The 72,089-nt window shown below is 32.7% G+C and overlaps 3 protein-coding genes and 2 long non-coding RNA genes across 15 annotated transcripts; 3 read left to right on the top strand and 2 right to left on the bottom strand.

Annotated features, from left to right (window-relative positions):
- The first annotated feature begins 11,675 nt into the window (after window positions 1-11,675).
- On the top strand, window positions 11,676-13,885 carry LOC149988600 (uncharacterized). 7 transcript variants are annotated; one of them, XR_016504313.1, is made up of 3 exons: window positions 11,676-12,196; window positions 12,568-12,649; window positions 12,964-13,885. It is a non-coding gene; the product is annotated as an uncharacterized LOC149988600 (long non-coding RNA). The 7 variants fall into 7 exon arrangements; XR_016504311.1 differs by having other exon boundaries at window positions 11,682-12,196; window positions 12,568-12,800; XR_016504315.1 differs by lacking the exon at window positions 11,676-12,196 and adding an exon at window positions 12,203-12,353 and having other exon boundaries at window positions 12,568-12,722.
- A 7,470-nt stretch (window positions 13,886-21,355) lies between these two features.
- Window positions 21,356-23,484, bottom strand: LOC112285094 (uncharacterized). The gene is made up of 3 exons (XM_090252211.1): window positions 23,362-23,484; window positions 22,215-23,109; window positions 21,356-22,047 (listed from the first exon to the last, which is right to left on the bottom strand). The coding sequence occupies exons 2-3, from the start codon at window positions 23,093-23,095 to the stop codon at window positions 21,714-21,716; spliced, it is 1,215 nt and encodes a 404-aa protein (XP_090108337.1). The 5' UTR covers window positions 23,096-23,109; window positions 23,362-23,484; the 3' UTR covers window positions 21,356-21,713.
- Window positions 23,485-35,585: 12,101 nt separating this feature from the next.
- LOC112284264 (uncharacterized) lies at window positions 35,586-38,620 on the bottom strand. Of its 2 annotated transcripts, none has more exons than XM_090252212.1 (2): window positions 37,041-38,620; window positions 35,586-36,737 (listed from the first exon to the last, which is right to left on the bottom strand). In XM_090252212.1, the coding sequence occupies exon 1, from the start codon at window positions 38,029-38,031 to the stop codon at window positions 37,282-37,284; it is 750 nt and encodes a 249-aa protein (XP_090108338.1). In that variant the 5' UTR covers window positions 38,032-38,620; the 3' UTR covers window positions 35,586-36,737; window positions 37,041-37,281. The 2 variants fall into 2 exon arrangements, with proteins under 2 accessions (XP_090108338.1, XP_073391153.1); XM_073535052.2 differs by having other exon boundaries at window positions 35,586-36,081; window positions 36,362-38,620.
- A 2,370-nt stretch (window positions 38,621-40,990) lies between these two features.
- LOC112284842 (abscisic acid receptor PYL8) lies at window positions 40,991-43,408 on the top strand. Of its 4 annotated transcripts, none has more exons than XM_024525150.3 (2): window positions 40,991-42,102; window positions 42,969-43,408. In XM_024525150.3, exons 1-2 carry the CDS (start codon window positions 41,174-41,176, stop codon window positions 42,991-42,993), a joined length of 954 nt encoding a protein of 317 aa, XP_024380918.1. In that variant the 5' UTR covers window positions 40,991-41,173; the 3' UTR covers window positions 42,994-43,408. The 4 variants fall into 4 exon arrangements, with proteins under 4 accessions (XP_024380918.1, XP_024380916.1, XP_024380917.1 ...); XM_024525148.3 differs by having other exon boundaries at window positions 42,227-43,327; XM_024525149.3 differs by lacking the exon at window positions 42,969-43,408 and adding an exon at window positions 42,575-42,825.
- Window positions 43,409-52,593: 9,185 nt separating this feature from the next.
- LOC149988601 (uncharacterized) lies at window positions 52,594-53,347 on the top strand. Its single transcript, XR_016504317.1, has 2 exons — window positions 52,594-52,744; window positions 52,944-53,347. It is a non-coding gene; the product is annotated as an uncharacterized LOC149988601 (long non-coding RNA).
- Window positions 53,348-72,089: the final 18,742 nt, after the last annotated feature.

A 72,089-nucleotide genomic window follows, 5' to 3' on the forward strand; every position in this document is an offset into this window, starting at 1 on the left:
TCCAACCTTGTGACCTTCTTCTCCACAGTACAAACATAACCCTTCCTCCGTACGCCGTTTCTTCTCTGTTGGAGTAAGAGATCGGACACGCGCCGTGTCGATTTGCATGTCTGTTGCCTCCGAATGTGAGTTTAAGCTATTTGCAGACATAGTCACGTCGTAACGAGTCATTTGGTGTCTTGGACGTTGGTCTTGGCGACGCTGGAATAGGCGATTGTCACACTTTACAGCTTGGCTAATAGCTTCGTTGAGCGTTTAAGGATCAGGAAGAGATAACAGCAAGTCCTTCACATCATCCTTCAAGCCCCAATAAAACTGGCTCACCAACGCCTCTTCACCCCAATTAATGTCACTTGCCAATTGTCTGAAATCCGAGGCATAGACTGATGCAGAGCGTGTTCCTTGTCGTAGCGATCGGATCTTTGTTGTAGCCCATCGAACTTTATCATGCTCGCCAAATGCTTCTGCAAACGCCTCCAAGAACGTTTCAAAGTTGCTCATGATTGGCGATCGCTTCTCGAACAAGGGAGTAAACCAAGACAGAGCTTGTGCTGTAAGCAAGGTTCCAACAAGCCCAACACGCGCTTCCTCCGTCGGATAACGTTCGGGCTGTAAAATTGTTATCAACCTGATTTGGTTGACAAAACCTCGAAACTTGGAACGAGTTCCATCAAACTTATCCGGAAGACTAACTCGAGGCTCCTTTCGTTGTAGGACTACTCGATCTTGTTGAAATGGAGGTAGAACTGCTTCTTCTGGCGCAGAAGTTTGAGGCTGATATGCTTTAGATGGCGCTATCCTAGATGCTCCATTGTTATGGAGTCCTACCATGACTCCTTCGATCTCTGTTGTCCTATGTGACAACGAGGCAAGAGCATTTATGATGGCGTCTAGTTTGGATTCCAAACTTTCAGCCATTTTAACGTCTTAACCTTCGGCTAACCTTCAGAAAGAAGAAAAAAGAGTTTTGACAAGAGGACAATATTGGTTCAGAGGAGAGTACTCCGCAACCTCTAAAACGCCTTAAGACTCCAAGATGAGGGGTAATCCACTCTCTCCAAGAAGAATAAGGCTCTAATATTGAGAAAGAAGAGATATCAGTTTAGAGGAGGGTAATCCGCAACCTCTAAAACACTAGCACACCTTCAAGAAGAGGAGTAATCCACTCTCTAACAAGAAGGAACTAGCTCTGATACTAGTAAAAATGCAGTCTCGACAAACTGTCACGGACACAAAATACAGACTTGAAATCTAACAAGAAGTTCAAGAAGAAGTGGCAGAACTAGATTAAACAGATGAGTACAAGAACAACACCAGAAGGGTGAGCTAGAACTCCAAGAGATGTGTTGTCGAGACTGAAGAACCCTTCAGCCTCGACTTCTATATATACTACTGAATAGGAAGCTTCTCGAGCTACTTCCGCTAACTAGGACGCTTCTCCAACAACTTCTACTAATTAGGAAACTTCTCGAGCAACTTCCTAGAATCTATCAGAATATTTTAGAACCTTCTAAGAATATTCTAGAACCTTCTAAGAGAATCTTTTAGAGAATATTCTAAGAATCTTCTAGAACCTTCTAAAGGAATCTTTAGAGAATCTTTAGAGAATATTCTAGAAGAATATTCGAAGAATCTTCCAATGTATGTCCATGACACAACTTCTAGTATGTTGTTATATCAAAACCTAGATATCTCCCAATTGCACAATTGGATTATTACAAAAAATTTCATATACTTAAAAAATCTAATTAACTAAGTATTGTCAAAATTTGAACTATAGATGTGACACCAATTTTATGGACTAGCTGAGAGTGCTAGCCCTAATTTCATTGCATAAATCCCAAGTTGCTAATATAAACCTTGACTTTCAACAATAATTGCTAAGCTCCAACAAATCCTACCAAAACTAGCCTTATGTCTCTAAAAAAAGTTCCAACCTAGCTCTTAAATCCTAATATCCAATTTTTGAATGAAATCCTACTTTATCCTAAGCAATTATTTTAATGGCTAGAGATCTGATTTTGATCCTATCTCATAAACGGTCAGCCCCTAAGTATCAATCTAACTTATCCTAAGGATTTTTTAGCCCAACCATATCCTCAACTTAATCTTAGTATCAGCTATACTAATTATTTACCTCTTCTAATCTGATTTTATTAATTTATGGTCTTTCTAAAGTGGTAAAAGAGTCTCTACATCCTAGAAGGTAAAATTACTAACTAATCTTCAACCTACTAACTATTAAGATAAGAAAATAACCTAAAAAGCTTTTATAAAAGCCATGTTTAGATAATTCAAATTATTATTGAAATAAGATAATTAGATATTAATTAGAAATTTAATTTTGATTATAGTTTCATTATACAGTCGTATAACATCACAACATCATTCTTTATGGAATTTGTTCCTAAAAGAGGGGATAATGTCATGGATATACATAAATATTTTAATAATTAACTATATGATTAGATAGAAGTAAATAAAAGTAGATAAAATTTCATAATATCTTCTAGAGTAGCTTTCTAAAAGCTTCATAGATGTTGCTTTGACTTTACATATATTTGTAGTTGATTGATAGGTTAGAAACTTGGTCAACAAGTTAACCACGTGTTGATAGCTTGCAGAACAAGCTAACTATGTGGCACCTTACCTTGTAAGTTAAGATACATGTCTTACAAAGTCAACATGTTTTAGAGGTCTTTTAGGACATTGCTACATAGCTCCTAATTAAGAATATATATGGAAGCAAGAGTGAAGCCTTCTTCACTCTTCTCAATGTCTTTTTAGTCTTTAGTCTTACTTCAAGTCTTTCTAATCTTCTTTTTTTTGGCAATAGCCATTTTAATTTAATATTATATTATCTTTAAATGACTTTTTAGTTCTCTTCAATGACATAAGAATATATTGAGGATTTGTTTTCTTCAAGATTCATATCCTTGACACCCTCTAGCAAGAAATCACCATGAGTCTCCGAACAACCTATCATTGACAAATAAGTGGTAACTTCAACATGGTACAGAGGACTTGAGATTAATCAATACAACATAGTCATCTCATAGTTGAAGATGAGAAGATCCATTAGAAACAATTAATCAACAAATTTCAATTCATGGATGATTTTCTTTCAATGGTAAATATAGATTCTTATGAGATAACTAAATACAAGATGGCAGTTGGATCTTAAGATGTCTAAATCACCATTATTTCTTTAATTCCTAGCATTCTAGTCTTAAAGAATTATCCAAAAACTACATAATCAAAGGTGATTGTTCTATCTCAAACTACCTACTAATTTAAGTGGAGCTAGTCCTTCAGTCTATAGGAAAGTAAAGAGGGAACTACAAGATGAATGAAAGCTTCTTCAATAACTCAAAGATTAAAATATAGATAATTAAGATATACATAGTGGCTTGGAATCTATTTTTCACTTTCTTCACTAAACTCCAAGAGTTTATCCATTAGTACAAACAATTTTATAAAACACAAGTAGAGAGAAATTGTTGCCAAGATAGAGCCAAAAAATTAGCCTTTGTCAAAGCCTAGATGATTTTGCAACAACTTCCAAATAATCCTTTTCTTGAAGATTACTTCAATACATGCAAAAATTATCTCATCAACTTCAAGAACTACTAACTCAAAATTAGGAGAGTTTGTTCTACCATATGCTTGAAACAAAAAAATGATACATTATTCAAGGAGTTTTTTGCAGCAATCTACAATCACCCATCTAAATCCATAAACAATGAGCTCTATGATCCACATGGCAACTCAATAGCTGACTACTAGATAGTAAAATCAGCTTGTCAAGAATTCTATACAACACTGTATATTATTGAATATAGAAACTATATTATTATGGATAAAAAAGTAAATATTTTAGATATTATTCCATCCTTCATGACATCTATTATGGCAAGTATTCTATATAAACATATTTTTAGTAGTAAACTATATGTGATAACATATTCTATGGTAAAATAAAAAAATCAATCTAAATAGGATTGTGATAAAAAAAAAAAATCTCAAATTCTAGAAAGTCGTGGATGAAGATTATGTAGAAATAGTTATATAAGCCATTGTCTAGAAGGTTTTTTTCAAATGTATGATAAAAAGATTGATAATACTTATATACAAAAGGGGCAATTAAAAGGAGCTAAAGAATTAGAGACCCATCACACTCTTCAATTTTGCCTACAAAATCTATGCCAAAGCCCTCCAAATACACCTCCACGATCTCCTTAGAAGAATTATCAACTTAGACCAAAGTATCTTTCTTTCTAATGAATCTATCTTAGTCAACATCTTCTTCACTCATGAGATCTTGATATAAGGTAAGAAGAGTAAGAAAGACTCTACTTTTTTAAAGTTAGAATTTCCAAAAGCTTACGATCAAATGAATTGGCAATTTTTAATTTACTCCATGGAAAGAATAGAATTCTTACAAGAATATCAAGTATGATCTTGATTATATTATAAGAAGTTGAGACTATGGTTAATGTCAATGGACAATCCATGGCCCCCTTTTCAATTTCTAGAGGAGTTTAACAAGATTGTCTCATCATTCCATACATCTTCTTGATAGTTAGTGAGGCCTTCAATGCATAGGTGAAACAAGCTCAATAATAAGATGTCATACATGGAATTTAGTTACTGAATTCTTTAGACCAATAACTCATCTTTCAATATGCAGATGACACTTCCTTTACAATTAAAGTAGAAAAAGATTCAATAATACAATTAAATAAAGTCCTAAATACCTTTTATTGTCCCTTTGGTCTTGACATAAATTGGTCTAAATTAGGAGCCTACTGAGTTGATGATCATTGCCTTGCCTCTTACATGGACTAATACTTTCAACTAGAATTAGGTAGAAATGGACAACATATCCAAGCTACTTGGCACCCCTTTTGGCATGTCTCTCTCCACAAGATATAGATGAATTTCTCATGATTAGAGTAAAGCTAAAACTGGTGTATTGGTGTACAACCAAACTTACTTTGGCTGGGAGGTGCCTTATTGTGCCTTATTAATCACGTCCTTCTGTCAACATTGTGGTACTTTATTGGAATTTGGGTTGGCTCCAAAGTAGTCATTAAACAAGGTATGTTGAGAAACTATCTATGGGCTGGGCATGAGTACAAAGTCCGTGCCGGAGTTGCATGGCATCTCTACTCTCAAAAGAATCGCTTTGGTGGCCTCAGTCTTAGAGACCCGGAGGACACAATGACAGCTTTGTTGTACAAATCGATCCTTCACGCCATTTGGCTTTGCCTGTCAAACCTCTAGACTTTTTTCAGATATCGCCTTCTATGCTTTCAACCGGAGAGGGAGACAAGGTGGCCGCTAGACTCAAACTGGTGCATGGTTAAAGATCACAAAAACCCTCCGAGGCCTAAGATCTGGAACCAGGTGACTAAAGAATGGCGCTCTGTGGTCCTCAAGTTCAATGAACCAAGGCCTCGACATATGAGATAGCATTGAACATTGGTATTTGGCACAGCCCAGAGATCCAACCCGAACTATCTCTGTTTTTTTCATGGGAGCAAGCTGCGAGGTTAAGCAAATCCGGTTTGATAACAGTAAGGGACTGTTGGTCTCATCCTAACTAAGATTTTCTATCTTGGTAGGAGGCCCAGACAAAGTTTGATCTGCTCCCGGTAGAAGAAAAGGGCTGATTTCAAATCTGTCACACTATCAGGGTTGAATATGGCACCCTCGTCTCCGAGGGTGTCCTCCCTCCGAATAAAGGTGACTAAATTGGATTGTTTGCCACTGAGTTCTCGACCAACCTAGTCATGATTTATCAAGTGACTCGGGGAACCCAACTGCCTGCAACCAGCAAACCCTAATGACACCACACAATATGGTCGAAAATAAATACACAGTCGTGAATTACATACAGACGTTGTCTCTCATCGAGGAATTCCAACAATGGCTCACATCGATAGAGGAGGTCAGGGAGATTTGCGCTTCGACTCCAGGCGAGGATGATGGCTTACTATACACACCGTCAAAGATTAGAGTGGTGGAATCGAATCGGGACAATAAGAAAAATCCCAAATATCTATATTTTAGTTGTGTTTCAAATCTCTGGTTTGACCCAGAGAGCTTCATGTGGGCCAGGGACATCCCTATCCTAAAAAAGACCATTAAGGAAATTCAGGCACAATTTACAGAAAGAGTCTGCTTTCATATGAAGCATGCTACACAAAGCCATTACTATTAACAAATGGGGAGGTAAAGTATGTCAATCAATCGACACCTCTTGCCCGTTTTGCCCCTCCATTCCAGAATCTACCATGCACAGCTTCTGGAAATGCCACAAAGCTAAAGGCACTTGGGATTGGTGTGCTATGGTACTATAGAAGCTGCAAAAGCAACCTTCCACACACCAATCCATGTTTTTACTTGAGTGGTCCCACCACATATTCTCCAAGAATCTCCAATGAAGATTCAACCAATTTAGTATAATATGAGCTCTTCTTAAAGGAGTAACACTGTGGATCCTATGGATTTAAGGGAAAGCCATGGTTTTAAGCAAAATAGAATGGCAATATGAGCATGTTGTTGCACGCATCTGGCAAGGCATACAAGACTACAATCAAATTGCATGGTATGACCTAGTCAAGTCACTATCAGATGACAATCTTACTAATGGTCGTTGGTTCAAAGAATTTGATAGTACTTGGAGAAGGAACAGAGTATTATGTGTCAAGCTAGGGAAGCATAATTACCTCAAGTCACTAGTCCAGTCTTCCTCTATAATGAAGTAATTCATCTGTGAAAAAAAAAAAACAAAACAAAACAAAACAAAAACAACAACAACACTTCATTGATTAGGCTCTGAAGTAACAGCTTCATTGTCCAAAAGGTTGGAGGCATTCACAACATAAAGTCAATCTGCCAAATGCCCATCTTGTAACAATTAAGCTGGATTTTGCTATTAAAACTGCACAAAATTGTGTACATGCAAGCAAGTCTCAATGAAATATTCTTCAAAGTGGTAGTTCTTATTCTCATCCTCATGTTGCAGGCTCCCCAGAGCCTGAGCATGAGAAGGAACTTTAGTCTGCTATGCACAACTTTGAAATCAGTGGTGCAGGGTTTTTATGAACTGCAAACCATTACATGTACATTACTTCATAAAATGAAGCAGATAGATGTAGATAGATGTAGATGTGGCCGAGATTTGTAAACAGATTAGTTATTCAAATTATCCAATTCCTGCAATTCTTGATCCCTTACACATTTGTATTTACAGCTTGTAACATCACTGATGAGCTGTCTTCTCTGGTTCTGATTCTACAAATTGAATACTAATGTGCAGGTTTAAAACTGTCATCTCTGGGTCAGATGTGAGCATGAAGCAGATAGATGTAGATGTGGCCGAGATTGCATAAAGAAATACATCTGCAAAAATAATCAAGTTGATCAATGCTTCAGTTGCTTGAGAACAAGAAAGTATAGAAATACTATTTGTACCTTCTTTTTCTTATTTTATATTTATCAGTACAGCAAGAGATCACAAGAATTGAACTAACAAAGATAAGAAGGAGGCAATACTCAACATTCCTGTTTACTCCATCAGACCAGATCTGATGGGCAATTTAACCAGCTTTCACAATCCAAAAATCTCTGAGACTTTCTCAAAGAGACTTACCTGCACTTATAAGATCAACCCAGACAATAAAAAAATACCATTTAAAAAATAAATTTTTGCCTATTACCATGATCAAGGAGTCTAGATTTGAGCTATACTTCAACAAATTAAGAAGCATATTGTAATCAAAAACATACTAGATAGCTACGACTACTTCTTGCAACATTATATAAGTGCAGGTAAGTATCTACAGTTCAATGAGTTATTAACCAATCACATGCTTGAGGAGTTATGGAACCTTCTTATATGAGCTCAAATATTTGCTAAAATATAGATTTCTTTGACCAAAAAGATGTTTTCAAAAAAATTATTTTTTCATTAGATATCCAAGGAGATGACTTTGGATGGTACCTTAATTCAAGTGCCATAAAACATGTGAGTGGAAGCACAGATTCTTTTGATAGTTTAAAAAAATACAAAAGAAATGATAGAACCACAAGAAGGCAAAATCATGCCATTATTGGCCATGCATCTATAAATTTCACCTTATCCTATAGGACGATAAAGAGCATATTCAATATTTTGTATGTCCCACGCCTTAAAAAAAACCTTCTTTCAATAGATTCAATAATCAAGATAGGATTTATTACATGCTTTGATAAAAAGAAGTATATATTGTATAGCAAAGGATCAAAAAATATTATTGTAAAAGGAAAAAAAAATCCTAAGAATGGATTTTATTAACTAATAATCCAAAAAGTTGACATTCAAGCAAAAAATACTACTTTTTTGGTAAACTTAGTGAAGTTAAGACATAAGTACCTAGGACATATTAACTTGAAAATACTTCATCAAATAAGCTCTAAAAACATGTTTTGGATCTTTGTTACATTCAAATCTTTAACAAGGTATGTAAGATATGATAGATGGACAAACAATTGACGGCCTTATTTCCAATAGCTATTCAAAGTAGGGCCAATAAGATACTAAAAGTGCTACTTATCAACCTTTGCTAACCTTTGCTGACTCATTCTTCAGAAGGTTCATTATATATTTTTTTGATAATAATTAATGATTTTATTTGATTCATTTAGATATATTTTTTATAAACAAAATCCTAGACATTCAAAAGTTTTAGAATCTTTAAATTCATGGTAGAATTATAACTAAGTATAAAGATCCATATTATAAGATTAGATAGATGCAATGAATTCTTGAGTGATGAATTGATTGACTTATTCATAGCTTTTGGCAAAACTCATCAAATCAGCAATGTTGCAACATCCAAACAAAACCCCATCACTAATAAAAAAAAATTACAACACTAACCTCAAAGTATACACAATGATTCAAAAAAATATTTTAATTTTGACATATTTTTAAAAGAATGGTGTATTATAGATGAATTATAGTAAATAATGACACATGGTTTATATAGAAAATAAAGTATTCTTTTACAGCTATCAAATGAGCCTAAGTTCAAAAGAATCTATTAAGTAATTGTGAAATTATGATCAATCTAATGTGGAATAATATTGAAACATTTTTTTGAGTATGGTATCTAATTACATATCAATACTTTGTAGGACCTCCTTGGCCTTGATAACTACTTCTAACCTCTTAGGCATACTTTTTATTAACTTTTGGTATAAAACTACTTCAATATTATTTCATTCCTCTGCTATTCTTTTCTATAATTTCCAAATTCTTTTTGGTTTTATCTTCAAAGTGTTGAGCTGGCATTTGAAGTACCTCCAAAGATGTCCAATGGAATTAAGATTAAGAGATTGAGTAGACCAAGCCATTACATTAATTCCATAATGATCAAACTACTTCCATACTAGTTTTGAATTATGCTTAGGATCATTATCTTGCTAAAAAATCACCTCCTCCTCAGAAATGTGAGATTCTTTAATGCCAAGAAGCAGGTTTTTTTCAAAAATTTCTACAAATTACTTAACATCCATCCTCTCTTCAACCTTTGCCATCCTCCCAACCCTATTCCATTCCATACAAATCTATACCATTATATTTCTATGTCTATACTTAATTGTTTGTTAGATCTTCTTATCAAGTAAAAATTGATCCTTTTGTTTTCACATCCACTTTCCGCCATCTGATCCAAAACTATTGATTTTTGTCTCATCTGATCAAATAACCCTCTTCCAATCCTTTATAGTCCATTCCTTGTACTTTAGTGTAAAATCCAAGAGTTTTTTCCAATGATAGATAGATAATAGTGGCTTTTTTTTCTTCACCATGGCTTTTATATTCCATTACTTGAGAACATTTTAAATGGTTTGAGTTGACACAACATTATTGATAATATTGTTAAGGTTTTTAGCAATCTCAAGAACATTTTCAGCCTTTTCAATGTTGATTTGGCAAATGATTGTTCTTTTATCTATTATAGTCACCTTCTTTGATGTATCTAATTTAAGCTTTTTTTTATTAAAAGTGATCTTTTTTACAAGCCTAGAAATAATAGCTTTATTACAGCCAAATTCAAAATTAATTTGGTCATCAGATTTTTTAGAATGAAGAAGAGCAGAGGTGATGTTGTCTTGGGGAGAGTACAAAATGGGTTTTATAGTTGTTTAAGAAACTGTCAAGAACACAAGAATCTAACAAAGAAATATGTCAAGATTAAACACAAAGAATGAAATTAATAGCAAAAGTGATTCCAAAGAGTCTTATTTATACTATAATGAAGATTACAGAAGCCTATGGTACTTTCTATAGAAGTTTTTAGAAGTCTAAAGAAAATTCTAGAAGTCTAAAGAGACTTCTAAAAGCCTATAGAACTTTTTAAAAGATTGTAGAAGATTTTAGAAATATCTAAAAGATTCTAAAAATTTGTAGAAGCTTCTAACACGTCTTAGAATGTGATAATTTGGAATATATCTGTGCGAAGAATTGTGATTAAGAATAGCATTTTTATAGCTATTAATAAGTATTAATGATGTTATTAGATTAATAATAATATTGTCATAGTAAATATGATCATGATAGAATTTTGTAATGTTGAATAATTGATGGATTCAATAAATTAGACACCACACACAAAAAATTGTTTTAATACTATTCCAAATTAGATTGGTCATAGCTCTACAATTACTTAATGGATTCTTATCAACCTAGGCTCATTTGGTAGCTATAAAGGAGTACTTTATTTGCTATACAAATCACATGTCATTATTCACATGTCATTATTCAATTTATCTGTAATACACTATTCTTTCCAAAATATAACAATATTATAACAATTTTTTGAAGCACTATATATTGATGTTAAAAGACTTCAATTTTTCTAATCCAAGGTAATAAATACTATTGCCTTTATTTTAAATAGAATACCAACATACTTTAATTTGGGTGTCATTCCATATCAAAAACAAATTCAAGAAAAGCCAACTTTTACTACATTTGGATATATGATTGCAAAGTCTAAATTCTCATTGATGGCAACAAAAAAAACCATGGATTTTTATTGCTAAATTTTGAAACAATGCAAATTAAAAATCACCCAAGGAGTATAATTTGATAAAACCAATCTATTATCTAGCAAAAAAATTGGGCCTACTCTTTTACTAATCTATAGCAATTTATCAATATTTGATAATATTGTGTGAATCATTGAATTGATTCATGTGGATATTTAGCATAAAAAGGATACTTATTAAGCTTAAAATCATAGATTTTGTGAGTTAATAGTAGAACATTTAAGAAAAAATAGAAAATAGATTGCTAACAATGGATATGAAGCCTAAAATAGAATTTATTAAGACAAATTTTCATGATGAATAGGTTTTCTATAGCTAACATTAGATGATGGTCCAATAGAAGTATCTCTCATTGTCAAAAGAAAATTTTATTTTATTAATAGTTCTTAAATATATATATATATATATATATATATATATCATTAAAAAATAAATAAATAAAAGATCAATAGAATAGAATAAAGAAGAAAAGAAGGTTAGAAGCAAATATATATATATATATATATATATATGAAATGATCAATAACGTGAGAGGCTGCTCCTGAATGGCAGCAACCTCCTAGTACATAGGGGTCCAGGCCGCCTTGGATCAGTCTCTCCTCTTTTTTTCAGTTTGAACTCCGATCACTCCGGATTTTCTTCCCGAGCGTGTTTCCTCTTCATTGTGTATTGTATGTGTGGTGGTGCTACGGTGTTTTTTTCTTCTTTTTTTTTTTTTTTTTTTTTTTGTCATAATTGACGTTGCCGGTGGCTCGAAAGAGGCGTCGAGTCAGCGCTATTGGCACACTGTTGGCAGCTGTGCTCGTGATCGATTCTTAAGGCGACGACGTCGTCTAAAACTGGTGGTTCGAGTTGCGATACGAAGAAGTTGGTGGTGATAGAGTCTGCATCAATAACGTGTTCTCGTTTTTTTTTTTTTTTTTTTTTCTTGTGAGCTGCGGCTAGAGCAGACAGCTTCAGTGGTTGGTCATTGTTTTTTTCCTTCCTGCGGCCGATGTTGGCTGCATCTTCTTCCCTGCTGCGGTACAGCAAAAAGGTTGAGATCATTGATCTTGTGGTACTGCAGTGGCGATCTCAGCTGGATATGCGGCAGGTAAGGCTGGTGTGCTAGTTCTCATCTTCTGTGGTGTGCGGTAGTGCCGAGTTTTTTGTTCCTAGAGAGCCTGTGGAAGCTCTTGTTGTCAACGTGATCTGGTCTCCGTTTTTCTTCAGTTTATCTATGGTTAAAGGCCGGCAATACGACATTTATGGTAAGTGTTGAAGGATGTAAGTGGTGCTGGTCGCACTGCGGTAGAATCACCAAGTGTGTAACGGTGTTGCATGATTCTGTTTCGTGCGTTGCTTTCTAGTGGCGCTTCTCGTCTTCTTGCTTGTGTTGGTGGTCCGGCGGCATTGAGAATTGTGCACGCTTCCCTATTGCTAATAATTAATTGTAGGCCTTGTCATGTTTGCCTGGTTCTGAAGGTTGAACGACTAGAGCCACCATTGCGTCGACGGGCAATTCCAATTTTTCTAGTGCAATTGCTATTGCAGCTAGTCCAGGCTGGTATTGTTCGACAAGCAGAGGCGAGGTGTTGGATTTTTGTGTTTCTTCTCCTTAGGTGAAGGGAAAAAGTGCGGTGCGTAGAGCTTGGAGGGGCGGAAGCAGTTGGCCGTTTGACGTCATTGCTCTATGTCCTTTTTATGGGAGCACTGCGGTGCAGTAGTCCCCCCTTGTTTTTTTTTTTTATCCTTCTGTACAACTACAAGGTGCTGTTGAGGCGCTGCGGTGTAACAGCTTGTTAGTCAACGTGGAAGCTTGGACTGCAACGGACTTTTTTCTCTATGGTGTTTTTTTTGACATCAGTGTGGCTGTGGCAGTGCTACGGTGGTGATCAAAGTGCAGTTCGGCTTGTTTTGTTCCAATTGGAACCCGTTCACGTTCATTGTGGTTGTGCGGAGCTTGGAAATCTTGCGTGATTTAAGAAAAAATCACAGCAAGAAGAGGTCACCTAGAGTTTCATTGAGTAGCACAATGGTTATGCTAGATTGAAGAGCTACTACAATTAATCGCTATTAATAGAAACTCTGATTTGCTCTAAATGTTTTAGTATTGTTTAAGGGTGTAGATCTGAAATTATGTTTGAATTTGTGCTCTCCTATGAATATCCAATGATGAGGATTATCTAATCATAATAGAATAAATTAGCATTGTGTTTACTCAGCTCTTGGAATTTTCAGGTCGGTAATCTTGTAGAGGGAGTTGGAAAGGGCATCACATATCTTGTTGTTTTTTTATGAACTTACGTAATACATAATAGAAGCAGATCAAAGCGATTGGAGCAGCCTTTCTTATTGATAGTAACTTCAAGCTGCAACAGCACGGTGGTGGAGGCACGGCGGCATGTTTTCCCAACAATGGTGGAATAAAGCTTTAGAAGGCAACATGGAGACTGACGTTACAAAGTCAGAATCAAAGAGAACAGGAGTGAGCTAGTGGCATTGCAGCTTGGCCATCTTTAGAGTCAAAATCTTTACTGCAGAGGCTGAAGAAGGCAATGCTGCAGAGGCAGAGAAGCTTGTCTCAAAACCAGTCAAGGCTACATCCTTGATCATCTTTGTAAGAATTCAAGCAAGATCAATTAGGTTGATGATATAGTACTAAATGAACCCAGTAAAGGTAGATGAACTAGGGTTAGAGTTGAACTAGGTTAGTTAGATGAATAATTGAATTGGATGAAATTGATTAAAGATGAATTCTGAAACCAAAATGAAGTATGTGAATGAAATTTTTATTCAAAGATGAATTTTCATTCATGGATGATTTTTAATTAATGGATGAATTTAAATTAAAATAAAATAATATTAATATTAATAAAATAGAATAAAGTTTTAAAAAAATTAATAATATATATACATATATAAAAAAATTAAAAACTAAAAGAAATTTTTTTTGTGGCATTAAATTGTTGAGTGATTTAATACTGTGAAGGTGAATTAGTTATAGACTTTTGACTTGATTGCTTAGATTATTTAAAAAGAATAGCCATTCTAATTCAATATATTACCACCTTTGAGTGATTTCTTAGTCTTTTTGAATGACATAAGAGTGTATTGAGATTTTCTTTTTTTGAAATTCATATCCTTGACAATTTAACAAGAGTCTTAACTCATTATTCTTGCCTTATTTTAAAAGTGAGTGGATTACTCCACTTCTATTGTTATATTGTGAAGGATGTGGATTACCCACCTTTAAACAAATTATTAAGTTTTTTAACAATAATTTTTTTCTTAAAAAGAATGGATTATCTATTTGTGTGGAAATTTTTATTTATTAAAAGTTGTAGATTATCTTCCTTTAATTTAACTTGTGGTTTTGTTTTATTTGAAATGGAAGAAAAAAATCATAGGTGCTACATTTGGTGGAAGTAAGAATAGATTTGCAACTATTTCAGATCTTTACAAACTTGTAAACATTCTTAAGGTAGAAATTTCATGCACCATTAATACCAACCATAGAAATACTAATCCTACGCCTACAAAAGAAGTTCATAATCTACATCAAGAAGTTGTATAATTAAAAGAGGCAAGTAGATTGACCTTATGACCAAATCTAAGAAGTTTTGCTACTACAAGTACAACGAGGATAAAGATTAGTATACCGGAGAAGTTTGATGGAACAAGATCAAAATTTTGAGGATTTTTGCAACAAATCAAGCTCTATTTAAGGTTGCATCCCTTACAATACCTTGATGGATTTACTAAAATTAGATTCATTTATATACTTTCTATGTGGAAGTACTCTCTCTTGATTTATACCTTTGATGAAAAAAGATTCACAATTCTTTTATGATTTGAATTTATTCTTAGATGTATATATGGCAACATTCAAAAAAAGTGATCAAAAAAGAATAGCAGAGATCAAGCTCATATCTTTAAGATAAAGATCACAGTTAGCCACTATATATGGTGTTGAATTCCAAAACCTCATTTATAACATGGAATAGAATGATAAAGCCCTTATTAATTAATTTTGATATAGATTGAAGAATAACATCAATGTATTGTTATTAATAATATCAAAAAAAAAAACTTTAAAATAATTTATTGCTCAAGCCATTACTTGTGACAATCGATTATTTGAAAGATGCTAAGAATAAAGACTTGATGTGAAAAAAACAAGTCAAGTAATGACGATAGCTCCTAAGTTTTCAAAAACTTGATCATTAAGGCTGAAACCAATGTAAATTGTTATAATATGTTTTAAATCCATCATGGAGCAAAAAAAGACTCAATATTGTTGAAAAGATTTTTACTTATATTATCAAAAAATTAAGCATATTATTCAATATTATCCAAAAAAATAATATAATTACAAAATAAGGAGTATAATTGCCAAAGAAGATAATATGTTAGAAAACGAGTTTCTTCAGTTATAATAAGGACTATGTGCCTAGAATCATGTGCAGCATCTAATAAAGGTTCTTTTCTTTCTTTAAATCCCTCTCTTTATTTTATAATAGATGTATGTTTAGGACCTAAACATGACAAAGTCTTTATATTATCAGATTCAGGAGTCTTAACATGTTTTATAAACAAAGACTTTGTTAAAAAATAAAAAAATCTTTTAATTAAGTAAATTAAATCTATACATGTAGAAGTCATAAATAATTATTTTTTATCTTTTAAAGATATTATCCATGAGATTGTTCCTTTAGATGTAGTAATTGAAGATTATAATAATATAATAATAATTAATATAATAAGATCTCTTTTTAATCTAATTATTTTAAGATTATTATATATAAAAATATATAACCCTCAAATAGATTAAATTTCTCATAATCTTAATTTTTTGGTAGTTTAATCTAAAATCTTATTAGTGAAGTAGAAATATATAAGTCTAATATATCCAAATCTTTACTGATAGTTGTGAGAATTTTTAAGCATGTTGCAAAAGAAAGATCATCTTTTGATATATATGCCATGTTTATTTTTGATAGTGAAAAGATGCCAAGTGGTATTTCTATCTAGTATTAAGATTTTAATGACGTTTTTGAAAAAAAAATTCAAATATTCTTATAGAACATTGATTTTATGATTGTTCAATTGATCTACAAGAAAAAATTCAATCACCATTCAGACCAATCTATAACTTATCATAATATGAATTGGTTTTATTAAAAGAATATATTGATAAAAACTTAGCTAGAAACTTCATATGCCATTCAAAATCTCGAGGATGAGCTTTTATCTTATTGGTAAAGAAAAAAGATGGATCTCCATGGAGATTTTTGTACAATCGTGGATCTATGACAAAGAGTTTACTATTGTGGATTCATTTCAAGAATGGAGTCATTATCTAAAAAGTGCCCTGATTCCAATCACGATATATACGGATCACAAGAACCTCAAGTATTTCATGTTGACACGTATTTTGAATCATTATTAAGCCCATTGGAGCATGTCTTTATTAATGTTTGATTTCAAGATCATTTATCGATCCAAAAAATAATAAGATTTATTAAATGATATTTTTAGCTATTTTTATCTTACAAAAAAGAAGGAGGTGTAGCTTTTGATCAACAAAAAATAATTTTCTTGAAATCAAAGCATTTTCATCTTCAAATAATATAATCAACATTGATTGTTAATTCAACCTTTGTCAAGCAAATTCAATCAAGTACGTTATTTGATCTTCTTACTCAAAGTATCAAAAACACTTTTTTTAAGTGTCATGATACTTCCAAGTTTGAATTTAAGAATAATCTATTATATTTGATGAACAATTATCTATTCCAAAAGGTGAAGCATGATTACGTGTTCTTCAAACTTATCATGACTTTTTAGTAGCTAGATATTTTAGATACAACAAGACTTTGGAACTAATATCTAGAGATTTTTGGTGGTTTCAAATGTGAAAAAAAATTAAAAAAAAATTATAATCATGTGATATTTTTTCAAGTTCAAAAATTCTTTGTCATCAATCTTGTCAACTTCTTCATCCATTATCTATTTCAAAACAACCATAGTCTTTTGTTTCTATAGATTTTATTATAGATCTTTAAATCTCAAGTTTGTATGATTCTATATTTGTAATAGTAGATCATTTTAACAAGATGGCATATTTTATACTATATACAAAATCTATTATACATGAAGAAATAGCTAAGTTTTTTCTTGCCAATATCTATTGCTATCATGGATTATCCAAAGATATTATATTAGATAAGAAAACTCGATTTGTATCAAGATTTTAGAAAATTCTTTTCAAGATTCTAAAGATGGATATAAAGCTCTCTTTGGTTTTTTATCTTCAAAGTAATAGACAAACAAAATGGATGAAACAAGTTTTGATATAGTATTTAAGGTGTATCATTAACTATCATCAAGATGATTGAACAATTCTTTTACTATTGGCATAGTTTACATACAATAATTTGATATATTTTTCTATTCAACAAATACATTTTTTTACCAATTATAGATATTATCTATGACTTGATACTTTTAATTTTTTAAAATTTGATAATCTTACAATAAAAGATTTAACAAATTATTTGTCAAAGCTACATGCAACATTAAAGGTGTAGTTAAAGGAAGTTCAAAAATGACAAAAAAATCAATGTAGATACCTATTACAAAGAACAATTATAATTCAACATAGATGATAAGGTATGATTAGTTCATCACAATATCAAGACTGCTCATCCTTGTGACAAGTTAGACTATCGTAAGCTTAGACCTTTTCTTATTTATAAATAAGTTAATCCTATTGATTATTGATTATTAATTACATCTATTCTAGTCTATGAAGATCTATCATATATTCTATATATTTCTTCTTGAGCCATATAAGACACTAAATATCTTAGAAAAAAGATAAATGCCACTTCTTCCTATAAAAATGGATGATGATTAAGAATTCAAAGTGGAAAAAGACTTAGATTCAAGGCGCCACCAAAATTAATACGAATATTTTATTCATTTGCACAGATATGATATTAGTAAATATACATGAAAACTAACAAAGAATCTTACAAATACAAAAAAGAATGTTAACGCTTTTCATCAATGACATTTATCAAAATCAAGTTGAAGAATAAAAAATCATTGTTATAAAAGAAACAAGATACAAAGAAGATAGCAATCTACCTTCTACCTTTGTTTGTAGCTTCTATGTATTTGTCGTGCTAAAAAGATGAAAAATCAAAAACCAATAGATTCAACTGAAGAGCTATCATTTGCTAAGTTCTCAAATGAAATATTGTAATTTTCACAACCTTCAAGGTGTCATAATCAAGATGAAGATCTTCAAGAATTGTCACAATTGCATTCATGCCTATGAAGATAATAATAGACCTCCATTACAATGCTTAGAGAATAGAATTGCACCTAGTAGATAGGATTGTAAAAAACATGAAAACAAAATATGTAGCTAGAAAGAATGCCTTCTATATTTGTACTTTGAGTAAATTATGTGGTTTAACAAAGAAGACAATTCAGCTTAAGTTAAGGGTCACCTTAAGCTAATTACTTATTACTTTTATGACATTATAACTGCATAATCTAGAGCTAGTCCAAGTACAAGACATGCATTAAGATATGTACTACTCCTCCTTGTTATCTCTCTCTTTTATTCTTATCAATACAATATGAAGAGGCTTTATATCAACAATGGGTAGTTATTTCTTAATCAAGCTTGAAAAGAATCTTTAAGGCAAGACTCTAGGTTAGAGCCAAACTAGAACGTGATCAACTAAAAGATGAGGGGTGAAACCTTCTTCCCTGGATGATTCACAAACCCTCTCTGAGAACCACAGCCAAAAATTTAGAGGAAAACACTATTTTTGGCTTTCGTTTCCAGCCTCTTCGGCATGGAGACATCCAGAATGAACAAGAGCTTTGGCGTGAAAATGCAGTGACTTACGAGCAAGACTAACATCGAAAAATCTCTCCCAAATTCATTCAAACGGTTATCACCCGTGATCAAGAGCATGAACGGAAATCATTAAATTCGAATTTGAAACAGCGGACCGTTTTGGACCAGATCTCTCCCGATTACCTGGACAATTACCCATCTCGGTGAGAGACAATGCCAGTTGTGTGAAAGCCGGCGCACACATCTCCGCCCAGCAAGTCGCCCGGACTCACATTCATCGACTATCTGAGGTGCTTCGACATGAATGCCAATCCTGACACGCACCGTATCACTGTAATTACCACAAGCAGTTGATGTTTCCAAACTCAGCCCAGGATTTATGAAAAGCATTCTCATTCAACACACCGAAGTACTGCTGCCCTGTCAGCTGGTATTCACCTTTCTTTCAATTGTGCCCTCGACCAGTCATGGCATGCATCGTTTCGTTTCGATGATCGATCCAACTACATGTCTTTCGTGGAATAACATGGTGCTACAGTTAATATTTTTTTTCAATTCGCATATGTTTAGCCCGACAAGCTTTGATAGCTTGCGTGAGAACAGGGCTTACGACTCTCTACACGATCATGGGCATACCAACACGTTCTGCAACGACAGAAACTCATTAAGATTTCATGAAAAATTAGTTCATCTTCTTAGTTTCGAAAAAGCGGTAACAGCAAGTTACAAGAAACACCCATTACTTGCATTCAGCACTCCGCTTGGTTCATGAAACGTCAGAGCCACTCCAGAATGAGTATCAGGATCTCCGAATTCAATGGTCACGTCGAAAGTGGCACGATATCGTAAGGTTGCTTAAATATGTTCAAAGTCAGAGCATTGTCTCCGAAGTCCACCCAACGCAATCACATAGCCCAATCTAATCGACAAATTCAACACTCCACACCACACATAACACAGAATGACCACAAGCTATGGAGCACGACTGAGGGTTCAAGGGCACAAACGCGTCCTCAGATACCACCCACAGAAGATGCACCAACTTCAGAACTAATATATCAAAAAGAAACAGCGTATCCGCCATCGTGGATATTGACAGATATCGGTTTTCCCCTTGTACGTGTAGATTTTCACAGGTAGGCAAAACTACACATGCCCTCACATGCCTTGAGCTCGTGTACTGCACCACCTTCAAGAAGCTTTTTCGTTCTTGGAAGATACAGTACACTTGGATTCTATCACCGAAACCACAATAACTGCTGCAATTTCTAGAGTTGAATCAGGCTACACATGTGTCGTTGACCTAATAGCCAGTTAATGAATTGATTGGAGAAGCTCCACTCGGCCATTAAACCTTTAGCGTGCGCTTAAAATCAACGTTAGGTGGTGCAGTGCAGCTCAAGTACTGCTCCAGAAACAGAGACATGACTTCTAGTAACAACTACACAGCGTTACCTGCTGTAAGTGCGGGTTACAGGCAGGCACTTGTCCACCGATTTTCACATTTCTGGTTAAGGTACACCCTACCAGGACCAATGGCTGAGGTGTAGGGCGTTGTACACTATATTGGTCTACTCTTTGCTTCAAAATGATCCAAAAAGGCGCTGGGATTTCGAGCATTCCAAACGTGGTATTTACAATAGTTTAGTGGACGTCCCCAAACGTATTGAAACTCAACTAAAATTTCCAGACTGTAAGAGTGATGATTCCGTAGAGGTAACAACCCGTACACACAAGGTGCTTCACATCGTAGTTTGCTGAAGAATATCCCAAGCCAGAGAGCAGCAACGGCTAAAGAATCGTTATCAGAGGATGAAGTGGAGAAAAGAAATCTCTAACATATTACGTTGGGTTCGCATATCCAAGTGGCCGGTTTTGAACGCTTGCCGAAATTTCTAGTGCAAAAACTCAAGATTGAGAGTCTGTTAAGAATGAGGCAGAGTATCCTTCAACGAGCCTGGTTGGTCGGTAAATCTAGATATGGAGATTTCTATTGGAATCGCAGAACTAAAGGACCGCCATTAATCCAGTCTCCAGGATTAATAGAGGAGAACGCTCCCCTCATTCAGAGACATCGTCGCAGATAGTCTCTATTCAGTACCAACATATATCCATACCACCTAGACATCATAATATATCACCTTCACTCCTTCGATGATGAGCATTAGAATCCTGACAAAAGCCGAATAACTGTGCCATATCTACCAACAAGCTGATGAGATCAAGCCAAACCATTCCCACACCATAAACTGGATCTTTCACAGAATGACAATTACCAGAACCGCCACCTTATAACATTTAAGATAATCACAGTACCCTTGGCAAACCCAAAGATGCACCTTCACCTAGGGAAACAAACCGTGAAAATAGGATAGGAAGTGGCGACGCCAATTATTTCAAGTGAAGAGAAAAATATATAACAATCATTATCAGCCAAGCCATACAGCCAGAATTTACACAACCAGTCACGAATGACGAGCCTTGGCATCACCCGTGCGGCCTACAGACCTTGCATCCTGGTACAACAATCAAAAGCTCATCGTTGAGGAACTTATCAATATCACCGGCCCAACGGAGTTTTAGTCAGTAAAAATACAGTTCGACACGACGAAGAGTGGCCATTAGGGTTCCATGAGAGAAACTAGTCCATCCCGCTAGGCAGACATTAAGATTTTTCTGGCAGCGAAGAAGAGGGGCGAAACAGGAGGGATTGATAACGAGAGGGGAGGAGGAAGGATCCTGCAACCTCCTAGTTGAGGCACTCGTCGGGTCCGTACGCGTGATTTTGGTTCAGGAACTTCTGGGCCTGAACGCCGGATGCCGTCCTGGACGACAGAGCTCCCAGGAACTGGTCGATGACGGCATCGTGACGGAGCGCGTAGTTGGGCATGGTGTACGAGTTCAGCAGAGCCGCTGTGCCATGGCTGAGCAGCTGGCTGTACCCATCAGCTCGGTTGTCATAGAGAGCCTGGAGGAGCGTGGTGGTGCCATAGACTTCCCCGGCCTTGGTTCCAAATGCCTGCGCTACTTGCGTGTTGATGTTGAAGAAAGATGGCCATTGATTCGTGTGCTCCGCCCAATACCTAAACCAATACCATTGGAAATGAAAACCCTACGAGAGAATGTCATCTTACATGCAGAATTTCAAATGTGCCTATAATTGTTTCCTTCAAGCACGTTGTCCGATTAAAGCATTGGCAGATGGCATTGGAAGCTACAGTTTAACCTCACAACAAGGGAGGAAGCTTACATGTTAGTGCAGCCATGGCCGGCAGTGGCTGCGGGGGTGTTCTTCCTCAAAGAGTTCACCCGGGAGGTAGTGCCGTAAGTAGCCCTGGAGATGTCGTTCGCGTTATCTCGATTTTCAAGGCTAAACTGAGAGAAGGCGTTGTCGTCAGTGTTGTCCTGGCCCTTGAAGCTATTGTCACCAAAAGTGGCCGGCGTGTCAGGCTTGGCAAACCTGAAGGCGAAGTCAGGATCGCTGGAGGGAGACCAGAAGACGGAGGAGGAGCCGGAATGCACCGGGGTGTTGGCCTCTTCTTCCCTGTGGTTGCTGAAGGGAGCGTCGTTGGAGGAGAATGACGACCCGAACTCGTCACCCTGGTTCTCATGCTCCCGAGAGTTTATCAACTCGTATGAGGAAGGATACCTATTCTGGGCATCGGAACCTCGATACACGGGGACATCAGTAGAGTAGTATGTCTCTCCCGAAAACTCTTGATGATGCGCATTGTAAACCTCTCCATCCTTGGCATCGTAAGTCTTCTCCTTGCTCGAAAACCGATCGCCCGTGTCCGGCACTGCATGGAAGCGCGTGTGGTGCCCCTGAGCGAATTGATCATGCGCATTCCCGTCACGCGCCTGACCATATCCCGGCGTCTCCGAGAACTTGAAGTCAGGATAGTTATTCACCTTCTGCACGCGAGAAGCAACCGGCACCTTGTCTCCCGACTGCGAGAACTCGGAACTTTCGAAGTTGTGTGGCTCCACTTCAGCGGTCTCCTGAACCGGCGACTCATGAAACTCAAAGTTCGGGTAGTTGTTGGGCTTGATCTCCTTCTCATAACCCACCACAACGTGTGACAAGCACAACGCGACCACCACAGCGACGAACGCCCGCGCGGCTGCCATGGCTACCTGCAGGACTGCACTGAAAGACACTGATCAGAACTACCGAGAGACCCTCACGAGGCAACGCACAACAACCACTTGATGAAGACGACCCCAACAGCAGTGGTAGAAACGCCCTGGGTAGCTACATGTAGCCCGCGCAATGGCGCCAGCCAGCTGCTGCTTCAGGTGCAGGGAGAGGGGGGGGATCGTCCTTGCGCTGACTGATGAAACAGCAAAATTAACTGCAGCACTCTTTAGTCACGGCGCGTAAGGGACGCATGGACCTGGTGGTGGTGGTGATGATGGCAGAGCGAGGAGGAGGGACAGGCAACGCGGCGAGGGACGGAGAGGAGGGAGGGGGAGGGTGGTCACGGAGGATGCGACGAGACGTGCGGTGGATGGACTGCATTGAATTGCGTCTGTCTGTCAGGGTGCCATGCTCCGGTCTTTATCGATTGCGGTACCGCAGTTGCATCAGTGCTGGTGACAGCGTCCTGGCCTTGAAATGAATCCTCCCACCCCACCCCATCTCCACACTCCATCCTCCATCCTCCTCATCCCCTAGTTTCAAACCCACCCCCACCCAATTGTTGTTATTATTATTATTGTTATTATTTCGTGTCTCGTTCGTTTCCATTGCCATCTAGCGTAGTGCCGCTTGTGGACAAACTTGCTTGATCCTGCTGCAATGCAGTCACGGCATATCGCCGCTGATGCTTCCCGAACCTCACCGGACCCGATCAGATCCCTGGCCATGCTCACACTTACTTACTTACTTTCTTACTTGCATGAAGCAGTGTCTCTGTGTGAGTTTGTTTGATTTGGCATTTGATTTTGTTGTTGTGATAAGTTGTTATGTTGCTTTTCATTAGTGATATTCATGTTGGGTTTTGCACTGAATGCTTCTGATCTCGTTGCCTTATTTCGGGAATATCAACTGGCCTGCTCCCGCTTGTATCATGCCTGGTGCCCACCGAGTATCCAATGCTTCCACACTCCCACATTTATATATATATATAGATAGATAGATAGATAGATATGTTGGCAATGTGTGTGTGTTTGTGTATTCATATGGCGAGCATTTAATGTCATATTTCTCTTTGATATATTGAGATATAATAATCATTTTATAAAAAATCATTTCATTAAAGATTTAATGCTCCAATCTTTGTTGCATTGGTTGGTTGATCTTGGTTAGACAACCCTGTTTCTTATCAATTAAAGTTAGATTTTAAGTGATTTCATGTTAACTATTTTCTATTTGGCTACTTTTATTGACTTTTTTCATTTGACATTCCTGATCTCATTCCATCTTTGGTATGCTCAATAACAAATTAAATGCTTAATTAAGCATCAAATCATAATATTTTTATTGCATGATTTCCTTCATTAACTGCTCCTGACAACCAAATCAAAACTGCTTCTTTTATATTATTCATTCCATTTTTCACTTACACAATACTGCAAATAACTACAATTTTTAATTGCAACAGGCTGAAAAAATTTGTGATCTTGAAATCAATCATTAAATATAATTTTTTTTTATAACTGTTACTCTTTAGAAATTTCATGATTTATGAATCTTAGATTATTATTCTACAATTTTGAGGTTAACAACCAAAAAAATAATATAATATTTTATTTTTATTTAAAGCATTTTTTTAAAAATACAGCTTTATAAAAAACATGAAAAATCATTCGTCTATGAATTTTATGTAACTGTAGAATTTATTTTATTTTGTAGTTGTAAATGAAATTTTATTTATCTACTTATTATTTTCAGATGTTTGATGTAAATCCATAGACTATGTGGTATAATAGATAATAGGTACAGTAAGTGAAACTTTTGAAATAAAATAAGCTTCGGGATTCTATTCCAGTAATTAAATCCATCAATGAAAAGTTTGGTATTTTTCAAGTAGGTAATTTTTTCTAAAACAAACAAAAATATATAAATTTATTTATTTACTTTTCCCTTCATAAAACGCATCCTCTCAACATCTAACGTTTAATTTTTAATTCGTGTTCAGAATAAAGAATTTAAAACATGTTATGTAAAATAAAACATATAATGTTGTATATTATATTGTAAAGAATATAAAGGATATGTTTCAGACTAAGAGACAAGTAAGTGAAATTGCATCTGACAAAGCTTTCGAGTATGTTGACACTTTTAAAACTTCTTCTAAGCTTCAAAATATTTCAAAACATTTTTCAAATTTATTACTCAAAAACTAGATGAAAGACATTGAGTAATATTAAAAGGTTGTTTAAGTTTTGTATCTTCAAGTAAATATAAAAAAGTTAAATCATGTTTACACGAAATTGAAATGTTTTTATGTAATTCATGCTCAAATGATATTTTAAAAATCAGATAAAAGAATATATTGCAATCAAATCACAGTTCTTTTTTCGGTTGTTTCATCCCTCTTAATTCAACCAATTGAATTTAAAATTTTCATTCTACACATAATTATAGTAATCATTTTATCATTTTAGTATAATTTTTTAGTCGAGTATTTAATATGCATCTAATATGTATAATTATGTACAAAAAAAAGGAGAGCTCTTCAGTATTTTAACAGTCAACTTCTATGAATTGGACATCTACCGTCCCAGTGTTTTTATGTCTTATATATATAAATCTTTGAATCTATATCTTAAATCGTTTCATATTGTTTTATTAGCAAATGGACTCTAATATCAGAATCAATTGAAAACTATTGTTTTATTGAGCATACAGCTCTTTTTGGATTTTGAATTTTCAGTTACAATTGCATAAAGTTAACATAACTGTGCTAACATTTATAACACCTCACATGCTCAGCAAGTCTGTTTTAATGTGTTTTGGTTCATTTCAATTTCTACTTATAATTTAATAGCGCAGTAAACTTTCTCGATATATATATATATATATATATATATATATATCAATGTTTGTAATTATAGGGAGTTATTCTGTGACAAATGAAATTGACTTTACAATATAAACGTATTTCTAAGTGTAGATATAATAATAACTATTGCAGCAATATTTTGATTAATTTTTTGATTTTATACACCTTTTATCAGCATTGAGAAGCTTGTAGGAAAGCAACCTTGTTTTGTTCATAGGATGATAAAATTTTAAATTTCAATTATTTTTTCCTCTATTTATTAGCAACAAAATAATATTGAAACATTGTAGTAGAAGTTGGTTTCAATAAACAATTCCTTAGAAGGGACACAAATTTGTTATCGAAGTTGAATGTGAGCATAGAATATTGATCTTGTAGGTACAAATATCATAAGGACTTTGGCTCTTGTATTTACTATATTAGTGGGATTAAGTTTCATTACAAAATTTGGTTTTAATGTTTTCATAATTTTCAAGATAAATTTTAAGTCAATTTATAACAAATTTATTTTATAATTTCATTAAAACTCCAAAATAATACACCTTCTATATAGTGGTTCAATTAGGTCATTTTCCAAGGTATAAAATATACAAGTAAAGTCTGCTATTAGATGTCATCTTTTATAAATCATTCAAAAACAATTTGTCTATTAAAAACTAGTTTGTTGTTTGATCAACAAATAGTTTGAACAATTACTGAAAGTTTTTAAAGTTAGATCTTCAAAAAATATAATATCAAAACTAAATCTATGATAACTTATTTAAATGATAAAATCTTTCATGATACCCAACTTTTTGAATTGTCTAAAACTAGACTGAAATATACAAGTTTTAATTTTATGATTTTTCTTACCAATAATAAAATTAATATCTAATGCAACACTTAATAATGTTATACGATTTGTTTTAGGCAAGTAAATTTAACAATATCTATTTTCAATCATTACAGTGAATAAAACTGCCTTGGTTAAAGCAATAAAAAAATACTTAAGATAAGAAAAGTTCAAAATATGGAATAATTATTTTAAAATAATTGATGAACTCATAAAAATATTAAACATTTTTAAATTTTATTGTAAAAAAGTTATAAATATTAATAATTAATTTTTTTACTCTAAAACTTAGATTTTTTATTTTAAAATTTTTGGTGTCATAATAAAAGGGATTTTAAAACGATTAAAAATAAATAAATAAGACACTTATACATATTATCATTTTTTACATTTTTCATATTATTAAAATTATGTTTTATAAAATCCTTCATTTTTTTAGAGATTATTTTTGCCATTGAAAACAATGATTTAAAATTTATAAACATATAGCAATTTTGTAAATATACATAGCTATTACATACTGTACAATAGGACAGGATAAATTGGTTTCTTTTTGGTAATTATCATTGAATAATTATTTGGCATTATAATAACCAAGTTAGAATTTGAAGACAGATTATTTTGAAGACTTGGCAGCATATTGGGTCTGCTTAAGCAAAATAAATTCATTATATATATATATATATATATATATATATGTTAAAAAAATAAAATAGCTAATTGATTTATGCTTTTTATTTTCTGTCTTAAATGTACGTAAATAAAAAAAAATAAAAATGGATTTATAAGTCTAAAACTATGCTTTATCAATTGTGGCTATTGGTATTGGAGTTCAAAGAAAACATAAATTAATATTTTCTATTGTAATTAATATCTATCTAGTATAAACACAACTTATCTATTTTAAATTATTATTATGATATAATTGAGATACATTTTATCCAAGATTGATATGTACTTGCTTAGAATGTTAATTTTATTCTTTTAGGTTAATATCTGTTTTTCCCGTTTTTATTATCAAATGATTTTTTTGAAATTATTTCTACTCTTTCCATGAATATTTTCATGAAATTTAAATCACACTATTATATAATATATTTGTGTTTTATACAAATTCTATTTGTTTTAAACATATACTTATTATCACATTTATTAAAATGTGAAATTTATTAATAAAATCGAAGATTCATTTACACTAAAGATACTCCAAAATCCTACAAGATATGTTTTAAAATAATTACATGCAAGAATAAACAAGTAAATAAAACTTAAAATTAATTACATTCCTATTTAAAACTATCAAATTCAACACACAATTTTAAGATTTTTTATACAAATATATAAAAATATATATATATATATATATATATATATATATATATAGATTGCAATAGATTTTTTTTTAAAAGAATTATTCTCAAGTGCTTTTATGGAATTTTTCTAAAATATTATCAAAACTTTAGAAGAATTTTATTTTATTGTATTATTATCTATATCTGTTGTAATTTAGCTTTTTGATCTATTTTTAATATATATTTGTATATATATGTATATATCCTCTATAAACTGGTTTTAAAATATCTAAACTGTTTTCTTTTTTTATAGAAACGCTGTAAGATTTTTCTACAAATCATTTAGCCTAATATGATTAGCATATTCTTAGATTTCCTATCTAGGAATAAAATAAATATAATGGATTTTTCTTTACTTTTCTCTTATATACATATACATATATAAAAATATTCACGCACAATTATTGCAGAAAATGTTTTTGAAAACATTCTAAAATACATATATAAACCAATGATTCTTTTTTTTATATACTACATTTATAAATATTACCACCTTTATGAGTTTTTTTAATTTAGGATCCTATTCTTTTTTTTTTTAATAATATGCTTTGTTTTAACTATGTAAACGTCTTTTTCTTATATATCATCTTGTTTTGTTATTCAATTGGTTTTAGATAGGCTTATAACTATGATTTTAATAGTCATCATACTACTTGATAGCATATCTTAAATGGAATAAAGACCTCTATTTTTTATATCACTTTAAACCTCCTACTTAAAGTTGGGCCTATTAAAGACTTCAAAATGCTTAGAGTAATCTAGTTTTGAAGAAATTCTACAAGCTCAGGAGAAATAGCCTTTAAAACATTTAAATTTTTAAAATGTTATTATGTTGTAGAATGTTGAATATAATAGTAGAAAAGAGAGTAGTTGTGTCTATATATCATATGACTTAAATACCAATGGCAAAAATATCTATGTTTATTTAGTATCTTTTAAGAGTTATTAGTATATATTTGATTCATTTTTATTTAATATTCTTTATATCTTTGGTAAATTTTTATTTAATATTCTTTATGCTATTGAGTATTTTTTTTTCTTAGAATGTATTACATTTTGGTTTTAAAATATTATAGAAATTCTATATTTAGTTTTTTATATTTTATTTTTTAAATAATTTCAAATTTTAATGTATATAATTACTATTTTCTAATTTTTAAATTTTCTACTATTATTTCTTTTATTTTTAATAATTTTCTTATAAGGTATAAATTCTACATTAAGTATTCTAACCTTATTGGCTAAAAAATCAATCTTCTTAGATTGTTCACAATAGCCAAGAAGAGCCTTAGGTAGATATGATGTTTTCCATAATTATGGTGTTAAACTTTCATTAGATTATTTGTAATTAAGAAATTATTGGTCAAATATATTTTTTTGTAATAATATTTATTTATAAATTCAAATATCTTAATTATAAATCCATTTTCAAACACAAATTCTTTGACTTTTGAAAAACGTCTTCTTCTTTTTTTTGAAAAAAAATATTTATAATTTGCTATTATACTCTATCTATTCTTACCACTACTTCAAATCTATTTTCATATATAATTAAAGCTTAAAAAACTACAAATATTCTTCTTTCTATTTCTTCTTTATATTAAAAATATTTTTACTTCTTTAACAATTTTACTCTTTTTCTAAAAAAGAATATGCATCATACGTCTATTATCTTAATTTCCATCCTACATATTGTAATATGCTAAAACACTAAAATATACAATATATAATATACAAAAAATAATAAATATATAATATACATTTTATTAAGTTTTATGCATACTATCTTAAATTTTGCATTTGTACATGCACCAAAAAACTTATTTTTGGGTTAATGGTTGCATAGAGATTCGTTTTTGTCTTGTATCAGTTTTATCTTTGTCTTGTATTATTACATTATTATTGTTATTATGGTGATTTTAAAGCCACACTTTACTGAAGCCATTTAAACTTCTTTAATGTCTTTGAAAATGATTTTTTAAGGCTCTATATAGCTAATACATCTTAGAATATTATTTATAATATATTTTTTAAAATTTTAAATAAATTTATTAATGTCAAGGATTTTTCTATATGTTCTTGATTTTTAATTTTATGATCAAAGTTAGGTATCAAATAAAAACTAGATTGAATTTATAAATTTCTTAAATAAATTTAGTATCTAATTCTCTTATTTAAGTAATGAAATAGTCATTTTAAATTTCTTGTTAATCATGAACTTGTAAAAATATCTCTTAATAAATTCTAAAATTTACACAAGTCAAAATTTAGCATATAATTTACAATATTCTTTAATATTCATTTTTATAATATTCTTTTATATTAATTTTCATATTTACTTGCAAATTTTAAAGCCTTACTTTACTGAAGCCATTTAATAAAATATGCTTTATATTTCTAGTTATGCCATTATCTTCATAATTGTTTTTAGCTTCTATATTTGATTCTTTTTGTCTCTTCAATTTTGCATCTACACTTAAATCTTCTAAACTTCATGAAGTCATTAGTCTATACATGTCTTTACACTACTTTCTTTTATTATTTATTTTTATTATAATATTTTAAAGTATTTATTGTATTATAAAGAAAAATATTTTTTACTCTTTCTTCCAACCATCTATTATATAAAATTACAATATAAGTTTTTTTTATTGCATATTGACTTATTATGTTTTTATGACAGTTAAATTTTATTAAGGATTCATATTTTTAATTTATTTAATTATATTTATATATTAAATCAAAATAAATACAGATCCTCTATTATCTTTTTATGTATATTTACCTATCTTTTTTTTGTTAGCTCTTATTATAAGAATTATTTCAATAAACTTTATTTATTTGTCTTATAATTTTTTTGAAATATTTGTTATTAAAATATTATTTTTATAAATACAAAAAAAATTCAAATTTTTATTTTTGAATTCTTAAATAAGCTATTTAGACTCATGCATCTTATATTAAATTTTACTATCTACTTAAGAATTAATCTCTTTAATATTCTAATAGATCATTAAAAACAAATTTTTATATAATAATAGTAATAAGATTCTATTTGAAATCAATATTCTCATTTCTTTAATAAATTATTTTTTAAAAATTCAAATATACATTTAATTTGTAAATTATGTAATAGAACATCACATAAAGTAGTTTTACTTCTCTCTCAAATATGTACATATATATATATATATATGTATATATATATATATATATATATATATATATTTCCTATCGAAACTACAAAATTTGTCTTACAATAACTTTTTAAATTTTAATATCTCTTTAGAATCTCATTGTCATTATTTTAACAATGCTATTGAAGCTTAAAAACTATTTTATAGCTTTTAAAAACTACTTTTATTGATTTTTTCACCTAATTGAATTTAAAATACGTATTAAAAAAATTCAAAAGACATCACTAAACCACCCAAGGTACATTTTTTGTGGTATTACCAAACATTGTGGTGAAAGGTTTTTTTTTAATAACTATAGACAAATATTCTATTGTAGAAAAAATACACTTTATACTTTGTTTATTAAAAAAATATTACCAAAATATTAATAAATTTTATTCTCTCTTATATTATGGAAAAATAAATAAAAGATATATACATATATAATATTTAACTTCAAGAAACTGAACACTCTTGACTTACAATTTTCTAACTTTTAAACAAGTAAACATATTCTGTCTCCTTGTGCTTTAACAGATAACTCCATGTTTTACAGATTTTTCTCTACATATTATATATATATATATATATAAAAACACATTATTAAAGATATGATTTTTAGAATTGAAAGAGAAAAGGTTACTTTGATATAAGAATTGTTTTTGTTAGAACAATAGTACTAAAATAAAAACTGTATGGGGAAAATTAACATCATGTTTAATAGAATATGTGGACAAAAGCAATTACTTTATAATACAAACACAATAGCAATCATTACAACGTATTAAAAAATAAAAATAAAAATAAAAATAAGTGTAATTAATATATTCTTTGTAGAACAAAGACATTAGAAATAATTAATAGAACACCAAGTCAGGAATTCTTCTAATTAATGTACTAATATTTTTTAATTTATTGTTGCTATAAAAAATATTAGTACATTATATTTTTTAATTTATTGTTGCTATAAAAAATATTAGTACATTATATTTTTTAATTTATTGTTGGTATTTTTTATGTACTAATACTATAAACCAAGCTTGCAGATTCAAAGAAATTTATAACTATGTGAATATCCCAACATGCTTCTATAAATGCATATGGTATTCTTCTTCTTATTATTATTCTTCTTATTCTTCTTTAATGATTACACCTTCATACACATCACATTTTTACAGGAGAAATTATTTTGATTTATGATTACGTTCAACAGCCACTCAAATACTAGATGCTGCAAACGCCAGAAGAAGAAACAAACACATCTAATAAGCTTGAAACAAAAACCAAAAATAAAATAAGAAAATAAAAAGCAATTCAATATCACACACAACTCTAAAGTTGGTTATTGAATAGGGTATTCAATTGCACTACTTGTCTCATATCCACCACAACACCCTTGTCACAACCCCTCTCAAATCGCATCCCATTTGGGTCTCCACACTTTTATTCATTTATTCATTTCATATTTATATTATTGTTTTTCACTCACTAAGTCCACGTGAATTCCTCATCCCACCACTTTCTTCTTCTTCCTTCTTCGTGTCCTTTTGTGCTTGGGCTGTTTTTGTGATGGTTGTTGTGGTTGGTTAGTTGGTTGAGTTGTCGTTCGAGTGACAGTGCAACTTCAGACAGCCCCACGACTTTGCAAGCGAACGGAAGCCGCATGGACAGCAGGTAGGTAGGCTGGTCCATTAGTTTGCAACATTAGATGGGAATGGAATGGAATGCTCAGGGAATCGAAGTGAGGCGAGGCGAGGTGAGGCATCGACGTGAAGTGAAGCTCAGGTGGAGGTGGGGATGGGGGATGTTGAGCTTCGAATGCAGCAACTGGACAGGATCCTCCCTCGCACACCCACTTCTGTAGCCCTGCAGCATCACTAGTAGCTACGCACATGCTGAGCCCATCCGTGCATGTGAAGTGTCCGAAACTTGCGACGTTTGATTGCAACCAGAATCAGTGCCACATGATGACAGGGGACGGAGAAGCAGGGAGTGAGTGGGATAGAGAGAGAGAGAGAGCAGCTGGATTGCAATGAAACAGTTCAAAACGAAGCAGGTAACGTATCGGATTTGCTTTCCCCGTTCTCTCTGTCTACTCATGCATGGCAGGAGGAGGATATCGCTGCCTGCCACCAGCCGTGACTTGTGCGGCCCGGCACATGGCGCCAAACGTCGACGCGCTCGGTCGGACACAACCTGACAAACGCTTTTTCCCTCTTGCTTGCAGGAATGGTGTCTAACCAGACGCGCCGTGGCCACTTGCTCGCCACTCATGATCCCGTACACCCGTCGGAGAGTTTGGAGTGCACTTGAACCCCATTGTGAGGAAGTTTTCATCATTTAGTCCGTGAGCTCGGCCGATGTTTTCCATGAAATCGATTCGGAGAATTATTCCAGGTGCACTGGTACTTGCATTACACGACGCCTGTAACAAACACCATTTGAGCCGAGGAACTCAATCAATGTACTGAAAATCCTAGACTATTTTATCATGAAGTTACGGAACTCCGTGAGGTGTGGGATTGAAGCAAAAGCAAATTACACTTTTTGTGGTCGCCGCTGGGTGATGAACAGATTCCTTCATTCATTAAACCGGAAAGCTAAACAAAATTCCTTGATATATATATATATATATATCTATATGGCTCTTTTTTCATGCAAGATCCTCCAGACGAACTGTGGTGTAGGAGCCAGAGTCAGCAGCTCTGACAACCAGCTTCCTGCTGATGCGTATCTTTCCAGCCAGAGACACTGTGCTCACATCATGCCTACGCACAGTAAAATTATAAGGGCGCGCGAAGAACGTAATATACGATGGTAATTCTGACTGTCTGCGGAAGGCGATTTTGGGTAGTGGCACTCCCACTGGATTCATGAAGTCCGACAGCCTACAAGAGCAAACACGCTTTCACCAAAACTCTGAATGGGTCCCCTCTCACTGAACAAGTTGTTTCAGACACCTTGCTTCTATGACACAAGCTTGTCCACAGCTGTTGACAGCCTCTAGTTTGGACCAGTGACGGATGACTTTTGATGGTTCTTCATGTGCATATCGGCGTATTTCAATGATTGAAGATTAAGAGAACACAATGATATTGTGACTAAGTGAGATACTTGCCTTGTCCAAGTTTGCAAAACAGGGTTTGAGGTTCGGCACAGCATTCCAGGGAGTAGAATGTAGCTTTGGAAAGCAACTGTAGGGGGATCGAAATTCCACTAGTTCCGAGACAGCTTATCACTCGATTACAGAGTTGATATTCCCTTCACGCAGCTTAGAAGTTCAATCTGTTGGATACTCGTTCTGGGTGGATTACGTCGTCGATGTTCCCTCACTCTGCGCTTAGATTTTCATTCGACATTGGGTCTTATTAAGGTGAGGTTTCTGAAAACACGACGTGGTTTTGTGATCCATGGTGATACTGGAAGTGTATTTTGAACAGGTAGATTTAGCAACGACGCGACTTAGAGCCCTTACTGGCAGGGTCATGTGCTAACCTTCGAGCAAAAATTAGAGCTGCACAATTTCGTGTCGCTTTTCATAAGTCGTATTATGGAGAGGCTTTAGAACTTCTTATTGTTTTCTTCGATTTGTGGATTGCAGCGGCTGCGTGCATTGGAAGAAATCCACGCCATTTAAACAAGCTGACGCACAGGAGGTATCTTTGGGCAATGGGCAATGGTGAGTTCCACTTCTCTCCACCCGAGGGATCACGCTCTCCCCGACTACGGCTCACAACCCAAAAGATGCCGCTCGAGCCAGATTCGTTGCACATATCCTTCTTAGACTTTTCAAGTGCAAGCTTATGACATATGTGTGTTTGTATGCATATTTGTATGTGTGTATGTATGTATGCACCCACACACAACTAATGTGCAACGAGGGAGCTCCTTCACTTGTACAAACCACAGTTGCCATCTTCAACTCCGACGACATTGTGCAGAAAAAATGGACTCTAAATCCAACCCCTGATTCATATAATCTCGTAAACAAGGCGTGAGGAGATTGAATGTTGGTACACACCGCACTCCTAAGCAGAAGCCAAGAGCTCTCCAGGTTCACAAATAGATCTTCTTCCAGTGAATTACACACACACACACACACTATATATATATACATACACACATATGCATATGTATCTGTGTGTTCCGTAATGGCAGCCACACACGTGTGTGTATGGCTGGTGAGAGACATAAACAAAAAATGATGCAACAGATCATCAAAGTGTACAGCCAGATCAAGTACATGAACAATGAACTTCCAAATTATCACCACTGTTAATCGCACTTGGAGTACAGCATGGGCCAGTCCTAGATTTCGACAAGAGTTAATCACACTTCAGAGGTCTAATCTGGAACCTGAGGTAGCCCATCTCGTGACAAGAAAACAGGAGCTGTAGCGACAAATTGACATCTTCTGTAGGGTCTGATGTTCTTCAAGATTGTGACATGTTCGTCGTTCTATTCGTCAGCAGAATTCAAACACATAAAATCTTTAAAAAAAAATCAAAATTAAAGGATGAGGAGTCTGGAGATGATATAAAGTGAACTTAAAAACCAAAAGCCAGTAGTTGAGAGTTGCGATCTGATGAAGACATGAACCAGAAAACGTCAACTGAAAGATTACAACGTCGTGTGGAGGTGGCTTATTCAACAATTGACAAAAGCCTGGCATGATCTCATCTTTTTTTTAGTTAAGCGAGGGTCGCTGTCCAGATTTATCTTGAGGGCACTCCTTCCTTCAGAGAGACTCCACAATGAAACGCGTACCATTCCCACAGAAATTAAAGAATAAATGATAGACAACAGGGCAACAAATACCCGCTTCAAAAAACAGTTGAATATAATCCAGCATGTAGAATGTGCTTCTCATTCTAGAAACTCGCCGACTAGCACAAGGAAAGTCCAGCACAACAGAAATAAAAAGAAAAGAAATTATCATCACAACGTTCTCTCCAGCTGAAATCCCTTGGCACTGCCTTTCCCTCTACTAAAGCATTATACGTGCGTTGCAACAAGCTAGTTCTTACCAGTTCGTGATGCAGAGTGAGTGCTACCAACGGAGCATCAATCACGGAGGAACTTTTCTAGCAGTACCTGGAGCTAATGGCACAAGCATCGATGGCTTCAAAGGGGAAGCACGCAAACGTGGTCTACCCGCGACGGGTCCCACGGGTCCCATGGAGCAGCGCGAAGGCATCTGCTTTCTTCTCAAACCCGCTAATATAAGGTTTGTGTTTTCTTGTAGAGATCTTCCAAATCCACACTTTATGAATGCAGCCCCAATCCTTTTCATTTTCTGAATGTGTGACTTGGCGTCCAAGATGAAGACATCGACCCCCACGTTGATTCTTGTTTCATTCAGCATCGCCCGACTTGCACCCAATTCCGGACCTCCTGATCGATCTGTTCATGAATTATCCATGTATTCGTCAGATCTCGATGACGTACAAATCTTCGCCGATGGAGCCCGTCATTCTCTCACATTTAGTCATCCCCACAGAACCCAAGTATCTATCAGCCAGCTTTCAAGCGCTCCCTTCCGTGCGTCAACTGGTCTGAAATGGCAACCAAACTTCCCAAGTATATACACAAACAGATATATTTACATACTGATTTACATGCACTTCACATATTTCTGCAAATGTTTGCAATATTTCGCAATAATCTCAATCCTTAAAACTGAGTAGCCCGTTGAGGATGGCCAACCAGCAGAGCGATGAGCGGCAATTTGTTCTACAATCACAGGAAAACTGTTTCACGAGCAACCCAAATCCTCCAAACCTCCTCAATTCTCAACAAGATCTGGACATACAACTGAAGATGATGATTCTGAGCCTTTAAATAGCCAGGACGTCCATGACAGCAGATGCTGCCCATCACAGCAGTGACTGGATCTCCATGTTAAAAATAAAAATAAAATAACGTAAAATAAAGTATAAGTACACTTTCATTTGCAGTTTTCCAGCAGAAACTTGTTTGCTTTGCAGTCGCGGGGGGGGGGGGGGTGCTTGATGGCACCCCACAGACGCAGCGAATGCGATTCCTGATACTCTGTAAAGCAAAGTTTTGTCACGGGGCGCGATTCTGGGCGACTCTCAGCCACTCCATTTTTGCCAGTTCTATACTTAGCGCGCGAGGGAGCAGAGACGCTCCCTCGTCGGGTCCCTTGACTCCCCAATTGGAAATGTGCCGAGGGGTTAGCGCCAGGAAAAAAAATACTGCCATCAGTGGAGCAGCAAATTTTCGAGAGATTTTGCGAGACTTGGGTGTGTGAAAACGTGGGTTGGGAAGCTTCCACAGGTCGTGCGACGTCGCAAACCCCGAGGCCGTGTGGTCGTGGTGGTGGTGCCGCTGCTGGTGGTGCTGGTGGTGGGGGTGATCGCATCCAGAGCATCACCGATGCTGAGCACAGTTTGATCTGCAGTGTTGATAGATGTGTGAGTCTCACAAAGTACGATTTGCCAATGCTGTTTGTTAACTTAGTGCAGCTCCAGCTGCTGCTCCCTGCTGACGCTGCTAGAGCTGGGTGGTGTTCCCGATGCCGGATGATTCCAGGAATGCCGCAGACTGCACACTGCCTTCCTTGCTTGCTTGCCAGTTTTCTGTTTTGTTTTGTATGTGTGTTTGTCCGCAGCCAGATGGGGAAAGAAACGGCAGCCACACTTCGAAGAATATGAGCAAGAGAGAGATCACGCATGACTGATTAAGAGTCCATCGCCCAACTCTTCTTCTTCTATTCTTCTATTCTTCTTCCCTTTCCGCAGCTGGCTTTACGCCAAGCCCACCTCAACAACAAACCCACGTCCCCCCCAATGGATGATTGTGTGATGCGGCTCCTTTACATCCATTTGTACGTTCATCCATCCCTCTGGTCTCCCCTCCTTGGTCTGGTCCCCTCTGTGGATGTCTCCGAAATATGCTCTCACACAAACCACAACGCTAATGTCACTTTTTAATGGAGTAGGCTTTCTCCCTTGATGATTCATAAACCCAAAGTATAAACGCATTGCAATGCATGTTTGAAAACCATCCTCAATAGTCTTGTGACATGAAACAGCCATGGAGACACTAGTTTAAGTGTTGACAATGATTGGGTCTCCAAACTATACAAATAGGAGTAGTATACTAGAAGAGGCAGAGGAGGTAGATAGAACATGTTTGTCCACATCACTTGACCTGGATAACATGGTACCAAACAAAAAACAGTTCTAGCATAATATCTATTAATTCTGGCCTGTCAAATATATGGGTTGACATAGATAAGAATTCACACTTTTTCTTTCACTTTTTTCTTCTTCACTTTCTTTCTTGTTCAGTGCACTTATTATTGCATTTCCAATATGCTCACATTTTGAAACGCATTCATTCCTGTACTTGAATAAAAACTTATCATTTTTATAAAATATAATTAAAAAAATAACATGAAATATACACATGTTTATATGTATTTATATACAAGCATGTGTGTGTGTGTGTGTGTCAAATGATGACATTCAAGGCCCAGTTAAAAGAGAATATTTTCAACTATTTATGAATGTAAAAAAGGCTGTTTTGTACTGTCAATTTGAAGCATTTCAACGGTGGGAGAAGAGTAATATTCCTAAAATATAACATATATGTATATAAATACACGTTTTCCAGGTACCAGGTACGAGGGTTACATGCAATGGGGGATATTTCCAAGTAATTAAATCGTTCGCTAAACTTAGCTTATGCTCATCGCCGTAACATATAGTCATTTATGATATGACCCCAATTTTGAAAGCTTGCAATATTAAATCTGTCTGCTTGTTTATTTAAAAAAAGATGGGGAGATAATGAAATAAGGATAGCTTTATTTTTCCAAGATTGTTATTTTTTCTCCTTTAAGCAAGTTGCACTCGAATCCAACTCACAAAACTTTCATCCCCAATTCAAACGACGAATGTTATCAGTTACATTCATCCATAAAGTCGAATATCTTCCTAGATCGGTTTCTCTGACAGAACCCCACCATCCGTCCAAATCATTCGCATCATTTATCCAATAGATCGCCCAAATTGGGGGCCAGCCATTCGACCAGGTTCTGCTAATTAGAGTGACCCATTCAAGTCCTCTTGGTTATCGATGAATTCGTGGGAAGGGTTTCAACGTCATCCACTACGTGGATGGATAGAACTCAGTGGAATGCAACGCAGAAGGCCTCATCGGCAGATATGTGAACATGGGAACTTACGGAATGCACGAAGGAGGGGGTGGGATCAGTGTCGTTCTAATGAATGGAACCGGGAGCGTGGTCCTCTGAGGGGACGAGGTTGTTTCGGCAGCAGTGGTGGATGAATGAGAACCTGCAAAGAAGTTCTTGAAGGGACAAGAACCATCGGGACTGACAGCTAGATTGTCCAGCTCAGCAGGGCCAACCACTTGCGCTTCAGCAGGATTCTTGCAGCTTAGCTGGACTGTTCCTCTCTCTCTCTCTTCTCTCTCTCATGCATAAAAAAAATGACTTTATTATTATTATTATTATTATTATTCATCCCCATTATGGTAAAATATTCCTCAACATCTAGGAATATTTCGAATCTTCGGGGCATGGAAGAAATCAACACCCGAGAGACTGTGAAACAGCTTGAAAAAAAAACAGTCCCACTCACACTGAAAGAGGGGGAGCATTATATTCTTATTACTATTACTATTGTTAAATTATCCAAGGTAATGCATATTTGCACACTTAAAATATGCATAGACTTATACTAAATAACCCACGTGAAATTATGAGTTGGACTGCCTAAATCGAACACCTTTGTTTACACATAGGATTGAGTTATTTAAAAAAGTAAAAATTAAAAAGAAAAATATCTTTAGTTTACATTACCGAACGCTTAAGGAATATCCAACATGAGCTAGAACTTGAAATGTTAAAATTTTTAAATGCTATCTAGAGGCCAGGTTGTTTCGCTTAAATAAATTTCAGATATAAGAAACTAGAGAACGTAATTAATAATCCAAGATGCATTCTGTACTAAGTGCAGAAGTCTCCAATTCTCAAAGCTAAACACTGATATCCCCGTCATTATCAACAGTCGGGACTTGTACCGATTGTAACACCACCGTCAAGCGTGAAAACGAAAAAAATGAAAAAAAAGAAAAAGAAAAAAAGGCATCCCTCAAACCATCCAACAACATCATTCACAGCATAAATTACCAAACTTTAGCTTCATGGCATCAAAGTCATTGACTATAACGACACAGAACCTTAGAGCAGAATCACAAAAACTGAGAATTGTATAAATAAATAAATATGTGCATTTACACATATATATATGTATATATATATATTTCTTTACAGGGATGAAGAAGAGAGAAAGGGAAATGCAAGCCATGGAAAGAGAAGCTTTCCAAGGTTGGGGCCAACTAAGCAAAGCCGGTGTGAGGAGAGGGGGTGGGGGATCCACGGTGAAAGGGGTAGGGGAACCCAAGAGCGAGCGAGCGCGGGTGGATTGGACCCGGGACAGTCGCTTCTTAATGGAGAGGAGGGAGGGAAAGAAAAAGAGAGGAGAGGCGGCCGCGGTGATGGGGGGGGGGCTGCCATCCCCGTCTTCTCTCCGCCTCCTCCGACTCGCGCCTCAACTGGATGGTGGGCTTGCGATACTATTTTTTCTTTCGTCGTCCACTGGGTTGGATTCGGAGTGCCAGCAAGTTAGATGCCGGGGTTGGTCATTTCCATCAGCAGTAGTAGCAGCAGCAGCGTTGTCGCGATGTATTGCTTGTTTCGGAGGAGAAGCATCCGGAGGTAAAGGAGGAGGAGGAGGATAGATGTAGAGCAGGCCAAGGCATTCGGTATCTCGCAGGATCATGGGATGGTTCGAAGCGATGTGGAAGGAGGACGTGGTGCCGTTGCCTCGGAGGACGTTGTCGGTAGTGGGAGCGACTCAGTGTGCACATCGACCGCCTCGCAGCCCCCTCCTGCGTCGTCGTCGTCACAGGGCAGCGGCGTCAAATCGGCGCCTTCCTCGGTCGGGAGCGTTTCAGTGAGAGGAGTTGGCGCTGAGAGCAGCCAGCCGCAGTCGAAGACGACGACAACCACCACCACCACCACTACTACGACCACGACGCATCCGATGGGGGCACTCGGTATGATGCAGCAAGTAAAGGGGCGGCAGGATTTCCAGAGGCTGCTGGAGGCGCAGCAGGATCTAATATGTCGTTACCATACTCACGAGCTGAAGGCTCACCAGTGCGGGAGCATCCTGCTGCAACAGATTAAGGTGCCGTTGCCGATCGTGTGGGCGATTGTGCGCAGTTTCGACAAGCCTCAGGTCTACAAACGTTTTATTCAAACTTGCAAGATCACTGAAGGCGATGGTGGCGTGGGAAGCATCCGGGAGGTCCATCTGGTCTCCAGTGTTCCAGCCACTTGCAGTATTGAACGCCTCGAGATTTTGGATGATGAGAAACATATCATTAGCTTTCGGGTGCTGGGCGGGGGCCACCGTTTGCAGAACTACTCTTCCGTGTCATCTCTGCACGAGCTCGAAGTTGAAGGCCACCCTTGCACTCTCGTCCTGGAGTCGTATATGGTAGATATTCCCGATGGAAACACTCGCGAGGAGACGCATATGTTTGTGGATACTGTGGTTCGCTGCAATTTGAAATCTTTGGCTCAGATTTCGGAGCAGCAGTATAACAAGGATTGTTTGCAACAGAAACAGCATGACCAGCAGCAGATGTATCAGCAGAGACACCCGCCACTTCCTCCTATTCCCATTACCGATAAAAATATGGAAAGGTAATGCCCACTAACCCTAACATGCCCTTTCAAACCTCCTCTATGTTTTTCTAGGGCATGTTTCACATGTTCCCATAGTTTGCAGACTCATTAAAATAAGTCTCTAATTCTGCTTGCACAGCAGTCCTCAAGATCGTGAAGCAGTGCTCAAACAAGAAGTGCTGAATTTAAATCAGCGGTAGAACTGTCCACGGCCCTCCACATCTTGCCGATTTCATGGTTGGACTCAGGGCACAATGCACATCTTGGCATTTTCTTTGCAGCTGCCGGCATAGGAACATAAAAATTTATTCTATTTAAGTTACAATTTCAAATGCATTTATGCGTTTTTCTTTTTTTTCCTTTCTTCCTTTTCTTTCTTTCCTTTTCTCAATTTTTGGCCCATTCTTCGCGTAATGTGTCTGGCTCACTTTTTGTATTCTACTGAATCTAATTTTAATTTTCCTGAGTGCCACTACCTTACGACAAACAGGATAAGTGCGTGGAACGCCTCAATCTATACACTGTCACGGGTCAGGTCTCCTTAAGATATCGAAGATGCCTTGGTTTGTGGATAATTAAATCTGGATTTAGTGTAGTAACGTGTTCAAGGAAAATGATATGTGGGTGTTGTGAGCATGTTTAATTCTGCGTGCAATGTATCACTCGAGGCAATATTCTTTTGATTTCATAAATACATATGTATATACATATATAAATATATATTCTGTATGGAGCCTTAAATGTCTTTGTCATCGTCATACAATTCTGTCCAAGTACTTAGTGCTGCTTGCAAAGAATTTTTTTGTCTTAGATTGTTTGTACGCCCCTCTATTTGAAAGAAGTTGACACTTCTTTCTCCTTTTCTGGATGCTACTTTTGTGCAGGTCCAGTACTGTAATTTGCACCTGAACGGACATTTGTCGGAATTCGCTTGACTTCGATAGTGATGTTTATAATAGAACTACCACTGATTCGTGAATAATGTCATTTTTGCCCTATCTATCGTGGCTTATGAGCTGCTCATGTTTTGGTCGCCACTGTTAGTGAGTCTCCATGCATATACATACTCGTCTGTGTTTGACATTGGGATTACATTGAACGTGCACATTGTTGGGATTAGTTCGTCCTGCTGTACATCGCTGCTACCTCCGGACTGGTAGTGGGGTTTTTTTGTATTACTTTTGTGGAAAGTAAGACTACGCATTTGTGTGGCCTGCCGAAGCGCAGTTGTCAGTTTGATTGACACTCACTGTAATTTTGATTTCATGAATATTATGACCCAGTGCACATCGTGTCTACGGCACGGCGATGGCTCTGTTTTTTTCTCGAGTTGTCATCTTTGCTGCTACCTTACCGCAACTGTTTGAAAAGGAGACATGGCCGCAATTTCCAAGTGCCCAATAACACGAGAAATCTAGTGTCGTGCAGCAGATTAGCTTCTATTTCGTTGTGCAACAGTTTCTCCTCGTGGTCAAGAACCGCTCTCAAGCAGTGAAATGTCTGACCATGTAGTGTTCGTCAGCACAGTGAACAAGGACTTTCAGGGTTTCATGGAGTTCTCGTAATTGTACATGTGCCGTACAGTGGAAAACCTTGTTTCGTCATTCTTTGAACGCGCTGAGCAACCCACGGGACCCTTGATTTTACTTTGTTGTGTACCGTTCTCGGTGCATGCATCTCTCTCTCGCCTTTTCAAACGAAGGCAATTTAACTTGTAGTGGTTGCAGTGGACGTACGATTTTCGCCGCATACAGCGCGCATCGACGAACCTGAGAACGTGAGGACCTTACGAGGCAGGACCTTTTGTGTGTGCGTGTTTTTTCGGATTCATTGGATCTGTTCACGGCGCAAGTGGGTTGGCAGAACGTTCGACGTAGCTAGCAGAGCACCAAATATAGGAGCCACATGCTGTGTCGCTGGATTTCCTATCTTCTTACAGAATCACTGTTTCAGCAATCATGCATATTTTTAGCAAAAAAACACACCATATGCTACTAATTAACACTAGAGTGTTTAAGGCTGGTTCTTACCACATGATAGTCTGCAGAGGTATCCTTCCACAAGTTTGGAGATCAAAGAGAGTCCCACATTCTACAATTCTATCCTTTGATATCTTTCAACGTTTCGACGCTACACTTTTATCTCACTTTTCACAAACTTATTGCTGCTCTCTCCCCACTGCAATGCACCCACATGTATTACCACCGTAAAAAAGGAATAATTTTTTCTTAAGTATTTTCACCCATTCTTCGTGCGAAGGAATCCCAGATTTTCCTATTCCAGATGAAACGAAAGCAGAAGGCAAAGTGGGGAGGTGTGTCTGCTCACTGAGGTGACTACGCTGTGTGGGTGCAGAGATAGCTTCGTCTGTTTATTGTTTTTTTGCTTTGTTGTTGTTGTTTTTTTGTTGTTTTTTGTTGTTTTTTGTTTTAATTATTAACGTCAAAGTCTGTGTTCAAACAAAAGGCTGGGGGGTTCACATGGTCAGGTCCGGCATGTTCATTTTGCCATCACTTAGATTCGCAAATGGGGGACTGAGCTGATGCTCCTTTTCTGTTCTCAGTTTGTGAAGCATGTGAAGCAGAGTTTGGGAAACTGGGTGCTGTCCCATGGGGCACATAACTTCTTTGCTTCTTCTTCCTGCTCACTCCAAGGCCACCAAACTCTGGCTGCTGTACACTCCAGGACCACTCTCCCTGCTTTGTTCTCACGTTTCTGTATGCTTACCGTCTTTCATTCATTGTCATTCATACTTTACATGTATTGTGTGTGTATATATATATATATATATATATCCATGGATTTTTGGGTTTGAAGGAAATGCATTAGAATTGTATATTTAACTATTTCAGCTTGAGATTAAGTGTTGTGATTATATATAGACACATACAATGCATGCAAATCTTTCTATCAATTACATCCACAAATTTAATTTTTGATGGTAGATTTTTGATAGATAAAATAGTTAATGCAAAAAGAAAAGAAGAAGAAAAAAAAAACACACACATAAATATTTGATGACAAAGTTTTACCTTTTATATATATCATATAATTTGGTGATTTTTTTTCTTGGTTATTGTATACAATAGATGTTGCTTCTATTTGCAAATGTCTTAATGTTTTTTGAATAAATTTCAAGAATATGGATGTACACAAACTAGTCAAAAGACATAAAATTCATGTATAACTAAAGATGGATAAGTATATACAAAAAGAAGAGACGTATCTTTCAAATGCTATAAAATTAGAATATCCTTCATAGTACATTAACTCAATACTGTGTACTTAATTATTGTAATAGAATATGAAATTGAAGATAGTTTTTGACATTTTTATAAGAAATCTTCTGTCTTTTTGTAAAAGATCAAGTTTATTATTTTTGTTATTTTTTTCTTATTCTTTTATAAACTGATAGATATTCCAATGACAATGATATTTTCAATAAGAGTAAATATAAACATAAAAATATAAATTTGATACTTATATATATATTTTCTATTATTAGTATTTTTACTTACAATAATACTATATACCTATTCAATGCATGTAAAACAAAAATTAGTGCAAAACGATTATTTTTATTCTATGATATCAAAAACTAATAGAAAATGTGTTTATTTGTTTAATTTATTATATATCTAAAAACAAAGATTCATATGTTTAAAGATTAATTTACAAAATGATAAATAAATTAATATCATTTTAATTATCTTAAAAAAAATTATCAAATTTTACAAAAATATAGTTTTATTATAGTTTTTAAAGTTAAATTTTATCATTCTCTATTCCTTTTCTGTATGATATTGCACCATGTTGAAACATAGAAAGCATACTCCACACAAGTAAGTTAGGACCAGCAAGATTGCACTTTAACAAATAGAGTGTGGTATGAGATTATTCTTCCCATGCCAATCCTTTCCCTATATACTAGTACCAAGGTACCAAGTGCTACAACCCATATGGGATATCTCCTAGGACCAGCCCTCCCCTTGTACTCTAATGCACTATAGACCAGCACCTAACCTTATGGGATATCCCTAACAACACTTGTACTCTATTGACTATTAGCAACTACTTAAAGAGTTCTTTCCTTCAACACTCCCACTTTGCTATTGGTCAATTACTTATCAATCTTAATGCCTTACTCAACTTGTTGTGTCTTTCTCTAACTAAGGCTTTTGTCAACAAATCAGCCAACATGTCTTTGGTTTCACAATACATCATATCAATAACCCCCATCTCTATCTTCTCTCTTGTGAAATGATGCTGAATATCAATGTGCTTGGTTCTTGCATGATGCTTTGGATTCTTTGCAAAAGCAAGACATCCTTGATTGTGACACCTCAATGGAGTGACCTCCAATTGCACAAGTCCAATATCTTCCAATAACAACCTCAACCAAATTGCCTCCATTGCTCCATGACTTGCTGCCATGTACTCCGCCTCCATTGTGGACCTTACAATTGTTCATTGTCTCTTGCAATTCCAAGATATTGCTCCCACTCTAACAAAGAATACATAGCCCGTTGTTGACCTTCTATCGTTTGCATCTCCAGTCCAATCCGCATTACAATATCCATGTAATGTAATATTATCTCCTCCAAGACATAGTTTGAGGTTCAAAGAGCCTTTCAAGTACCTCATGATTCTCTTGATGGTTGTCCAATGCATAGGACCTGGTTTTGCCATGTGTTGGCTTACAACACTTACTGCAAATGCAAGATCCATCCTTATGCCTACCATTGCATACATGAGTGAGCCTACTGCTGCCTTGTATGGTATGCCTTGCATTTGATGCTCAACTTCAGCATACTCCTCATCCGTAAACTTCATCAACTTCAAGTTGGCCTCCAAAGGAGTTCCAATGGACTTGCAATCTCCCATGTTGAATCGTTTCAACACTTCTTCAATGTACTTGCTTTGGCTCAATGTGATGGTCTTTGATTCTCTACTTCTTGTGAATTCCACACCCAAACAATAATGGAGCTCTCCCAAATCACTCATCTCAAACTTTCCCTCCAATTTCTTCTTCAACCAATCCAATCTTACCATGGTGTTGCTTAAGATGATTAAATCATCTACATAGAGGATCACAACCAGCAAGAAGTCCTTGGCTTGCAATACATACAAAGAATGGTCAGCTTCACTCCTTACAAAACCTTCCTTCACAAAGAATGAGTCAATGCGTTGGTACCATGCTCTTGGTGATTGCTTGAGTCCATACAATGACTTCTTCAACTTGCAAACAAGGTGGTGTTTGTCTTGTTCAATGAATCCTTGAGGTTGCTCCATGTAGATGTCTTCTTCCAATTCTCCATTCAAAAATGCTGTCTTGATGTCCATTTGATGCATCTCAAGGTCCATTGATGCTCTAATTGCTACTATGATTCTAATGGTGGTGAACTTGGCCACGGGTGCAAATGTCTCATTAAAGTCCACTCCAGCAACTTGTGAGTAGCCTTTGGCAACCAATCTTGCCTTGTACCTCACAACATTGTCCATAGCATCTCTTTTGGTTTTAAACACCCACTTACATCCAATTGTTGATTGATTTGGTGGAAGTGGAGTCAACTCCCATGTCTCATTGTCCATAAGAGATTTGTATTCTTCTTGCATGGCAATCTTTCACTTCATTGCATCACCACACCTCATTGTATCATACAAAGTCAATGGATCATCAAGAAGAGCAACATTGGCATGGTCTTCACTTACTTGTAGAAAGATGTGGTTCTTCCACCATTCACCTTGTGGTCTTCTCTCACGTGTTAGATATCTTCTTTCATGCAAGGAGGATGAGTCTTCATGCACCTCTTGCTGCCTTGTATGGCTCATGGAGTTCTTTGTCTTACTCATTGGTTGGTATTCTTCATCTTCATTCTCTTCATTGTCCTTGTTGTATCTTGCTGGAATTGAAGTCTTTATAGTATTGGGCTCTTCTATCATGGCATCTTCCTCTCCTTCTTCACTTTGAGAATGCTCTTCTTCATCTTCTTCTTTGTTTGCTGGAATTGAAGATGTGTCCACAAACACACCACTACTCCCACTTGGACACATCTCCCACTTTTCACTACCACTTTTATGCTCCAAGAACTCTACATCACGACTTTTGATGATCTTTTTGGTATCTAAACACATGAGCCTATATGCCTTGGTACCTTCACAATAACCAAGGAATACTCATCTTGTGCCCTTTGCATCAAGTTTGCCTCTCATACTATCTGGAACCTTGACATATGCAATGCACCAAAAATCCTCATGTGGGATATGCAAGATTTGTTACCATTCCAAGCTTCTTGGGGAGTCATTCCTTCAAGTGCACTTGTGGGACACCTATTTCTTGTATACACGGCATTTACTGTAGCTTCTGCCTAATACTCATACCCAAGTTTTTGAGCATGAATCATACTCCTTGCTCTTTCAGCAACTCCATTTTGTTGTGGGGTGTAAGGAGTGGAGGTTTGTCTTGCAATACCTTCATGCTTCAATAACTCATCAAAGTGTTTGGACAAATACTCACCTCCATTGTCCGATCACAACACCTTAATCTTGTGCTCACATTGCTTCTCCACAAGTGCTTTCCACTCCTTAAACTTGGCAAAACACTCACTCTTGGCCTTGATGATGTAAATCCATACCTTCCTTGAGAATTCATCAATAAATGTGACAAAGTACCTTGCTCCACTCATAGATGGTGTCCTCATGGATCCACAAACATCCAAATGCACAAGCTCCAGCAATTGGTTTGCTCTTGTTGCAACGCCACTAAGAAATGGTGTCCTATGTTGTTTGCCTTGAATGCATCCCTCACAAGCAAGATTCATGGTAGAATGGCCAAGGTCTAAGCCACTTACCATGGATTGAAGCTCCTTCATGCTTTTGGCATTCAAATGCCCAAGTCTTTGATGCCAAATGCCCAGCTTGTCTTCATTTGATGGAAATTCAGCAAAGGCAGCAACTTCCACTCCATTGATCCTCTTGCAATTGATAATATAGAGATTGCCATCCCTAGTCCCTTTTGCTACTTCTTTGCCTTCCATGGTTCTCACAAAACATCCATTCATGTTAAATTGCACTTTGCACCCATGAGTTACAAGTTTACTCACTGAAAGGAGGTTCTTCTTCATCTTTGGCACATGCAACACATCCTTGAGAGTGATTCTCTTGCTTATGCCCTTCACCACCACCTCCACTGTGATGGTGCCTATTCCAATGGCTTGTACCATACCATTATCACCTAACTAAACCTTGGTTGCTGAAATTGGTTGATAAGTGTTAAATGAACACTTGTATGGACTCATGTGTTTAGTACATCCGGAATCCACAATCCATTTGCTCATGTCAAGCATGGAAGGAGTTTGTTTTGCCATGAATGCAAAGTCTTCACCTCCATGGTCATGAAAAGCATTGTTGGCATTCTTTCTTTTTCCTCTCTTTGCCTTGAAATAATTTCTAGCAAAATAGCCTGGTTTTCTACAAATGTAATAAGTTTTAGGAGGATAACGTTGAAAAGAGGCACTTGCCTTACTTGGTCTTGTAAATAGTGTTGATTGCTCCCCAATAGACTCCTTTTACTTTCTTTTGGTTACTTCATGGACTAGTCTTGCCATGACATAGTCCAAAGTGAGGTCTTTTCTTGAAATGGACTCCAATGCCATAATGAGGGAGGAATAGGAGTCCAGAAGGCTTGAGAGCAATGTCATCACAACATCTTCTTCAAGTAAAGGCTTGTCAACAACAGCAAGCTGGTTTGCAAGTGCTTTTACCTTATTCACATGAGCCATGAGATCTTCACCTTCTTCCATCTTCACGGTGAAGAATTTTTGCCTTGACCATAGCACATTGGAGAGATTCCTACTTTCATAGACATTGCAAAGAGTCTTCCATGCATCTGCTGCCCCTTTGCAAGAAATGACATGAGCAAAGTTGCTTTCATCTAAATTGGTGGAAATTATGCCAAAAGCCTTCTTCTTTCGTCTTTTGAAGTCCTTTTGCTCCTTGATACTTGCCTCTACCCCAGGTGCAAGTTCCTCCTCATCTACTATCTCCCAAAGATCCAATGATGCCAAAAGTAGCTCCATTTTGGCCTTCCAGTGGTGAAAGTTGTCACCTCTAAACTTTTCAACAACTCTTAAGCTATCACCCTCAAAAGATGCCATCTCAAGCTACAAGTAGGTCCAAAAAACTCTTGATTTGGAGTTGTAATGCAAAAGATATGACTACTTAAAGATTGCTGAACTACAAACCCAAAATTCGCTGTTTTGCAACTTTTTGCATTTTTTGAGTCCAAATTACGTCTAAATGGTGGGGAATGGTTTGTAATGTGATTTTATGACTTTCAAACGTCTCTCTAACGGCACTTCACTCTAAATGACTCACTTTTTCATAAAACTCTCAAATACTAGTGCTCCTTCGGCAAAGACACTATCAAGGTCTCGCACTAAGCTCATAAACTCACAAATCTAGGAACAATGACTTCAATAATTCACTAGCAATACTCTACCATAAGATCTCAACCACCAAAAACAAGCAACAAAGAAATAATGCAAGAACAACTTACTTGGTAAGAGAATGTGGGCCCATAACCTGTTGAAACATAGAAAGCATACTCCACACAAGTAAGTTAGGACCAGCAAGGTTGCACTTTAACAAATAGAGTGTGGTATGAGATAATTCTTCCCATGCCAACCCTTTCCCTATATATTAGTACGAAGGTATCAAGTGCTACAATCCATATGAGATATCTCCTAGGACCAGCCCTCCTCTTGTACTCTAATGCACTATAGACCAGCACCTAACCTTATGGGATATCCCTAACAACACTTGTACTCTATTGACCATTAGCAACTACTTAAAGATTTCTTTCCTTCAACACACCAAAGATTTACATTGATTATTTTACAAAATATTTTGTAAATTTTTGTACACATGCATGTTTTTTTAAACTTAACAACTACTATTTAAAAAGAAATATATCAACACACATGTACAATAACCAAAATAGTTATCCAAATTCATTTAGTTGATGATAATTAATAATTGCTCTCTATAACAAAATTAGAAGCATTATTTTAGATGCCTTCACATACAAACATGTTGATTTATGACTAATCATATTCTGATATTATATATATATATATATATATATATATATATATATATATATATATATATATATATTAACAAGTAAAATGTATACAACTTGGTGCAAAAATTGTTTAAAATAATAATCTATTTTTTAAAATTATTTTTTTGTACTTATAGTTCTTAAAAGTATATGATGTCTATAAATCTTAGCTTTAGGTGTAAGTTTGGCTACCATAAATCTTTGTTGATAGTAATTCTAATTATCAATATATTTGAATTGTCACTCTAATTCACCTTATTTTTTTTTTGAAAAGTAATGTAACATGTAAAAATAGTCAGCTATCTATTGAGAATAGTTTTTACCTATCACGTTTTGTGCAATATGACTAACTTTTAATTTCTTTAAAATTCAAATCAATAGTAACCTTTTAATATTAAGGATCTAAAAATATAATATAGTTTTATTTATCTTTATAATATTATTAATCAATCTTTATTTAATACTTCAAAAATTTATTCAACCTTTCTATTATGATTTTTGATACAAAATAATAAAATGACTACTCAAAGTTGTAAGCATTTATAGAAGATAAGATATGTTTGCTGTAACATTGTAGATCATGTCATCATTTTTTAAAAATAAAACTAAAAATTAGTAATAAAAATTTGAAATAATTAAGTATTCTAATGAATTTAGAAAAAAACTTAAAAAATATGTTCACATCAAACATTCTCTTCTCTTTGAGCTTGTTTGTAAATAATCATAAAATAAAAAACTTCTTAAAATAAGATACTTTATTTATAGAACGAAAGACTATAAATAAGAATACATTGACTTGTTAACATACACATTAGATGGTTATCAAACTTGTTTGATTTGGCCCATGAATTGTGTGGATTACAAGTAATAAATCATAAGTAGAGTCAATAGGGAATCAATGCAATGTATTCAACATAATTACTAAAATTTATTTATTTAGCCGGTTACAAATCTTGTAGCTAATTTCTTCTTCTAGTTAAACTAATATAAGAATGAAATACTAGTGATTAAAGTCAAAGTGCCTGAAAAGTGGGGTCTCTCCTTAAGCAATTTTAGACTTTATATCTTTTATTGTTATTTTAGGATTCTTTGTTTTTAACTCTTGTCTTGTTTGTATTTGATTTAACTCAATTACTTAATTTCAATCTAATTGAAAGTCAAAGAATCTAAAGTCAAATAGGATCAAAGCTCCACTCCTCTTACTTCTTTATCTCAAAACAATTTCCAAAAAAATCCTCCAAAAAAGATAACATTAAATGCAAATTGCATAAGTGACAAGACACAATCTAGCCATACCCAAGTCGCAATCAAATGAAGCCTCTCAACCGAACTTCCACGTGACGCGCGCACACACACACACACACACACACATTGTAAGCACAAGAGCGGTTGGGGAGAGAGCACAAGATCATCACAGGGACAAGTTTGTGTGTGTGGTGGTGGTGGTGGTGAGCGTGTGAAGATGCGGGCATGGCATGGCATGGGGTGAAGGTTCTAGCGATCAATTGAAGGCGGATTCCAATGGAAAAAAGGAAGGTTTAAAGAAATCCCACTGTTTGCGAATTCACCTAAATCTCTCGTTTTAGGGTTTTTTTTGTTATTGTGCGGGGCTTGGCCAGCTTCCACGCTCCAAATCCCACGAATTCTTCCATGCAGTTGTCCAAATCGGAGTCCAATCGAGAGTGGGTTGTTGTCTGAAGAAAGCTTAATCGCGTCTGGCTGTGACTACATGCAGTGGATGGAGTTGTGGGAGACTGTGTCTGGATCTCGTTTCAATGCCGGAGAAGGCGCTGCCAACTCTGCTGCGGCGAGAGGGCAACAACATCACAAGGGCGAGGCTTTTCTCGGTGGGCTGGTGCTGACTCCTACGCCTTTCGGAAAGATTGGGTCGTTGCTTTGTGATGGGTGCCAGAGGCGGTGGCGCACCAGCGGAGAGCGGCGCTGATGCTGCCTACGCGACGGGAGGGGAGGGGAGATCTGTCTGCAATAGACACCTCTTTGGCATGCACAATTTCCAAAGCTGCTTCGATGTGACGCATTGAATCCTTTCATGGGGAGCTCGCAATTTGCGCTCTTTACGAAGCAAATGTGTTTGGTGCAGTTCTTTTTATTCTATTTTATTTTGATTTTTTTTTTTTTTCCTTTAGGAGCTCGTCAATCACTTGAGAATCATCGTCGCTTTTTGGTTTAGTTAAGTTTTGATAAAATCTGCTTGTGTTTCTGAATCAACGTGACCCATCTGCACTGACTCCGATGCTCGAGAGCTGGAATCGCTGCGTCGACGCAAGTACACATTTGCTTCGACGAAGGAGTGCAAATAAGTGGGTTTTCAAATATAATATATAAATATTGAAGACAAATCAATTAATAAGATGATTCACTTTTGTTATTTTTTGTAAAAATATCCTAAAACTATGAATAGAAATTTTTAAAGAGTCATTGCTTAAAAACCTTAAGATGAGAATTAAATATTTAATGAATTTTATCATGAAATTAGATGATATTTATGGATCATGTATCACAGTTAAATATGTATTACTATATAAATGTATATGATCAACCACCAACAAATTAATTGCACATTCTACTTATTGGCAGTTTAATTTGACAACAGAAATACTATTTGTATATATATACAGTAAACACTGTTTTAATTGTAGGTTTTAGTTGTTATTTTATTTAGTTGCTGGATTAATAGAAAATTAATCCAGCAACTAGAAGCATTGCAAAATAATTCTTGACTTTTCAAATAATATTAAAATCCAACTGAAAAACAAAAGCAATTCACTATTTCAACTAACTTGCTTAAACTAAACAGAAGCATCTCACCATACAAATTGTGAGATTGCTGACATAGTTTTAAATATTGAAGGTGTAATTCATGGCATTGAATGTGTTGAAGATGTGATGAGCAATTAAGTCGTTGTCATGCATGTGATTTTTAATAATATGAAAATTAATTACATATCTCTATGTAAAAGTTTGAAATTATCCTAAAAGAAAATTCAACCATAAAAGTAAAAAAAACAAGTCCTATAATACTAAAAACTTAAATTTGATTAAATATAGTAGTATTTTAGATATTAAGTTTTTTGAATTTAGATAATTTTACTTTATCATAATAGGACACTGATTTTTTTATTTATTGTAGTATATATATTTTGGACATTTAAGTAAAAATTTGGAATTTTTAGATTTTTTTTAAGAAGATATAGTTATAGACTTAAATTATGCATACATTTAAAGATAATTTTAAGTTGATAAAAAATATTTGGTAGTATTTTTGCTAATAAAGTGTGAAGTTCTATCAATGACTTTGATCTTATTCAAAATTATCTTAATTAAGATATCAATAGATTCACCATAAAATCTTAATTTTTATTTATTTATTTTTTATCAAACTTATATTTATCTATTATTTATTTCTAATCTATATATATATAATATTGCTAATGCTACCACAACTTACTCTAAAGTTGCATAGCACACTACAATGCACTTTATGGAATACTAAAATACATATTCATGAAAAAATGTGTATTTTATCCATTGTGATGTGTAGTAGCAATATTTCACAAAGTGCATTGTGGTGTTCAATGAAGGCGTCTTGTGTTGGCAATAACAAAAAATGTGATAGCATATGGTATATGGCACGTTATAGTGGTAGTAGCAAAAACTATAGTGTCATTAGCAACAACCTATGTATACTCATTCATATAATAGAAAATGTTCTATTTTTTACTAGTTTAATTTTTTATATTATATATATATATATATATATATATATATATATATATATATATATATATATATATATATATATATATATTAAAAAATAGATATAAGAAATAAATGAAAAGGTCCATTTTCTATATCCTATCTTCTCCTAGAAGAAACATAAAAAAGAAAAAAAATAAATGAAAGAAAAAGAAAAACACATCACTTATATGGTGAATTTCTAACTAACAAGCACTTTATCTTACATGGTCTTTTGATTAAAGTCATATTTTTTTATGGTATTCTTAAAATCCTACTAAAACAATTAGGCAAAAAGATACATAAGGTGCAAAAATCACAAATTCAACTACAAAAAGAAATGCAAAGATATCATATTATTATTTTGACTTTTTTTAATATATAAATACAATTATAAATAAAGACTTTTAATGACTAGTAGAATAAGAAAATATTTTGGTGGATGCAGAAAGCTTAGAAAATCATTCATAAAGTATGATCAAGTAATAAGAAAAATTGAAACCAAAACCAACTTGTACAATGATTCTTATACATTCTACTTGTACTACGTGCATTAAAAGTAATTTAAGATCATACTATTTTCTACATTTTTTTTAAAAAAAAACTTAAATCTATTTTAAAATTTAATAAATATAATTAAAATTTTATTAATTTTTATTATTAGTAGTATACTAGATTTCCTATTTTTACTTTATTATTTTATACTTTATTCTATTTATAATAATTATTTAGGCATTTTACCATACTAATATTCAAATTATATAGCCACACACACACACACACATATATATACTTGCTTGTAATTAGAATTTTAAGTGAGTAGTATCTCAATTTTTTGTTAATACTTATTTATAGAGAATAGTGATATCAACATAAAACTCATCCTTTGAAGGTGACATTAAAGTGTTTTTTTAATAGATTTATTCTCATGAAAGTAATGAATATGATAGAATTAAAAATGAGTCTCTAAAACTAATATATAAAGTGGATGTTTTTGGTTGATCTTTTATAGATGATTTTTTTTACATCTATATGTACATCAAAGGAAAAAGTAAATCAACTTTATCTTAGGGATGAATTGACCAAATCAAAATCTTTTATTATAAAAAGACCATAAATTAAATCAAATTGTGTAAGGTACCTAGTAAAAAGAAGAAAGAAGAAAAATTCATTGAAAGAGTTTGAATTCATAATTGTTGTAATTCATTTCTATAAAATTATTAGAGCTTTTTTGATTTAATCCAAATATTTCTAAATAAATTATTTATTTAATTACAAACATAGATAATTTTGAAAATTATCAAACTATTATAATTTTTTACTATTGAATTTTAAGTTTATCTACTTTGAACGTTTTAACATATTTAAAATTTTATTTTTACACTAATTAGTTTTGATTCACAAAAGAAATTAATTTATAAATATTTCTTAATGATTAAAATAAATATTGAAAGTGCTCATGAATCAAAATAAGGGTTACAACACAAATTAAAGCCTTTTAAGAGTTTCTTGAGGATTTTTACTTGGAATCCACTTTACATGATGTTGTAGAGGATTACATCTTTTTATGGCTGGTTGAGTATATAATTTCTTACTTACTTATATATATATATATATATATATATATATATATATATATATATATATATATTTTAAATAAATTACTTAATAATTTCACTCTATTTATTTATATTGCAATTTATTATTTAAAGACATAAAAAAATTAGATTATTTTCTATGAAATAGAATAGATTCATAAAAAATAAGCTTGTTTTGAGAAAATATAAATACACATGTGACTTTGAATGATATTAATAAAAAAAGAAAAAACTTAATAATGCAATATAAAATAAAATATTTACAAGGGTATATGTAACAAGGTTTAGCAAATTTAGAAATGGATAATACAAAAGGATCTATAAAGAATAAAATTTAATAAAAATACTTTTGTATAAATGTAAATTGAAGAAACTTAATCAATATTTAATCTTCATTTAATTTAATATTTTTTAACTATTTGTTTTATTTATTTTTCATAGAAATCCAAATTATTTTTTATCTATTAATGAAATAAGTCAAATATGATGTATATTTAGTAAAAATTCAATATCGTTTAGATATACAAAAAACATTAGAATTGGATCCCAATAATCATAAAATTCAAAGATCAATAAAACAAGCTAAGAATTTATTAAAAAAGGTTGAAGAAAAAAAAAAACAGTGAAGTAGGGATGGGAGTGGAATTGAGATAAGGTTGGGATAAGGTGGTGGGATTGGGGGCATAGAAAGTGGGTGGGAATGTAATATGGGAACAAAGAATAGAGGGTAGGAATATGGGACTAATAAAATTTGAATCATTTAATAGGAAGGGGAGTATGGCTTTAACAAGTCCCTATCTATCTATCTATCTTAAAATAATATCTCAATTAATTTTTCAATTAATTTTTGATATGCCATCAATTGGATTTTGTAGCTAAATTTTATAATAGTATTGAAGAACTAAAATATAATATTTAAATCTAAAAAATAAATTTAAAGAGCAATATGATAAGAATGAGAAAGAATGAAAAATAATTTATATATTATTTTGATTTATATATATATTTTTTAATTTTTAAAATAATTAAATATAATAAATATTTTATTATTAGTTTTTAAAATACTTTATGAAGAATTTATTAAGTCTTAATACTTGTGAATTATAATTCTATAAAATTACAAAAACTCTTATATCTTAAAATTTATCATTTGATTTGTAAATGAGATAAAATAAATTCTTAATATAAAAAATTCCAAAAATAATAATTTGTAGGTGGATAATGAAGAAACTAAAAAATTAAAAGTAGAAAATTTATAATAATTAATTAAACTTGCCTTTGGTGTTTATATAGTGAATCTATTCTTCTTAAAAGATATTCTAATTCTGTTGAGAATTGTGACTATGGACGTGTTTTCTTAGCAATTTATTTGCAAAAAATAATTTTTTTCCTTAATATTATGTTTTAGAAAATTTTGCATAGCTTTGTGATCAATTAACTACCTTATTTTAGAGAAAAATCATTATTTTTTTCTATATTATTTTATTTTACATTCTGTTTTTTTTTTATTTATTTTTTTTAATGTTAATCTTTTAATTGTTCCTCTAATCCAAGTTTCTACATAAAATATTCTTTGGTAGATGTGCCACTGTTGTATTGGCTTTACTCTCTAAATTAATTTGGACAAAAGAACTTTGCTACAACCATCTAATGCCATTTTGGTGCCACCCAAACACTCTTATTACAGACATAAATGTTTGGTCTTAACTTAATTGTTCTTCTTGTGTGATCTTCCTTGCTTCACAACCAATTTTATTTTATTTATTTTATATCTAGTATCACATAAAAACCTTATCTTTTGTTGAGTTGCTCCTATATCTAATATTAATTTTTCTCTCTTAGTTATTTAATTATTTTTATTTTTTTGAAGATTACAATTCTTGCTATTGCTAATTCAATGTCACTCTTCTTATGCAAATGGCTATGTATTATTAATTTCTTACACACAATTCATCCCAATTCTTGTTGTTATTGACAAAATAATATTATTACTTTTAGCTATTCACATAAGTTTTTATATATTTTTTTAAAACTAGATCATTTGCAATTTTATTTTTCTTTTATTTTAAAAAAATATTTCTTTAAAAAATGCATTTAAAAATTTCTTTTCTTGATATTATTTTCTTCTGGATCCCATCATTATATCACAAGAATTTTTCTAATTTTCCTTTCTTTGCTTTGCATTTCTCTAATTGAAGCTTATTGTTATTTATTTTTTTATTTAATCTATTGTAGAAGTTACAGCTTTGTATAATCAATTATTTTTTTTAAGTGTGCTCTATATAAAACTTAACTTCTTTTATAATAACCAACTAATCAAATAATTATTTGTAGTTCATATATATATATATATATATATATATTTTCTTGGAGTACTTTTAGTTTTGCTTTGAAGTTGCTATACAAACAATCTAAATGCATAATAATGAATTTATTAAGTAAGGTGTTTATATATATATATATATATATATATATATATATATATAAAATAAGTAGTATATTACTTTGTTAGACGAAATGTTTCCCTAATGATGTTTGGATTACAAATTATATTTGAAGCATTATAGATATCCTAATATATAATTAGATAATAGTAAACAATACTGGAAACAAGAACAAAAGCTCTAATTTAGTGCTGTTTATTTCAATGCTGTAGATAGTTTAAAATATTTTATTTTATTTTATTTATGATTTTTATTTGAATTTAATTTATTTTTATAGAAATAAATATAATTGATTTTATTATTATTATTATTATTATTATTATTATTATTATTATTTTAAAATTTTAAAGTAAATATAAATTTTAAAATAATATCAATAAACATGCCAATAAGTATTTTTTTATAATTTTTTTTCTTCCTATTTTTTGTTTTTAGTTTTGGTAGTTGCAAGGATTATATAAGCTTGGAAGAATCTAAAAATATCTATTTCTATATATATACATATATATAGTGATAATACATACAAATTTTAAAATAAAATATATGATAAGATTATATTTTTATTTATAACGAAGTTTTTTTAGAGTAATATCTATAGTCTAAATAATCTATATCAAATAAAAAAAACATTTACAATCTAAAATATCTAATGTAATAAGCTTCTCTCTTTAATGCAAACATCTTTAAATATTTCTACATATAAAACTTATTTTCTAATCTTAATAGTATTTATAATTTTTATTATAAGATAAATTTATTTATTTATTATTTTATAAAAATATACATAAAATCTTAGTATATAAGTATTATTTCATCTATATTTTTTACATAGTTTACTAAAAAACATCTCCAATCTAAAATAGACTATCTTCATTAATGGTTTTAAAATGACTATGACTTAGTTTTTAAGATACAAGATACAATACAAGTTATTACATGCATTTTGAATAGCAAATAAACCATGCCATAGAAAAAGAAAAACTCATTTTGCTTAATAATTCATTGACAAAAATGAAACCTAGAAAGCTTCATTCTAACAATAATTTTTAATACCATTGTTGTAATCTATTGCAAACCCATTAGAATTACATTATTTTCTATTCTAATCTAATCTAATCGATTAAAAAAAAGTGGATAGTCTAAAATCCTTTGTAAAAATAGTTAACACTAATATCATTTGCTTAAAGCATTTTGTGCACAATTCTTTGTTTGAATAAACTTCTATCTTATGTGGTTTTTTTCCATCTCAAAAATAATGTAAAAAATATACTTTATAACTCTATTTTATTTTAGTATAGATGTTTGCCTTTCAATACCTTTATTCTTTAAAAAAAACTTTTTTTTTTATATAAGCTCACTTCTATTGCTCCTAAACAACACCTTGATTTTACATTCTAATTGTTTTTTTATAGACATCTTAAAATCTCTAAAATTTAAAAATTACTCTTTTTTTTGATTTTTGTAAATAAATCTATATTTTTTTACTTATATATATATATATATATATATATATATATATTTATTTTCTACTATTGATATAATCTTTACACATTTGAAAACATCTAAATGCATAATCTCCTATAATTCAATTTTGTATATTGCTACACCATGCAAAAGAAAAATCTTTTGTTGTTTGTCTTTGATGTATCATTTACAAGAGAAAACCGTTGTTTATGGATCTAGCTTTAGGCTACTTATCATAGTTTAAAGATATTTTCATATTAAGATAGCAAAAGCATTAATATTAAAATTAATTTTTTTAATTGGATAGAAAAATAAAATATGCTATTACTCCTACTTTATTCATATTCTTCAATCTAATAATATATAAGTTGCCAAGTCTTGTATCTTTGGTCATGATATCTATATTTAAAATTATCATAAAATATCTATTTACATTATAATGAATAATAATTTCTTTTTTTTATTTATATATCATTAAAAATCTCTAAAATCTTCTAAAATCTTTTATAATTGTCTAAAAGTTTTTAAAGCTTTTCTACACATATTTGAAAACTTTCTTTGCATTTTTGAAAACTTCCTTTGCATTTCATAATCATTCAAAATCTCACACACACACACACACACACACACACACACATACATATATATATATATATAGTTTTTTTCTTTGAATTTATTAGCTTCTTGATTATTTCTTTTTTTTATTTGATAACTATTAAATAATAGTTTTTAACTAAAATTAATTTAAATTATGCATAATAAATATAATAAGAATATAAAGATCAATTTTACATAATTTAGTGCATTAGCTTCATGTAGTTATTGACCTCCATACACAAATGATAAGATATCTCATATTAGAATAAAAGATTCTTAAATATAAAATTCTATGTACAATTCGATAAAAAAAATATACTTATTAATATTAATATTTATAGTATGATTGTGGAGCTTACTAAAATTACATTACAAATTTGCATCAGAAATGGTAGATTATAAAAAGAATGCTTAGAGGTATCTCATATATAAAATCTTAAAATAAAAAAAAAGAAATGAGAAGAATAAAGAAAAAAAAATATTCTTAAAACTTCCAGAGACATGATAAACCATATAACGTGTTTGTTGATTGGAAAAGAATCAACCACGTTAGGAACATTAATTTTTTTTATTTAAGGTGATCTTAACTTTCTAATAATAAATTCTTGTGCATATAGTCAACTATAGATAACTGGCTCGAAGCTTTGCAATGAATCATCTCCTTTCCAATAGAAACATTCTTTGTTTATATCAAGAAATTACTATAAAAATGTTATAACAAAATAGTGAAGTAATTCAGCAACACAAGATAATTTACAACCAAATTAAACTAGTAACATACTCCATAGTAATTTGCATGGTCACACTAATTAATCCGAATAACCGAGATCCTATTCACATAGCATTGGGAGAATGAAGCTACAAATGAAGACCAAATTAGAAAGTGGAAGCACGTCCATATTAAAAATTGGTTTTCAAAATGGGAGACTTTTGTAGCAAAATGGTGATCACCGTCAAGTTGTGGAATCCGAGATCACATGGACAGAGACAAATTTGTAATTGTTAATCAAGAATAATCTGTAGTTGGAGATGGTGTTTTAATAGCCTTGTGGTAAGGAAAATGTGAAATAGTTGGATCAAAATACAAGGCATGGACTTTGAACTTTATAATTTTTGGTGAAGAAAAGAGACATTATGGTGCAAATGTGTTTTGTTGGGCATGCCAACATTGTAGGAAAGACATAGCAGCCATCTATAGTATAGTGTTGACATATTTTTTTCATTGTCTTTTAATTTGTTCTTTGGTTGGTAATGAGATTTTACTTTCCATTTTGTTCATAGCCAAACATGATGTAAATACCAACTGTAGACTAAGGTTAGGATTTATAAGTTTTATAATATGGATCCTAACACTTATGTTAACATGGTACATTATAGAAGTGGTTCCTTGTAAAATAGGGAGATCTTCACAATGGACCTTGATGCAATGATGAAGGATGTTATTAACATGGCCTGAAGTATGGTAGTACACAAAGAAGAAAGACAAGTAGATGTTAATCCAATTAAATCAAAGGAAGGGGAAACTCTACCACTTGACTGTGCTTACAATTATATTGGATTTCTCATCAAAATCGAAAGCAAATACATCTACATTTTAGAAGAGATTATTATAGCAAAGACGTGATACATTTAAGAGCACGTAATAGTTGCAAGCTTCATCAGCAACAACCAAATCTACTTGCATTTAAAACGTGGCTAGAGTAGCTCAACACCCATCTTTCAAATGAAGAACTTATAATGAGATTGGTAGAGGCCTTTTTGACTTTGTATCCCTAATTTGAAGATAGTACAACAAATAATCTTTCTTATACCATACTAAGACAATAGTCTTAGATCCATCTTTTAGCAATGGATACCAAATTTTGATCCCAAGAATAGTAAAGGTATGCTCATTCCTACCGAAATATCTCTTAAAAACTTATCATAGCAATTCAAAGATATTGCAACTGAGATTGCTAGATTACTTAGAAAATTTATTAAGAAGAATACAAAGAATTATCTTTTTAAAGAACCAAGGTTTTACATTGCACTTGATACTAGCTAAGGATGAAAGACAAAAATTGAGATCAAAAGTATGTATTGAAAAAAGAGAAGTTAGAAGCCACAACATTTAGTATCAGCAAGGTTACACACAAAATGAAATATAGAGTAAGATGACCCTCACTTCTAATATTCTTTACTTATAGCTAGAGTTTACATCCATTATAAATGAACTTAATCATTTTCATACCTCTTTCTTTTTATCTATCTAAATTCTAGATTCTTCTTAATCTATCTACTACTATAGTAACATCTTTTAATCCTTTGTTATCTTTTGATTATTAACAACTTATTATAGTTTAATTTTATGTGGTAGTAACTATACAAGATCTTGTTGATCTTGAATACTTCTTTTTGCTAACTGTCAAAAGGCTTTCAAGCCTAATGTCTCTATCAATTCAAAGTATCTATCTTTTACCAATTCTTTTGTAAGTACATTATCAAACATGTCTTTTATAACACAATACTTTATACCTATTACTCCATCTTTAATTTTCTCTTGTATGAAATGATGTTGAACATCAATGTGCTTGGTTCTTAAATGGTGCTTTGGATTCTTAGCAAATACAAGACATCCTTGATTATTACATATTATTGGAGTTGCTTCCAATTGTACTAGTCGAATGTCTTCTAAGAATTGTCTTATTCAACATGCTTCTATTGCACAATGACTTGTTGCTATGTACTCAACATCTATGATTGATCTTGTAATAGTAGGTTGTTTCTTGCAATTCTATGAAATGGTATTGTGGATCTTCTATCATTTACATCTTTATTTCAATCCACATGATAATATCCTTTCAAATCAATGTTCTTATGTCAAAGGCACAATTTGAAGTTTTTTGTACCTTTCAAATACATCAATATTTTTTTTACCATTGCTTAATGCAAAGATCATGCCTTAGACATGTGTTGGCTCACAACACTCATACTAAATGTAAGATCCACTCTTAAGGCCACCATTGCATACATAAGTGATCATACTACTGCATTGTATGGAATACTTTGCATTTCACCTTTAAATTGTGCATACTCTTCATTTGTGAGCTTCATCAACTTCAAATTGGCCTCCAAAGGTGTTACAATGGACTTGCACTCCTCCATATTGAATTATTTCAATACTTCTTTAATGTACTTGATTTGGCTCTTTGTAATGGTCTTATTGCCATGATATCTTATAAACTCCACATCTAAATAATAATTGAGTATGTTTCTTGCCATCCCTACAATGATTCGATTTTATTTTTTAGCAACACAATTTTTTTTGTGGAATATATAGAGTTGTTGTTTGTCTAAAAATTTCTTTATTTTTCAAATAAACATCAAATTGCTTAGACATGTACTCACATCTATTGTTCGTATGTAGTATCTTCATCTTACACTCACTTTGTTTTTCAATAAGTGCTTTAAACTCTCTAAACTTCTAAAAGCACTCATCCCTTACTTTAAGAATATAAATCCAATTTTTTCCCGAGAAATCATCAATGAAAATGAAGAAATATCTTGGTCTTCTAATATTTGTGTTCTTCATAGGTCCACATACATCAAAATAGACAATCTCCAATAACTTTGTAGCACGTATTACTATACTACTTGGAAATATTGCTCTTTATTTTTTGCCTTATATGCATCCTTCATATACAAGTTGTATTATATTTTGGCTTTTTTTGTCAAGATTTAAGCCACTTACCATAGACCTAAGCTTTGCCATGCTCTTCACATTCAAATGGCTAAGACAACAATGTCATAAATTCAAATTGTCTTGGTTTGATGTGATCTCAGCAAATGCAGCTATCTCTTCTTTATTGACCTTCTTACACTTGAAGTAGTATAAATTCTCCTGTCTAGAGCCTTTGGCAACCATGTTTGTATACAATGTTTGTACAAAACATCCAGTCTTGTTGAATTGAACCATAAAACCTTTTATTACAAGTTTATTCACCAAAAGTAGATTTTGCTTCACCATAGGCACATAGAAGACATTTTTGAATCTGATCATATTGGTTTGTCCATTTACAACAACCTCCACCATAATAGAACCAATTCCAATGGCTTCACATATGCTACTATTTGCCAAAATCACATTTGATGCTGAAATAGCTTCATAAGTATTAAATGAATACTTATAAGATATCATATACTTGGAATAACGTGAATCTACAATCCATCTTGACATGGCAGCCATAGAGGTCCCGTTTGTTGGAGTGAATGCATAATCTTGTCTTTCAAACTTATCTTATATACTATTTTCATTCTCTTTTTCCATCCTTTTGCCTTTGTAGCAATTTCTAGAAAAATGTCTTACTTTGCTACAAATGAAGTAAGTTTTGACATTACCTCATTGATTTGAATAGTTGCCCTTGCCTTATTATGAGTAGAATATTGAATCTTTACTAAGAGATTTTTTTTCTTTCTTCTTGATTACTTCATGGCTAAGTCTTATTGTCAGATAGTCCATTATAAATTCTTTCATCTTGATAGATTTCAAAGCCACAATGAGGTAGTTGTAGGATTCAGGCAAACTCATGAGTAGAGTCATGATAACATCTACTTCTTCTAAAAGCTTGCTAATAATTGCAAGCTGATTTGCAAGTACCTTCACCTTATTGATGTGTGCCATGAAGTCTTCATTTTCTTCCATCTTACATGTAAAGAACTTCTTCCTTGTGTAGATGATATTAGATAAGTTTTTGCTCTCATAAATGTTGTAAAGAGTCTTCTATGCTTCTGTTGGTTCTTTGCAAGAGATAATGTGGGAGAAGTTGGATTCATTTATATTATATACAATCAATCTAAAGGCCTTCTTTTCATGACATTTGTAGTCGTTTTTCTTCTTTGTATCAGCATGCATGCTTGGAGGCTCTTCACTCTCATCTACAATATTCCATAGGTCCAAAGAAGCCAACAAAAGGTCTATTTTGACCTTCCAATGGTAGATTTTTATCTCTAAACTTTTCAGTTGCTCTCAAGCTTTCACCCTCAATTGCTCTCAAGCCATCTTTAAAGAAGATATGTATCAAAAAAAAGATCAAGAGAAATAGTCCTTAAGTTGTCAAAATTAGCAAGAAGGAATTGATGCCTTAAAATCTTATAATGCCATCTTTATGAATAAACTAGTGTTTTCACTCTCAAAATACTTTCAACAATATTTCTAAGACCTCTCAAAGTTCAATGATCAATATAAATATTTCAAATCACATTTGTCACTCTTCTATCACTTTTATAGTCACAAATCATGTCTAAACACCATAAAAGATCTTTTAAGCATCTTAAGCTCTTTTAACACATGAAACTATAAAGTTAATTCACAAAGGATATTAATCAATCAGAAAACAAAATATTAATGTTCTATAACATCACCATAAGGTGCAAATCAAACCTTGAATCTAAGATGCACTTAATAATAAGCAAGAGCAAATAAAGATCTAAATCTAGATCTGAATCTAAAAGTTAGGAGTATCAAAACCCTAACATCAACAACAATAATATGATTTATTCTATACAACAACAAAGACTTCATAAAACTTTAAAAAAACTTACAAAGAAATGTGAGTGGATCCATAACTTATTCAAGAAAGAAAAATTAGAAGCCACAACATTTAACATCAGCAAGATTAGATACAAAGTGAGGTGTGAAGTAAGATGACTCTTACTTCCAACACTCTTTACTTATAGCTAGAATTTACATCCATTGTAGATGAACTTATTTCTTTTTATTTTTCTTTCTTTTTATCTATCTAAATTCTAGATTTTTCTTAATCTAACAACGACCTAAAAAATCCTTGCCACCACTATAGTAATATCTTTTAATCCTTTGTTATCTTTTGGCTATTAGCAACTTACTATGGTTTAACTTTATGTGGTAGTAATTATGGAAGATCTTGTTGATCTTTAACAATATGATGACCAAAAAATTAATAAAAGTTATAGTTGACTAATCAAACATTCTAATTTGTTATAGGTTCTATTTGAAAACAAACCATCAAATCAAAGAATGCTCTACAAAAAATGACACCAACCTATGCAACTCAATAATGCATATTTACAAAGTTGGCAACCCAAAACTATATTAGCAATATGGTTGCACTAATTATGCAAAGAAAATAACAATGGTACTAACCCATAACCAAAATTGAAAAACTAGCACATCTTTTAAATACAAAAGACTTCCTAAATAGATGGAGATGGATTCACTATCATCAAAAAGAGATACAAGGTCACTAGAGGTCTATTTTTACTCTAATGTATCAAAAAAAATTCATTTAATACAAAAAAATTGAATGTACTAATAGGGGTGTATCACATGAAATAAACAATAAGTTGAGAGCATCCTTCCATTTGCCTTAATATACCTTTCAATATGGATTTTTACGCCTATATTTCAAGTAATTCTTATCCACTCAATTAATACCATATTAATGCTAATATTTTGGTGGTCAATGTTACAATAATAAATATAACATGGCCTAAAAAAATATCTACTATATATTTGACTTTATCAATACACCTTTTCAATCAACTAATGTTACTTAGAATAAACTTAAAGAAAGTCAATTATAAATCAAGTACATGTGTACATATATAAGAAGGTATACAATCATCCTATAAAAACATAAAGACCAAAGTAAAGTATTGAATGCTATTGCTAAGACTTGGAGATCTCAAATCATGCATCAATGTGATGGCTAGTAAAAATAACTAAAACAATCCCTTGCCACTAATTATAAATATTCTTAGTGAAAAAGATGAAATAATTGTGTCATTTTCATATAGTACGGCCTTGGAATGCATCTCTACTATAGCCATCAGCTTAAACAATAATTTGACAATAATAAATAAAAAAATTATTACACTTCCATATTATCCAGGTACTTACTTGGATTAGCAACCACAATGCAGACTAAACATGGACTTTTAATATTCATCAACCTTCCATAGGTATTGTAGGAATAAGAGTATGATAAGAGACAATTGATATACTACAAAGCTTCTTTATGCTAAAATTATTGACATTGATAAGAAAACATCTTCAAAACCATAGCTCATTTATAGTAATGCTTAACAATTTTATCACCTTATAATAATTAAAGTCTTAATATTCAATATCTAAAGATTTAATAACATCCACAAAGCTATAAGGGTCGAAAACTATATCCAAAAATTTGAAGGAGGCCTTGATATATTCTTCCTTCAAGAATATAAAATCTAAGGTTCTAAAGTTCAAATATTATGTAATTCACTTTTATCCATATGTAAAAGTTAGATAGAAAAAGGTGAAATAAAGAATAATATTGATAGATTAAAAAGAGCTAAAAAAGAAAGAACTTATATAATGATACATGAAAAATCAATACACCTAGTAGCAAGTACATGTTCTATCATAAATAGAATATTATAGATAAGATTGAGTGGACTACTCAAAGATAATGTTGAGATATTTAATTTATATTTACTAAAAAATTCCAAAGTTTTCAAGTCTTTTTTAGTAAGAGTTTATCAAAAATATCCCAACAAATTGTTGCTTAATAGTATGTGGAGATTTCAATATGGTGGAAAAATATCAAGACAAATCCACTCACTATGGATGGTTTATCTAAGAAGAAGAAAAATTGATTTGAAAATAGTTCAAATCCCACTTAACGCTGTCTTAAAGTAACACAATTACATTGTGACAAATAAAAGTATGGATGTTATTGTAGAAGAGCCTAATAAAAAGATGTAATAAAAAAATAAGGATAAATGATAAAAAAGATAGTAAAAGATTTAGATTTAATGTTGTCTTTTATGGAAGGGACTTCTATTTAATTTATAAAAGTATAAATAAACCAAATCAAAGAAAATAAGGTAAAAAATTGATATAGGTATGTTTAGAAAAACATTAACAATAGGTTAAAGTAAAACTTATCTCAAATTATTAAAAATTGATACTTGAAGAAGACTGGTTGTATCATAGACATACAATTAAAGAAGATTTGAGAAGATTCTGAGAAGTTTTAGAAGATTCTAAAAAAGTTCTTGTAAATCTTAAAAGACTTCATAAGGTTCTAAAAGATTCTAATAGGTTCTAAAAAAGTTTTAGAAGATTATAGGAGATTCTAGAAGGTTCTAAGAGCCTTTAGTTAATTTAGAAAGTTCCCAAAGAAGGATCTTAGACTCGCCTTGTCCTAAGCCTCATGAAAACTTCTCAAGAAGCTTCCTAAGACCTAGTATATATAGGAGTCAAGGTTGAAGGGATCCTTAGTCTCAACAACTCACTTCTTGTAGTCTAACCAAGGCCTTCTTGCCTTATATCCAATTATTGTTCTAACATCAAGATAACTCTATTTCTTGGTCTTGAATCCTTTTCTTCTATATTGTCCCTATTTGATTGTTAACTAGGATCAAAATCAAACCTTGAAATACAAAATTGTATCCATACAATAACTTTAAGATTCTTTTAAGAGTGGAATTTTAGAGCAAATTAGAAAATAAATTTTTAGACATTGATTTTATATCATTTAGATCAATATTAAAATTTTGAAGAATTTTCAAAATTAGTGATATTTTTGGTGGAATTAGGATTAGAAAAATAAAAATATGTTTATAAATTCAAAGGTTTCTTGAATTTTTTGGTGTGTATATAAATAAAATTAGGATAATTTATTGATATGTTAGTTTTAAATTTATATGAAAATTTTGAAGTCAATTAAATAATTAGATTAAAATATATGAGGATTTTTATGGATTGATGTCTCTATAATTAGAATTTGAAGGTGAATAAATGTTTCTAAGATCTTTAGTAATTTTTTAATTAGATTTAAGTAATTTTTTAATATAAATATTGGACTTAATTTTTAACATTTGGATGAAATTTGAGAGCAATTCAATAGTTTAAGAAAGAGATATTGGCACTAAAAATTCAACATTCAAATTGAAATAGGAGGCCATGCAATACCCAATCGGATTATTTATATTTCAAGATTATCTTATACTTATTTTTAACTAAGATGTTAAGGAGTATAAAAATTTGTAGTTGATATCAATTGTTCAATGATTAATTATTGAGGTTTCAATCTCCTATAGGATTTGTTAAGAGTTTGTTTAAGATTTAGAATTTGATTAGGATTTGATGAAGATTTTTTTAGGATTTGATTTAGGACTTGGTTTAGAATTTGTCTAGGATTTAGGATTCATTAAGATTTTATTAAGGCTTAATTTAGAATTTGGTTAAGATTCAATTAAGATTTTAATTAAGATTTGACCTAAGATTTGATTAAGGTTCATTAGGATTTCAATTAGTGTTAAATTAAAATTTGATAGGATTTATTTAGAATTTCTACTTTTATTATTTTTTAAAGATAATTTATTATTTATTTAATTTTTTTTATTTCTAATATTTTTTAAAGATTTATATTTTTTAAAGATTTCTTGTTATTATTTTTGATATTAGTTTAGGACTTCTTTGTGTTTCTTTTATAACTTCTTTTAAGTTTATATTGGATTGATCAAAGTTTGATCAGGACTATTAAGGTTCAATTAAAGTTTATTTGAGATTCTATTAGACTTGATAGGATTGTTGCTACATTTCTACTTATTTTCCATGACTAGGTGCTTGATGCATTTTCAAGCAAGAATACATGTAATACAACAATATTCTACAATACTTTCTTATATATAGGCCAACTATAATTCTTTTAAGACAATCATAAATGCAATAGAGCTAGGATCATGAATAGGCTTTATATATTTGGTATTTACTACAAAAGTCTTGAAAATATAATTAGAAACTACAAAATTTATAGAAATTTAGTTATTTTAGACAACTTATTTATCTCTATAGAAGTTATTTTTTAAGAACAAGAACTATATAATGATTCATATAAAATAAATTCACAATATTTGCATAATGATACAATTAAAGAGGTGGTCTGGTAAATTTAGCTAGACTTCCAATCATTAGATTCTTCATTCTTTATTTGCCTTCAAAAATTCTTAAAGTTTTACAAGACATATTATAGAAGTTTTGCTCAACATTAAAGACAATCTAAATTCTTTGCTGGTATAGTCCTTAAGGAGGTACTACAAAGATTCTAAAATAAATTGAATGATGATTAATGGTAAGAAAATGTAAAATTATGTTGCACCACACTAAGTACCATTGAACACCACGAATTGCTTGCTTACAATATTTGAACAAGGATCCAATGGAAGAATAAAGAAAATTATTTGACAAAAGAATTTTTTTATGCAATCTATCAGAAACTAGCTAGAAATATAATTAATATATTACCAAAGTCAGACAATACTAAAACCTCTAATGCCAAGGCCATCAAATACCTCTATATAGATTACTTTAGCAATCTCTATTCTATACCTCTCTAAAGAGACCAAGAACATAATATAAAATTTTAAATTTTAAATATAATCTCTACCAAAATTTTATCATGTGCTATCTAAGTGTTAAGCAAACCACTCACTATAAAAGAGTTTCACATAGCCGCATATAAAATGTAATGGAACAAAGTCCTAAGACAGGATGGTGTGATCATTTAATTTTTCACCATTCATTGGAAGCACATTAGTGTCGATTATAGGTAATTTGTTTTTGATGGGGTGGCTTAAGGTACATTTTCAAGGAATATAATAAAAATGTTGATTATGTTAATTATCAAATCTAGAGATAGAACAATGATAAGCAATTGGATGCCAATTATTCTTTTAAAAGTCACATATAAAATATATACAAAGGCTATTTATCTTTGGCTTTACAAGTCTATGGTCGACATTATAAGGACAAATCAGAGTACCTTTATACAAAACAAATCTATTATAGATAATATTCTATTAACACATAAGATACTAATATAGACCAAAAAGTCAAAATAAAATTATATATTTTTTAAATTAAAAATTTTAAAAGCCTATGATTTTGATAATTGGCATTTTTTTAAGAATAAAATAGTCAAAATGGGATTCTCGAATACATTTATTTGAATGATTATG

The sequence above is a fragment of the Physcomitrium patens genome, chromosome 7 (assembly GCF_059467195.1).
Source record: "Physcomitrium patens ecotype Gransden chromosome 7, ASM5946719v1, whole genome shotgun sequence".
Lineage (NCBI taxonomy): Eukaryota > Viridiplantae > Streptophyta > Bryopsida > Funariales > Funariaceae > Physcomitrium > Physcomitrium patens.

What these genes read in the sequence shown, in the direction of transcription:
- LOC112285094 (XM_090252211.1), bottom strand. Translation starts at nt 23,095, where the DNA reads ATGGCAGCCGCGCGGGCGTTCGTCGCTGTGGTGGTCGCGTTGTGCTTG. An exon ending in GGCCATGGCTGCACTAACAT is followed by an intron (nt 22,048 to 22,214) that starts GTAAGCTTCCTC and finishes GTATTGGTTTAG; the next exon opens with GTATTGGGCGGAGCACACGA.
- LOC112284264 (XM_090252212.1), bottom strand. Translation starts at nt 38,031, where the DNA reads ATGCGTGATCTCTCTCTTGCTCATATTCTTCGAAGTGTGGCTGCCGTT.
- LOC112284842 (XM_024525147.3), top strand. Translation starts at nt 41,174, where the DNA reads ATGGTTCGAAGCGATGTGGAAGGAGGACGTGGTGCCGTTGCCTCGGAG. An exon ending in ACCGATAAAAATATGGAAAG is followed by an intron (nt 42,103 to 42,223) that starts GTAATGCCCACT and finishes CTGCTTGCACAG; the next exon opens with CAGTCCTCAAGATCGTGAAG.